A 72,089-nucleotide genomic window follows, 5' to 3' on the forward strand; every position below is an offset into this window, starting at 1 on the left:
AGTAGTACCACAATGGTGGCATGTTCTTCCTTAATGGCGTGTGAGCAATTGGACCAGCATATCCAATAGTTTCCAACACTTCCCTCCTAAAATCATCGCTCGTTGGTGAATTAACAAATGGACCACCGGGTAATTGAAGGGCACGACGGATGGCATCAACGGTGATCGAGCAGTTTAGAGTTTCAATCACCATGCCACGAATACATGGAGCATTCTGTTGAGTGGTGGCTATGGTGGCAGTATACCAGAATCTGGCTAAACATGCCGAATAGAGACGAGAAGGAACTCTGGTGATGGATCTCGCCAAAGGGCATCGCCTGATATAATCGATCAAAGCCTCATAGCCTATGTTGGCTTTAGACTTGGGAATAGAAAGAGTGTGTGCTGCATTGCCTCTGGATAGTGAAATGTCCCGTTCTTATTGATTAAAAACGTTCCATATTAATTGATTTCGTTGCGAGGTTTTGACCTCTATATGAGACATTTTTCAAAGACTGCATTCATTTTTAAAACAAACCATAACCTTTATTTCATAGATAAAGGTTTTAAAAAGCTTTACGTAGATTATCAAATAATGATAATCTAAAATATCCTGTTTACACACGACCATTACATAATGGTTTACAATACAAATATGTTACAATAAAATAAGTTTCTTGAATGCAGTTTTTACACAATATCATACAAGCATGGACTCCAAATCTCGTCCTTATTTAAGTATGCGACAGCGGAAGCTCTTAATAATCACCTGAGAATAAACATGCTTAAAACGTCAACAAAAATGTTGGTGAGTTATAGGTTTAACCTATATATATCAAATCATAATAATAGACCACAAAATTTCATATTTCAATACACATCCCATACATAGAGATAAAAATCATTCATATGGTGAACACCTGGTAACCGACATTAACAAGATGCATATATAAGAATATCCCCATCATTCCGGGACACCCTTCGGATATGATATAAATTTCGAAGTACTAAAGCATCCGGTACTTTGGATGGGGTTTGTTAGGCCCAATAGATCTATCTTTAGGATTCGCGTCAATTAGGGTGTCTGTTCCCTAATTCTTAGATTACCAGACTTAATAAAAAGGGGCATATTCGATTTAGATAATTCAACCATAGAATGTAGTTTCACGTACTTGTGTCTATTTTGTAAATCATTTATAAAACCTGCATGTATTCTCATCCCAAAAATATTAGATTTTAAAAGTGGGACTATAACTCACTTTCACAGATTTTTACTTCGTCGGGAAGTAAGACTTGGCCACTGGTTGATTCACGAACCTATAACAATATATACATATATATCAAAGTATGTTCAAAATATATTTACAACACTTTTAATATATTTTGATGTTTTAAGTTTATTAAGTCAGCTGTCCTCGTTAGTAACCTACAACTAGTTGTCCACAGTTAGATGTACAGAAATAAATCGATAAATATTATCTTGAATCAATCCACGACCCAGTGTATACGTATCTCAGTATTGATCACAACTCAAACTATATATATTTTGGAATCAACCTCAACCCTGTATAGCTAACTCCAACATTCACATATAGAGTGTCTATGGTTGTTCCGAAATATATATAGATGTGTCGACATGATAGGTCGAAACATTGTATACGTGTCTATGGTATCTCAAGATTACATAATATACAATACAAGTTGATTAAGTTTTGGTTGGAATAGATTTGTTACCAATTTTTACGTAGCTAAAATGAGAAAAATTAACCAATCTTGTTTTACCCATAACTTCTTCATTTTAAATCCGTTTTGAGTGAATCAAATTGCTATGGTTTCATATTGAACTCTATTTTATGAATCTAAACAGAAAAAGTATAGGTTTATAGTTGGAAAAATAAGTTACAAGTCATTTTTGTAAAGGTAGTCATTTCAGTCGAAAGAACGACGTCTAGATGACCATTTTAGAAAACATACTTCCACTTTGAGTTTAACCATAATTTTTGGATATAGTTTCATGTTCATAATAAAAATCATTTTCTCAGAATAACAACTTTTAAATCAAAGTTTATCATAGTTTTCAATTAACTAACCCAAAACAGCCCGCGGTGTTACTACGACGGCGTAAATCCGGTTTTACGGTGTTTTTCGTGTTTCCAGGTTTTAAATCATTAAGTTAGCATATCATATAGATATGGAACATGTGTTTAGTTGATTTTAAAAGTCAAGTTAGAAGGATTAACTTTTGTTTGCGAACAAGTTTAGAATTAACTAAACTATGTTCTAGTGATTACAAGTTTAAACCTTCGAATAAGATAGCTTTATATGTATGAATCGAATGATGTTATGAACATCATTACTACCTTAAGTTCCTTGGATAAACCTACTGGAAAAGAGAAAAATGGATCTAGCTTCAACGGATCCTTGGATGGCTCGAAGTTCTTGAAGCAGAATCATGACACGAAAACAAGTTCAAGTAAGATCATCACTTGAAATAAGATTGTTATAGTTATAGAAATTGAACCAAAGTTTGAATATGATTATTACCTTGTATTAGAATGATAACCTACTGTAAGAAACAAGGATTTCTTGAGGTTGGATGATCACCTTACAAGATTGGAAGTGAGCTAGCAAACTTGAAAGTATTCTTGATTTTATGAAACTAGAACTTTTGAAATTTATGAAGAACACTTAGAACTTGAAGATAGAACTTGAGAGAGATCAATTAGATGAAGAAAATTGAAGAATGAAAGTGTTTGTAGGTGTTTTTGGTCGTTGGTGTATGGATTAGATATAAAGGATATGTAATTTTGTTTTCATGTAAATAAGTCATGAATTATTACTCATATTTTTGTAATTTTATGAGATATTTCATGCTAGTTGCCAAATGATGGTTCCCACATATGTTAGGTGACTCACATGGGCTGCTAAGAGCTGATCATTGGAGTGTATATACCAATAGTACATACATCTACAAGCTGTGTATTGTACGAGTACGAATACGGGTGCATACGAGTAGAATTGTTGATGAAACTGAACGAGGATGTAATTGTAAGCATTTTTGTTAAGTAGAAGTATTTTGATAAGTGTCTTGAAGTCTTTCAAAAGTGTATGAATACATATTAAAACACTACATGTATATACATTTTAACTGATTCGTTAAGTCATCGTTAGTCGTTACATGTAAATGTTGTTTTGAAACCTTTAGATTAACGATCTTGTTGAATGTTGTTAACCCATTGTTTATTATAACAAATGAGATGTTAAATTATTATATTATCATGATATTATGATATATAATATATCTTAGTATGATGTATATACAGTTAAATGTCGTTACAACGATAATCGTTACATATATGTCTCGTTTCGAAATCATTAAGTTAGTAGCCTTATTTTTACATATGTATTTCATTGTTAATACACTTAATAATATATTTACTTATCATTTAACATAATTAACCAAGTGTATCAATATCTTAATATGATTCATATGTACCTAGTAAGACGTTGTTATAACGATAATCGTTATATATATCGTTTTTGAGTTTCTTAAATTAATAGTCTCATTTTTATGTATATAACTCATTGTTAAAATACCTAATGAGATACATACTTATAATAAAAACATGTTAACTATATATATAACCATATATATGTCATCGTATAGTTTTTATAAGTTTTAACGTTCGTGAATCACCGGTCAACTTGGGTGGTCAATTGTCTATATGAAACATATTTCAATTAATCAAGTCTTAACAAGTTTGATTGCTTAACATGTTGGAAACATTTAATCATGTAAATATCAATCTTAATTAATTTATATAAACATGGAAAAGTTCGGGTCACTACAGTACCTACCCGTTAAATAAATTTCGTCCCGAAATTTTAAGCTGTTGAAGGTGTTGACGAATCTTCTGGAAATAGATGCGGGTATTTCTTCTTCATCTGATCTTCACGTTCCCAGGTGAACTCAGGTCCTCTACGAGCATTCCATCGAACCTTAACAATTGGTATCTTGTTTTGCTTAAGTCTTTTAACCTCACGATCCATTATTTCGACGGGTTCTTCGATGAATTGAAGTTTTTCGTTGATTTGGATTTCATCTAACGGAATAGTGAGATCTTCTTTAGCAAAACATTTCTTCAAATTCGAGACGTGGAAAGTGTTATGTACAGCCGCGAGTTGTTGAGGTAACTCAATTCGGTAAGCTACTGGTCCGACACGATCAATAATCTTGAATGGTCCAATATACCTTGGATTTAATTTCCCTCGTTTACCAAATCGAACAACGCCTTTCCAAGGTGCAACTTTAAGCATGACCATCTCTCCAATTTCAAATTCTATATCTTTTCTTTTAATGTCAGCGTAGCTCTTTTGTCGACTTTGGGCGGTTTTCAACCGTTGTTGAATTTGGATGATCTTCTCGGTAGTTTCTTGTATAATCTCCGGACCCGTAATCTGTCTATCCCCCACTTCACTCCAACAAATCGGAGACCTGCACTTTCTACCATAAAGTGCTTCAAACGGCGCCATCTCAATGCTTGAATGGTAGCTGTTGTTGTAGGAAAATTCTGCTAACGGTAGATGTCGATCCCAACTGTTTCCGAAATCAATAACACATGCTCGTAGCATGTCTTCAAGCGTTTGTATCGTCCTTTCGCTCTGCCCATCAGTTTGTGGATGATAGGCAGTACTCATGTCTAGACGAGTTCCTAATGCTTGCTGTAATGTCTGCCAGAATCTTGAAATAAATCTGCCATCCCTATCAGAGATAATAGAGATTGGTATTCCATGTCTGGAGACGACTTCCTTCAAATACAGTCGTGCTAACTTCTCCATCTTTTCATCTTCTCTTATTGGTAGAAAGTGTGCTGATTTGGTGAGACGATCAACTATTACCCAAATAGTATCAAAACCACTTGCAGTCCTTGGCAATTTAGTGATGAAATCCATTGTAATGTTTTCCCATTTCCATTCCGGGATTTCGGGTTGTTGAAGTAGACCTGATGGTTTCTGATGCTCAGCTTTGACCTTAGAACACGTCAAACATTCTCCTACGTATTTAGCAACATCGGCTTTCATACCCGGCCACCAAAAATGTTTCTTGAGATCCTTGTACATCTTCCCCGTTCCAGGATGTATTGAGTATCTGGTTTTATGAGCTTTTCTAAGTACCATTTCTCTCATATCTCCAAATTTTGGTACCCAAATCCTTTCAGCCCTATACCGGGTTCCGTCTTCCCGAATATTAAGATGCTTCTCCGATCCTTTGGGTATTTCATCCTTTAAATTTCCCTCTTTTAAAACTCCTTGTTGCGCATCCTTTATTTGAGTAGTAAGGTTATTATGAATCATTATATTCATAGATTTTACTCGAATGGGTTCTCTGTCCTTCCTGCTCAAGGCATCGGCTACCACATTTGCCTTCCCGGGTGGTAACGAATCTCAAAGTCGTAATCATTCAACAATTCAATCCACCTACGCTGCCTCATATTCAGTTGTTTCTGATTAAATATGTGTTGAAGACTTTTGTGGTCAGTATATATAATACTTTTGACCCCATATAAGTAGTGCCTCCAAGTCTTTAATGCAAAAACAACCGCGCCTAATTCCAAATCATGCGTCGTATAATTTTGCTCGTGAATCTTCAATTGTCTAGATGCATAAGCAATCACCTTCGTTCGTTGCATTAATACACAACCGAGACCTTGCTTTGATGCGTCACAATAAATCACAAAATCATCATTCCCTTCAGGCAATGACAATATAGGTGCCGTAGTTAGCTTTTTCTTCAATAACTGAAACGCTTTCTCTTGTTCATCCTTCCATTCAAATTTCTTCTCTTTATGCGTTAATGCAGTCAAGGGTTTTGCTATTCTGGAAAAGTCTTGGATGAACCTTCTGTAGTAACCAGCTAGTCCTAAAAACTGGCGTATGTGTTTCGGAGTTTTCGGGGTTTCCCACTTTTCAACAGTTTCTATCTTTGCCGGATCCACCTTAATACCTTCTTTGTTCACTATGTGACCGAGGAATTGAACTTCTTCCAACCAAAATGCACACTTTGAAAACTTAGCGTACAATTCTTCCTTCCTCAATACTTCTAACACCTTTCTCAAATGTTCACCGTGTTCTTGGTCATTCTTTGAGTAAATAAGTATGTCATCAATGAAAACAATGACAAACTTGTCAAGGTATGGTCCACACACTCGGTTCATAAGGTTCATGAACACAGCTGGTGCATTAGTTAAACCAAATGGCATGACCATAAACTCGTAATGACCGTAACGTGTTCTGAAAGCAGTCTTTGGAATATCATCTTCTTTCACCCGCATTTGATGATACCCGGAACGTAAGTCAATCTTTGAATAAACAGACGAGCCTTGTAGTTGATCAAATAAGTCATCGATTCTCGGTAGTGGGTAGCGGTTCTTGATGGTAAGTTTGTTCAACTCTCGGTAGTCGATACACAACCTGAATGTACCATCTTTCTTCTTGACAAACAAAACAGGAGCTCCCCACGGTGATGTTCTTGGTCGAATGAAACCACGCTCTAAAAATTCTTGTAATTGGCTTTGTAGTTCTTTCATCTCTCTGGGTGCGAGTCTGTAAGGAGCACGAGCTATTGGTGCAGCTCCTGGTACAAGATCTATTTGAAATTCAACGGATCGATGTGGGGGTAATCCCGGTAATTCTTTTGGAAATACATCGGGAAATTCTTTTGCAATGGGAACATCATTGATGCTCTTTTCTTCAGTTTGTACTTTCTCGACGTGTGCTAGAACAGCATAGCAACCTTTTCTTATTAGTTTTTGTGCCTTCAAATTACTAATAAGATGTAGCTTCGTGTTGCCCTTTTCTCCGTACACCATTAAGGGTTTTCCTTTTTCTCGTATAATGCGAATTGCATTTTTGTAACAAACGATCTCTGCTTTCACTTCTTTCAACCAGTCCATACCGATTATCACATCAAAACTCCCTAACTCTACTGGTATCAAATCAATCTTAAATGTTTCGCTAACCAGTTTAATTTCTCGATTCCGACATATATTATCTGCTGAAATTAATTTACCATTTGCTAATTCGAGTAAAAATTTACTATCCAAAGGCGTCAATGGACAACTTAATTTAGCACAAAAATCTCTACTCATATAGCTTCTATCCGCACCCGAATCAAATAAAACGTAAGCAGATTTATTGTCAATAAGAAACGTACCCGTAACAAGCTCCGAGTCTTCCTGTGCCTCTGCCGCATTAATATTGAAAACTCTTCCGCGGCCTTGTCCATTCGTGTTCTCCTGGTTTGGGCAATTTCTAATAATGTGGCCCGGTTTTCCACATTTATAACAAACTACATTGGCATAACTTGCTCCGACACTACTTGCTCCGCCATTACTCGTTCCGACACCATTTGTTCCTTTCGTTATGTTAACCCCTGGTCCGTAGACATCACACTTCGCCGCGGTATGACCATTTCTTTTACACTTGTTGCAAAATTTGGTGCAGAACCCCGAGTGATACTTTTCACACCTTTGGCATAGCTGCTTCTGATTGTTGTTGTTGTTGCGGTTATTATTGTTGTTGGGATGATTGTTGTAGCTGCTGTTGTTGTTGTTGTTGTTGTTGTTGTTGTTGTTGGGCCGTTTGTTGTAGTTGCGATTGATGTTGCGATTGTTGGGATAATTGTTGCGATTATTGTTGTAATTACTGTTGTTGTTGTATTGGTGATTCTTATCACCGTTTTCCTCCCACTTTCTTTTGACTTGCTTCACATTGGCCTCTTCAGCAGTCTGTTCTTTAATTCTTTCTTCAATCTGGTTCACTAGTTTGTGAGCCATTCTACATGCCTGTTGTATGGAGGCGGGCTCGTGTGAACTTATATCTTCTTGGATTCTTTCCGGTAATCCTTTCACAAACGCGTCGATCTTCTCTTCCTCATCTTCGAATGCTCCCGGACACAATAGGCACAATTCTGTGAATCGTCTTTCGTACGTGGTAATATCAAATCCTTGGGTTCGTAACCCTCTAAGTTCTGTCTTGAGCTTATTGACCTCGGTTCTGGGACGGTACTTCTCGTTCATCAAGTGCTTGAATGCTGACCACGGTAGTGCGTACGCATCGTCTTGTCCCACTTGCTCTAGATAGGTATTCCACCATGTTAACGCAGAACCTGTGAAGGTATGCGTAGCGTACTTCACTTTGTCCTCTTCAGTACACTTACTTATGGCAAACACCGATTCAACCTTCTCGGTCCACCGTTTCAATCCGATCGGTCCTTCGGTTCCATCAAATTCCAAAGGTTTGCAGGCAGTGAATTCTTTGTAGGTGCATCCTACACGATTTCCTGTACTGCTAGATCCAAGGTTATTGTTGGTATGTAGCGCAGCCTGTACTGCGGCTATGTTTGAAGCTAGAAAAGTACGGAATTCCTCTTCATTCATATTCACGGTGTGTCGAGTAGTCGGTGCCATTTCCTTCAAAATAGTTAAATGGAACAAGTTAATCATACAGAATATTAAGAGTAGTTAATAGTATTTCGTAGCATAATATGAACTCATTTATAAAAGCTTTTTCTTCATATTAGCGTTTTATAAGTTTAAATTCGGGTAGTACCTACCCGTTAAGTTCATACTTAGTAGCTAATATACAATTCAACTACTACAATTCTATATGAAAAACTGATTATAATAATATTTCGCGTTCAAACTTTTATACAATATTTTACAAACTTACAATACCGCTTATTTTACATAAAGCATGAAATATAGCACACAATAACTTTGATACAAGATAGTTGTGAAGATAATTCTAGCTAGTACACAAGTCGTTCAGCAAAGGCAATAAAGACACGTAATTCATACGTCCAGAAACAAGTCATGCATTCTGGTTTTACTAGGACTACTTCCCATCCTTGGTCTTGTGGAACATAACCGTTATGGCCGTTGATAAGACAGCGTGTTGTAACGTCGTCAAAGGGACGAGGGTTACGTAATGTCCAACAGTCCCGTAACAATCTAAAAACCTCATTTCTTACCCCAATTACCGACTCCGTCACTTGTGGAAATGTTTTGTTTAATAGTTGTAGCCCGATGTTCTTGTTCTCACTTTGGTGAGAAGCGAACATTACTAATCCGTAAGCATAACATGCTTCTTTATGTTGCATGTTAGCCGCTTTTTCTAAATCACGAAGTCCAATATTCGGATATATTGAGTCAAAATAATTTCTTAACCCGTTGCGTAAAATAGCATTTGGGTTCCCCGCAATATATGCGTCAAAGTAAACACATCGTAACTTATGGGTTTCCCAATGTGATATCCCCCATCTTTCAAATGAAAGTCTCTTATAAACCAAGACATTCTTGGAACGTTCTTCGAATGTCTTACAAACTGATCTCGCCTTAAATAGTTGTACCGAAGAATTCTGACCGACTTTAGACAAGATTTCATCAATCATGTCTCCGGGTAGGTCTCTTAAAATATTGGGTTGTCTATCCATTTTGTGTTTTTATACTGTAAAATAGACAAGAGTTAGATTCATAAAAAAAAATACTTATTAATACAAGCAATTTTTACATATATCATAAAGCATAAGCACACTATATTACATATATTACACCACACGAATACAACTATCTTATTCCGACTCACTTGTTTCTTCTTCTTCGGTTTTGGTTCGTTTTGCCAAGTTTCTAGGGATATATGATGTTCCCCTAATACGAGCCGTCGTTATCCACCTTGGTTTAGAAAAACCTGGTGGTTTAGAGGTTCCCGGGTCATTGTTACAACTTAAGGACTTCGGGGGTTGACGATACATATAAAGTTCATCGGGGTTGGAATTAGATTTCTCTATTTTTATGCCCTTTCCCTTATTATTTTCTTTTGCCTTTTTAAATTCAGTTGGGGTAATTTCTATAACATCATCGGAATTCTCGTCAGAATTCGATTCATCGGAGAATTGGTAATCCTCCCAATATTTTGCTTCCTTGGCGGAAACACCATTGACCATAATTAACCTTGGTCGGTTGGTTGAGGATTTTCTTTTACTTAACCGTTTTATTATTTCCCCCACCGGTTCTACTTCTTCATCCGGTTCCGATTCTTCTTCCGGTTCCGATTCTTCTTCCGGTTCCGACTCTTCTTCCGGTTCCTCTTCGGGAACTTGTGAATCAGTCCACGAATCATTCTAATTTACATTTGACTCTTCATTATTATTAGGTGAGTCAATGGGACTTGTTCTAGAGGTAGACATCTATCACATAATATCAAACGCGTTAAGAGATTAATATATCACATAATATTCACATGTTAAAAATATATAGTTTCCAACAAAATTTGTTAAGCAATCATTTTTCAAGTAAACACGGTCGAAGTCCAGACTTACTAATGTATCCTAACAAACTCGATAAGACACACTAATGCAAAATTCTGGTTCTCTAAGACCAACGCTCGGATACCAACTGAAATGTCCCGTTCTTATTGATTAAAAACGTTCCATATTAATTGATTTCGTTGCGAGGTTTTGACCTCTATATGAGACATTTTTCAAAGACTGCATTCATTTTTAAAACAAACCATAACCTTTATTTCATAGATAAAGGTTTTAAAAAGCTTTACGTAGATTATCAAATAATGATAATCTAAAATATCCTGTTTACACACGACCATTACATAATGGTTTACAATACAAATATGTTACAACAAAATAAGTTTCTTGAATGCAGTTTTTACACAATATCATACAAGCATGGACTCCAAATCTCGTCCTTATTTAAGTATGCGACAGCGGAACCTCTTAATAATCACCTGAGAATAAACATGCTTAAAACGTCAACAAAAATGTTGGTGAGTTATAGGTTTAACCTATATATATCAAATCATAATAATAGACCACAAGATTTCATATTTCAATACACATCCCATACATAGAGATAAAAATCATTCATATGGTGAACACCTGGTAACCGACATTAACAAGATGCATATATAAGAATATCCCCATCATTCCGGGACACCCTTCGGATATGATATAAATTTCGAAGTACTAAAGCATCCGGTACTTTGGATGGGGTTTGTTAGGCCCAATAGATCTATCTTTAAGATTCGCGTCAATTAGGGTGTCTGTTCCCTAATTCTTAGATTACCAGACTTAATAAAAAGGGGCATATTCGATTTCGATAATTCAACCATAGAATGTAGTTTCACGTACTTGTGTCTATTTTGTAAATCATTTATAAAACCTGCATGTATTCTCATCCCAAAAATATTAGATTTTAAAAGTGGGACTATGACTCACTTTCACAGATTTTTACTTCGTCGGAAAGTAAGACTTGGCCACTGGTTGATTCACGAACCTATAACAATATATACATATATATCAAAGTATGTTCAAAATATATTTACAACACTTTTAATATATTTTGATGTTTTAAGTTTATTAAGTCAGCTGTCCTCGTTAGTAACCTACAACTAGTTGTCCACAGTTAGATGTACAGAAATAAATCGATAAATATTATCTTGAATCAATCCACGACCCAGTGTATACGTATCTCAGTATTGATCACAACTCAAACTATATATATTTTGGAATCAACCTCAACCCTGTATAGCTAACTCCAACATTCACATATAGAGTGTCTATGGTTGTTCCGAAATATATATAGATGTGTCGACATGATAGGTCGAAACATTGTATACGTGTCTATGGTATCTCAAGATTACATAATATACAATACAAGTTGATTAAGTTTTGGTTGGAATAGATTTGTTACCAATTTTCACGTAGCTAAAATGAGAAAAATTAACCAATCTTGTTTTACCCATAACTTCTTCATTTTAAATCCGTTTTGAGTGAATCAAATTGCTATGGTTTCATATTGAACTCTATTTTATGAATCTAAACAGAAAAAGTATAGGTTTATAGTCGGAAAAATAAGTTACAAGTCATTTTTGTAAAGGTAGTCATTTCAGTCGAAAGAACGACGTCTAGATGACCATTTTAGAAAACATACTTCCACTTTGAGTTTAACCATAATTTTTGGATATAGTTTCATGTTCATAATAAAAATCATTTTCTCAGAATAACAACTTTTAAATAAAAGTTTATCATAGTTTTTAATTAACTAACCCAAAACAGCCCGCGGTGTTACTACGACGGCGTAAATCCGGTTTTACGGTGTTTTTCGTGTTTCCAGGTTTTAAATCATTAAGTTAGCATATCATATAGATATGGAACATGTGTTTAGTTGATTTTAAAAGTCAAGTTAGAAGAATTAACTTTTGTTTGCGAACAAGTTTAGAATTAACTAAACTATGTTCTAGTGATTACAAGTTTAAACCTTCGAATAAGATAGCTTTATATGTATGAATCGAATGATGTTATGAACATCATTACTACCTTAAGTTCCTTGGATAAACCTACTGGAAAAGAGAAAAATGGATCTAGCTTCAACGGATCCTTGGATGGCTCGAAGTTCTTGAAGCAGAATCATGACACGAAAACAAGTTCAAGTAAGATCATCACTTGAAATAAGATTGTTATAGTTATAGAAATTGAACCAAAGTTTGAATATGATTATTACCTTGTATTAGAATGATAACCTACTGTAAGAAACAAGGATTTCTTGAGGTTGGATGATCACCTTACAAGATTGGAAGTGAGCTAGCAAACTTGAAAGTATTCTTGATTTTATGAAACTAGAACTTTTGAAATTTATGAAGAACACTTAGAACTTGAAGATAGAACTTGAGAGAGATCAATTAGATGAAGAAAATTGAAGAATGAAAGTGTTTGTAGGTGGTTTTGGTCGTTGGTGTATGGATTAGATATAAAGGATATGTAATTTTGTTTTCATGTAAATAAGTCATGAATGATTACTCATATTTTTGTAATTTTATGAGATATTTCATGCTAGTTGCCAAATGATGGCTCCCACATATGTTAGGTGACTCACATGGGCTGCTAAGAGCTGATAATTGGAGTGTATATACCAATAGTACATACATCTACAAGCTGTGTATTGTACGAGTACGAATACGGGTGCATACGAGTAGAATTGTTGATGAAACTGAACGAGGATGTAATTGTAAGCATTTTTGTTAAGTAGAAGTATTTTGATAAGTGTCTTGAAGTCTTTTAAAAGTGTATGAATACATATTAAAACACTACATGTATATACATTTTAACTGAGTCGTTAAGTCATCGTTAGTCGTTACATGTAAATGTTGTTTTGAAACCTTTAGATTAACGATCTTGTTGAATGTTGTTAACTCATTGTTTATTATAACAAATGAGATGTTAAATTATTATATTATCATGATATTATGATATATAATATATCTTAGTATGATGTATATACAGTTAAATGTCGTTACAACGATAATCGTTACATATATGTCTCGTTTCGAAATCATTAAGTTAGTAGCCTTATTTTTACATATGTATTTCATTGTTAATACACTTAATAATATATTTACTTATCATTTAACATAATTAACCAAGTGTATCAATATCTTAATATGATTCATATGTACCTAGTAAGACGTTGTTATAACGATAATCGTTATATATATCGTTTTCGAGTTTCTTAAATTAATAGTCTCATTTTTATGTATATAACTCATTGTTAAAATACCTAATGAGATACATACTTATAATAAAAACATGTTAACTATATATATAACCACATATATGTCATCGTATAGTTTTTATAAGTTTTAACGTTCGTGAATCACCGGTCAACTTGGGTGGTCAATTGTCTATATGAAACATATTTCAATTAATCAAGTCTTAACAAGTTTGATTGCTTAACATGTTGGAAACATTTAATCATGTAAATATCAATCTTAATTAATTTATATAAACATGGAAAAGTTCGGGTCACTACAGATAGGCGAATGAGTGCATGGTCTGTGCATTAGCAGCCTTGACAAGGCTTGAATGGAGATTGAAAAGTGGACCTTGCACAATCTGTTCCTCTATTACTGGTGGAGGTTGATGTTCTGGTTGTTGTTACTGTTGTTGTTGTTGTTGTTGTTGTTGTTGTTGTTCCTCCGGTTGGTTCTCTATAGGTGGTGATTGTTGTTGTTGTAGTTGGTCTACCATTGACGAACTTGTTGAAGATGAAAGTTTGAGAGATTTGAAGATTTGGGAATTTAGAGAGAAAAGTGTGTCTTGAAAGGTAAATCAAAAATTTAATAACCGAAGGTTATTATGTGAAGTGGATCGCCTTATTTAACCTTTCGGATTGGTGGAAAAAGTGCAGGAGAGAGAAAATGGCAACTGTCACCTGCAGGCGCGGGGGCAGATGTGACAGACTGACACGTTTTTGAGGGGACACAGACTGTTGACATGATGTATAATCGGATTTAACACTCATACCTCTCATTAAACATTAAATGCAGCAGGTTTTAATTCAAAATGAAGTTAAAGACCATAAAATAAAATTTGTATTAAATACAAAAATTCTTTGTTACATTTAATATGTCATGAATTTAATTTTAAATCATTGGAAGTAAATGAGTTGCTGTTTTAAGGTATCATATAATGTTGTGAGCTATTTATTATTTCATTTTAGACATGAGTAACCATGATATAAAAGACCTTGTTGTACTGATTGTTTGACATGTAGGCAGTAAGTAAAGAATTTATGACTTAGTTGGTTACCCTACATGTTGTAGAACCAGCACACCAACAAAGTTGTCTTTTATTTTAAAGTTCAAGCATACCCAGCTCAGAGATGAGATAGTTAAAACGTTTCTCATCTAAGGGCTTTGTGAATAAATCTGCTAACTGCTGGTCTGTTGAAATAAAATGTAGCTCCACATCTCCTTTTTGAATATGATCCCTTATGAAGTGATATCGAACGTCAATGTGCATTGTCCTTGAATGCATCACATGATTGTTGGTAATAGCAATTGCACTTGTGTTGTCACATTAGATTGGAGTTTTTTTAACATGAACACCATAGTCCTTCAGCTGGCTTTGCATCCACAGCACTTGAGCAGTACAACTACCAGCAAAAACATATTCTGCCTCAGCAGTAGATGTGGACACAGTATTTTGTTTTTTACTCGTCCAGCTGACTAGCCTACCACCCAGTAATTGAAAACCACCAGTAGTACTTTTCCTGTCTATCTTACACCCTGCAAAGTCAGCATCTGAATATTTAATTAGCTCAAAATCCTGGTCTTTGGGATACCAAAGATCACGTTTAGCAGTACCTTTCAGATACCAAAATATCCTCTTTACTGCTAGCAAGTGTGACTCTTTAGGATCAGCTTGATATCTGGCACATAGACATGTGGCAAACATAATATCTAGTCTGCTGGCTGTGAGATAAAGTATGGATCTAATCATACCTCTATATTCAGTGATATTGACTGGTTCACCATTGAGATCAACATCTATTTTAATGGATGCTGCCATTGGGGTCCCTATATCTTTTAAACATGTCAGACCAAATTTCTTTAACATACCTTTGATATATTTATCTTGACTTATAAAAATTCCATCATCAAGTTGTTTAATCTGCAACCCAAGAAAGTATTGCAGATCTCTTTGTAAACTCATTTCATATGTCTTTGACATAAGTTTTGAAAATTCTTGACAATGTGTTTCATTTTTAGAACCATAAATAATATCATCCACATAGATCTGTATCAGCAAGGGATCACCATCTATCTCTTTTGAGAATAGAGTGGTATCAATTGTTCCAACTTTAAAACCTATACCAGTGAGATACACATGAAGTGTCTCATACCAAGTTCTTGGTGCCTGTTTGAAGCCATAAAGAGCTTTGTCTAATTTGTAGACATGGTCTGGATATTTACTGCTTACAAAATCAGGAGGCTATTTGACATAAACTTCTTCTTGTAGCTTCCCATTTAGAAATGCAGATTTAACATCCATCTGGAATACCATAAAGTTCATCTTAGCAGCATATGCTAAGAACAATCTGATAGCTTCCATCATAGCCACTGGAGCATATGTCTCTCCATAATCTAATCCTTCTTCCTATTTGAAACCTTGAGCTACCAATCTAGCTTTGTTTCTGATCACAATCCCATCTTCATCCATCTTATTTTTGAAAACCCACTTGGTACCAATGATCTTTTTAGTTTCATCATCAGGTTGAGGTACCAATGTCCAACCTTATTCCTATCAAACTGGGTGATCTCTTCTTGCATAGCTCCTGCCCAGCTTGAATCTTTGATTGATTCTTCAGGACATGTAGGTTCAATGGTAGATACAAAGTTTACATGTATACAAAAATTGCTAGTTGCATGTCTTCTTGTTTTAACACCACTGGCCAGATTACTAATAACTTGTTCAATTGGATGCTCCTTTGTTCATCTACTATTATGAACGGATGAGCTTGTTGTGGAACACACAACATCTTGATCATCAGCTGGCTCAGAGGAATGAGCAGCAATGGGAGATAGCTATTCATTATGAGTGTAGCCAGTACCAGCTTGAGATCCTTCAGAATCAGTAGACCTATGCTCAAGTTGTAAAACTTCAGTAGAACCAGAAGGTTCACCTGGTTTAGACACAGATGGAACAGAGTGTTCCATCTCATCATCAGAGAACCCAGCAACATGGATTGGTGAGGGATTTGCTGCTGGTTCTTCATCATCATCTAGAGCTTACTGAGTTGACTCTTCAAACAGTAACTCCTCATCTTCTTGACCAGAAGATGAAGTAAGGGCAATTTCATCAAATGTAACATTAATAGATTCTTCAAAACAACCCATTCTTTTATTGAAAACCCTATATGCCTTTGACATGTTGGAATATCCAAGAAATATACCTTCATCAGCCTTAGCATCAAACTTGCCTACCTGATCCCTATTGTTTAGAATGAAACAGGGAGTGCCAAATACATGAAGAAATGAAATTGAGGGTCTTCTGCCTTTGAGAACTTCATAAGCAGTTTTCTGATGTCTTTTCACTATTAAAGATCTATTCCGGGTAAAACAGGCAGTGTTCACAACTTCTACCCAGTATGAATTTTTCAGCCCAGACTCAGCCAACATAGATCTTGCTGCTTCAATGAGAGTTCTATTTCTTCTTTCTGCAACACCATTCTGTTGAGGTGTTCTCACAGCAGAAAAGTTTCGTGAAATACCTTTGTCAGCACAAAATTCTTCCAATGTAGCATTTCTAAATTCTGTACCATGATCACTTCTAAATTGCTTCACCAGTTGCCCATTCAGTAGTTCCATTCTTTTGATAAAATTAATAATTTCATCAGCAGCTTCACTCTTTTACTTCAAAAGGAATATCCAAGTGTATCTGGAATATTCATCAACAATCACCAGTGTATACTTCTTCCCACTACAGCTGGCTATATCTTAATAGGACCAAAAAGATCCATATGAAGTAGGTGAAATGGTTTCTCAACAGATGAAATCTACTTCGACTTGAATGAGGCATGGTGATGCTTCCCTTTTTCACATCCAGGACAAAATCTGTCCTTCACATAAGACATTGTGGGTAGTCCAGACACCAAACTTTTACTAGATAATTTGTGAATATATTTAAAGTTGAGATGTGAGAGTCTCTTGTGCCATAACCATTTTAGATTATCTGCTGCCTTTGAATAAAAACAAGTATCAGTTGTTGTGACTGCTGTGTTCATGTCAATTTGATACATGTTCTCATGTCTTTTGGCTGTCAGCAGTGGCTTCCCTGTCTTATCAAAAATAGTGCCAATTTTCCTTCGGAATTGAACTATCTTATTTTTGCTTGTCAGTTTGCTTATACTGAGTAAGTTGTGTTTAATCCCAACGACATATGCTACATTTGAGAATGTAACATTCCCATTTGTTAAAGTACCAAAACCCTTTGTGTAACCTAATGAATTATATCCATATGAAACAACTGGACCATCCTTTTCTTGATAGTCCATTAGCAGGGACTTACTTCCGGTCATATGCCTCGAATAACCACTATCGAGATACCAGATTTGCTTGTTTTGAATGCCCTGCAAAGTAGCTAAGAGATTAGTTCTTTTGGGGAACCCATCCAAGGATGGGTTCTGGAAGGGTCATCTTTGATGATCTCTTCCCGTCTGCTGGTTTGCTTGAAGAGGCAGCAGCAGATGGGGTTAGGGTTAGAGTACACCGGTTGGCTAAGTGAAACTTGCTGTCACACTTGTAGCATTTTCTCACATTTGGTATTGGTGACTGGTCATACACTGAGTAAATGGGTGCAGTAAGATCGGGTCTGCTTTCAGATATGGCAGCTATGAGCTGGTCAAGCTTGACAGTCATTATCTCAGTGATAGATGACTCAGCACATGATTCCACAATTTGGTTTACTTTAGCTTTTTCCTTACGGGCAGCTTTCCTTTTATAACCAGTACCATAATCATGGTATACTGCTTTGCCTTTGTTGTTCGATGAGCCAGTGTGGAAAGTTACTGACCCGTCAGCTGATACCGGTCAATTCGTGTGAATCTTGATTGCTGCCTTTGATTTTTCAGTATTGCATTTTGCTGGCTTGTCAGCAGCTACTGGTTGACCAGTACAATTTTCATCAGCTGGGTCAGCATTGGTGGAATTTGAACAAGAAGGGGAATCAATTGTTTTTTACTTTCTTTGATTGTTTTTAGTGATTTCTCTTTTAATGCGTCTTTCCTTTGGAGTCATATAGTAAATGCTTGAGAGATCAGTAGTTTCATCAATTTAAGTACTGGTTTTCTTGGCTTTTACTTCATCCTCCAAAATTTCTTTCATGGATGGTGGTGGGGTCTCTGTAGGTCTGACAAACTTATTTGTTAAGACCTTTTTACCCTTAACTATCTTGACAAAAGTATTTGACAAGACAGCTTCAGGATTAGTTTCAAGAATGGGGTCCATGTCAGTAACTTCTGCAAGAGCAGCAGCAGCATAGTCACCAGCAAAGAATGAAATGTCCCGTTCATATTGATTATAAACGTTCCATATCAATTAATTTCAACGCGAGGTTTTGACCTATATATGAGACTTTTTTCAAAGACTGCATTCATTTTTAAAACAACCATAACCTTTATTTTATTGATAAAGGTTTAAAAAGCATTACGTAGATTATCAAATAATGATAATCTAAAATATACCGTTTACACACGACCATTACATAATGGTTTACAATAAGAACATATTACATCAAAAATAAGTTTCTTGAATGCAGTTTTTACACAATATCATACAAGCATGGACTCCAAATCTTGTCCTTATTTTAGTATGTAACAGCAGAAGCTCTTAATAATCACCTGAGAATAAACATGCTTAAAACGTCAACAAAAATGTTGGTGAGTTATAGGTTTAACCTATATATTATCAAATCATAATAATAGACCACAAGATTTCATTTTTATAACACATCTCATATCAGACATTTCGCAAACTGCATAGAGATAAAAATCATTCATATGTTGAACACCTGGTAACCGACGTTAACTTAATGCATAGAATATTCCTAAAACAGAACCTCTCGTCTGTATAATTATCTCGAAGTACTAAACCATCCATAACCTGAATGGGGGTTGTTAAGCCCAATAGATCTATCTTTAGGATTCGTGTCAATTAGGGGCCATTTCCCTAATTCTTAGGTTACCACACTTGAAGGGCGATATTCAGTTTAATAATCCAACCATAGAATGTAGTTTTGCGTACTTGTGTCTATTTTGTAAAACATTTATAAAGCTGCATGTATTTTCATCCCAAAAAAATTAGATTGTAAAAGTGGGACTATAAGTCACTTTCACAGATTTTTACTTTGCCGGAAGTAAGACTTGGTCACTGGTCGATTCACGAACCTATAACAAATATGTATATATATATATCAAAGTATGTTCAAAATATATTTACAATATTTTTATTACGTTTTAATGATTTGAGTTTGTTAAGTCAGCAGTCCTCGTTAGTAACCTACAACTAGTTGTCCACAGTTAGATTTACAGAAATAAAGCAATATATATTATCTTGAATCAATCCACGACCCAGTGTCTACAAGTTTCAGACTCGATCACAACTCAAAGTATATATATTATTTTGGAATCAACCTCAACCCTGTATAGCTAACTCAAACATTACTGCATATAGAGTGTCTATGGTTGTTCCGAAATATATATATAGATGGGTCGATATGATATGTCAAAACATTGTATACGTGTCTATGGTATCCCAAGATTTCATAATATGTATAATACAATATAATTTAGTTGAGATATGTTTAGTCTAGATTTGTTACAAAATTTTCGTAGCTAAAACTAGCAAATTTATCCAATTTTGTTTTTCCCGTCATTTCTTCGTTTCAAATCCATTTTGAGTGATTCAAGTTGCTATGGTTTTATATTGAACTTAAGTTTATGAATCTAAACAGAAAAAGTATGAGTTTATAGTCGGAAATACAATTTACAAGTCAATATTATAAGAGGTAGTCATTTCAGTCGAAAGAACGACGTCTTGATGACCATTTTGGAAAACATACTTCCACTTTGAGTTTAACCATGATTTTTGGATATAGTTTCATGTTCATAAGAAAAATCATTTTCCCAGAAGAATAACTTTTAAATCAAAGTTTATCATAGTTTTTAATTAACTAACCCAAAACAGCCCGCGGTGTTACTACGACGACGTATGTCCGGTTTTACGGTGTTCTTCATGTTTCCAGGTTTTAAATCATTAAGTTAGCATATCATATAGATATAAAACATGTGTTTAGTTGATTTTAAAAGTCAAGTTAGAAGGATTAACTTTATTTGCGAACAAGTTTAGAATTAACTAAACTATGTTCTAGTGATTACAAGTTTAAATCTTCGAATAAGATAGCTTTATATGTATGAATCGAATGATGTTATGAACATCATTACTACCTTAAGTTTAGTAGGTAAACCTACTGGAAAGAAATGATCTAGCTTCAAAATATTCTTGGATGGCTTGAAAGTTCTTGAAGTAGAATCATGACACGAAAACAAGTTCAAGTAAGATTTCTGCTCGAATTAAGATTGTTATAGTTATAGAAATTGAATCAAAGTTTGAATATGAGTATTACCTTGAATTAGAGAGATAACCTACTATAAGTAACAAAGGTTTCTTGATCTTGGATGATTACTTGGAATGGATTAGAAAGCTTGGAAGTAATCTTGCAAACTTGAAAGTGTTCTTGGTTTTATGAAACTAGAACTTATAGAATATATGAAGAACACTTAGAACTTGAAGATAGAACTTGAGAGAGATCAATTAGATGAAGAAAATTGAAAAATTAAAGTGTTTGTAGGTGTTTTTGGTCGTTGGTATATGGATTAGATATAAAGGATGTGTAAGTTTGTGTTCATGTAAATAATTCATGAATGATTTATAATATTTTTTGTAATTTTGTGAGATATTTCATGCTAGTTGCTAAATGATAGTTCCTACATGTTTAATGACTCACATGAGCGGCTAAGGAGCTAATCATTGAAGTGTATATACCAATAGTATATACATCTATAAGCTGTGTATTGTACGAGTACGAATACGGGTGCATACGAGTAGAATTGTTGATGAAAATGAATGAGGATGTAATTGTAAGAATTTTTGTTAAGTAGAAGTTCTTTGATATGTGTCTTGAAGTCTTTCAAAAGTGTACTAATACATATTAATACACTACATGTATATACATTTTAACTGAGTCGTTAAGTCACCGTTAGTCGTTACATGAAAGTGTTGTTTTGAAACCTTTAAGTTAACGATCTTGTTAAATGTAACTAATCCATTGTTATAATACTTAAATAAGATGTTAAATTGTTATGTTATCATAATAACATGGTGTATAAATATATCTTAACATCATATATATATGTTAAAATACTATTACAACGATAATCGTTACGTATATATTGTTTCGAAATTCTTAAGTTAGTAGTCTTGTTTTACATATGTAGTTCATTGTTAATATACTTAATGATATATATAATTATCAGTTTATCATTTTAAATATAGTGTAACAATATTTTAATATGATACATATGTATTTAGTAAGACGTTGTTATAACGATAACCGTTATATATATCGTTTCGAGTTTCATAATTCAATATTCTCATTTTTATGTATATTACACATTGTTAATATACCTAGTGAGATTCTTACATAACATAATCTCATGTTAACCATATATATATATATATATATATATATATATATATATATATATATATATATATATATATATATATATATATATATATATATATATATATATATATATCCATATATATAACATCATGTCATTTTTATAAGTTTTAACTTTCGTGAATCGCCGATCAACTTGGGTGGTCAATGTCTACATGAAACTCATAACAAATAATCAAGTCTTAACAAGTTTGATTGCTTAACATGTTGGAAACATTTAATCATGTTAATATTAGATATCATTTAATATATATAATTATGGAAAAGTCCGGGTCACTACAAAGAAGACTTCAACTTGGGCAGGCACCTGCTCATTTACACACTTAGCTGTACGTTGAGCAGATGTACACCATGAAGCAACAACCTTCTTGAGGTCGTTTAGCTGGTTCTTAACATCTGCTGCCTCAACGTGAAGAGACTTTAAAGCAAAATTTTATTTTTCAAGTTTTGAAATTTCATCCTTCAAGATCTTAATTTCATCAGTTTTGCTTTTAAGTTTATCATTTAAAGACTTGTATTTATTATTCAAAACTTCTTCACGTTTACTGCCTCTGCATAGATCAACTCTTAGGTAGTCAAACATTTCAGCTTTTTCATCATCAGTATAAGTTCAAAAATTATCAACCTTATACAACATTTCAGTTTTCCACTGAGGTGAATCCTTTTTTAGGTCAGCTTCCCTCATATCAGACACAAATGTACTACCATTATCATCCTCATCAGACTCCTCGACCTCCTTGGCCATCAAACACAGCTTTTTTCTAGAAGCATAACCAGCATCATCATCATCATCAGTATCACTGTCAGAAGATGAAGAAGAGCTGGTTTCATTCCAATCATGATGCTCAGCAACTAGAACCTTTTCTGGCTTCTTTCCCTTCTTATCAGTCTTTGCATTTTCCTTTATCTGAACTTTCATAGCTTTGTACTTGTTCTTGTACTTATCAGCTTTTGAGAAAGAGTTAGCATGTGAGATTGAAGGTTTTCTGGACATGCATTCAGCAGCAAAATGTCCAACCTTTCCACAATTGTAACACTCAGATTTAGGACCTTTGACTGATTTGCTATTATACCTAGCACTCGGCTTCTTATTCCCTTTGTATGGCTTGCTGGTTCTATTATGATTGAACCTTTTAAACTGCCTATCCAGCAAATCCATACCTTCAGTAAACCCTTCCACATCATTTTCATCATCACTGCTCTCTTCAGACCCAGTACCACTCTCCACATCATCTTCTGCTGACTCTTCTTCTGCTGTCAACTTTTGAACCAGTAAAACCTTTTGAGCTTTCTTTTTAGCAGCAGCAATAAGAGCAGTATCATCTATTTTAGAAGATTTTGAAGTGGTGGGGGCAGACATAAAGTTTTCTTTCAAGTTTAGTTCATGTTTAGCTTCTGCCTTCTCATGGTTCCAAAGTGTACCATAGAGAGAAGACATGTTAAAGTTCTTTAAAGTCTGGGTGGTTCTTAGAGCGTCAGTCACTAGTTTCCATTTAGCAGACAATGAGTCAATGAATTTGTTTACTTGTTCAAAATCAGTATATGTGATTTTCAAAGTAAGCAGGTCAGCAACTAAGGAGTTAAACCTAATGAAGGTTTGCTTAAGGGTCTCATTCTTATAGGCAAAGAACATTTCATACTCTCTTTTCAAAGCAATAATCTTGTTCAGCCTAACCTCATCCATGCCTTCATAAGTAACATCTAGATAGTCTAACATAAGCTTAGCATTCAGTCTTCCCTTAATCAGTTTAAACAGGTGGTTAGGTAAAGTTATAGCTAACAGAGTTCTGATCTTAGGGTCAAGTCCAACACGACGTTTGTCCTCAGCATCCCATTTGGCTAGAGTGAGAACAACCTCTCTGCCAGGAGTGTCAGCAGTAGCTGGAATGCTATCAATAGTCTCAGTTGGGACAAATGGACCATCTGTGGCAATACCAGGCATGAGTGGGTCAATAGACTCCAGGTGAAGTATGAACCTTGCCTTCCAAGTTTCATACTCATCTTCATCAAATTTGGGTGGTCTATTGGATGAGCCATTTTCAAGGTAAGCTGTATTTGAGTATGCAGCCATGAGAGAATTTAGATCCAAGATATTAAATTATCAAGACTGAAGCTCTGATACCAGTTGTTGGCCCCTTGATAAACAACAGGAGTATTGTAGAGGGGGTGAATACAGTTCTTTATAATTAACTTAATAGTTAAACACAATTTAGTATTCAAGTAAGTAAATTAAATAGAGGCAAATGTAAATTTTCAACGGTTATTATTTATTGATTAAATCACAAAGAATTACAACTATCCTTGGCGGAATGATAGTTGGTTGATACAGATTTACCTAAGTATAGCTACAGAGTATGTTCTAAGCTATTACACGTTTTAGACTCTAAATAAACACACCCACACCACTAGTTGTTACAATAGTGGATACATCAATTTATACTAGTCCTATTATCCGTTTAATTGTTCTATTGTCCACTGGTACATAGGATGTCTGTACTTATGGGGACAACTGCATCAGAGAGCGTGCTCTCCTCTTTCCTCTTTGGTAGCTATTTACAGGAACACCCCAGTTCGGTTTGACACCACTATTTGTTTAAACAAATAGAATGTTGTATTTCTTAGGCATTGACAAAGTATAACACAGGTCTGTACATGCGTTAAACTTCGGCATTCCCACGTGGTCTTGTAAGGTCACTTGTCAGCCGCCGACGCGTGTCCTTTTCTGTTCAACTTTGTCTTTGACTTCTGTTGAATAGAACGATTGATGTAGACCACTCAGGAAACCACTATGCTTGTAATGGAGCATAGCTGTCTTGTGTAGTAAGCTGCATTCTGCCTATGCTGGTTCTTCATTGCTGAGTCACTTGATATTCTTGAATTGCTGAGTACACATCCTGTGCTTACTTAAAGAATACTGTCTACCTTGTGCTGGTAGACTAAGCAGCAAACTAAACACTCGACACAACAATATCTGCTGTCTATACATAAACAAACTTGTGCTGGCTGCACATAACATTTTAGTGCAAATAAATTACAGTTTTGTCATAATTAAATCCTTAACTATTTTGGGGACTCAACAGTTGGCTCAAGTTTACATTAAGGAAGTCGTCTCTAGGCATGGAGTGTCTATATCTATTATATTCGATCGCGATAGCAGATTTACTTCCAGGTTTTGCCAGTCATTACAGAAAGCAACGGGGACCCGTTTAGATATGAGTACAACATATTTGTAATGACCCTACTTTTTCCGTTATCTTTTACCGTTTATTATTTAACGACCGTTAATCGTTATTCGTGCCACGTCATTTCTATGAACTATATTATTATTTTTGTAATAATATATTAATTATTATGTGTTAAATAAATATTTGTATTCATATTTTAAAACGTACGTTTCTACATGTCGCGGATTTCTATCCGGCTAATCTTTTCGGTTTTCAAACCAACGGTCGAGCTTTTAGGATTTTTAAGTCCAAATTATTTTAAATATGATATTTTAATGTCATATATTTATATATAGTGTTTATATATATTTTTTGTCGCTTATTTGTTATCTCTCCGAATTTTCAATCGCGTAGTCGTATTTTCGCGTTTCGGGTTTCGTTCGAGCATTCGGGCCAAAAGGAATTAGACACTTAAAAAATTTGGGCCATGGGGCCCACCCCACACCCAACATTTGTCCAAACCCCTTAGAGGGGGGGGGGGGGGGGGAGCCTTGCCATTTGTTTTTCCATTTTCACATTTTACACTTTCATAATTTCCCTAATCCTAAATTCTAATTTTTCTCCTCCTCCCTCCTTCCCTTGGTCGTTGCCTACCACACCCAACATCATCATCATCTTCATCTAATATTGCTTGGATCATCTAATCATTTGCATTATCAGATTCTACACGTTCTCCTCTACGCGTCTACATTAATCTTTTCTCGATTAGGGTATAAACCCTAACCCCAGATTTTTGATTTTTCATATATTTTACTGATTTTATATTTTATTATGATAGTATGATGCTTATATATTATTGTATTGTTGATCGTATGCGTAGAAATACTCGATTATATATGTTTTCGGTTTGATTATTTTGGGACAGCGGTTTGTTTGTTATTTTCTCAGAACATAACTGATATAAAAGTGAAATTAAAGTGTTTATATGAGTTCCTCTCATCAAGACATTAATTTTAGACTCCGGATTCATGTTATTTCGATTCCCGGAGCTCCAGTTATGATTAAAATGGTTTTTAATTGAAATTAAAATGTAAGAACGAATTGGTACAGGTATGGTCCGACTTTGTGACCACTTTTGGAGTCTTTAGAGTGCACTAGTGTGTTAGTATTGATGATTGAATGAACTTTCATGTTCGGGTCATCGAAATCCGAGCCACGGATCACCCATTATGACTAAAACATGTTTTTGAACGGATTAAAGCTCCAAGTTGAATAATGGCTGTAGGTCACGACTTGGTGGCTGTTCTTAGGGTGTTCATGAGCACACTAATGTGTCGGGTGGGTTGGTTAGGCAAAGATATATATAAGACTCACCGAAAACTAATTCCCGGGGCTCAAGTTATGACTCGATGAACTTTTAATTAAAACTTATGGTTATTAAATAAGACTTATGATATAAATAATGAATTTCATTATTAATAAATTACTTATGATATAAAAAGTAATTATTTAATTTAAGACTTATGATATATATATATATATATATATATATATATATATATATATATATATATATATATATATATATATATATATATATATATATATATATATATTATATCATTTATTAATTAATTATGATTTAATTAAACATTTAATTAAACTTATGATTAATAATACTTTTATTATTAATGAAAAATACTTATGGTAAGTATTAAACTTATATTATGAGATTATTATAATAAGACTTATAATAAGGATTAATTAATTATTTAATTATTATAAGGCTTAGTTATTATTTAATTATAATTTAATTTTTAAATACTTATGATTTAATAATTATATTTAGAAACTTATGATATGATTAATAATTCATTATTAATTAATAATACTTATGATATGATTAAAATTTATTATTAATTAATAATACTTATATTATGATTAATATTTAATTAATTAATTAAATACTTATGTTATATTAATTATATCATTTAAACTTATGTTAACTTTAATAATTCATTTTAATTTAATTAAACTTATGTTATGACATAATTATACATATATGACCTTAAATAACATTATAACTTATATTATTAATATAACTTATACTTTAAAAATTTATGTTGACTATGTTTGACTAAGGTTGACTTTTGAGTTGACTTTCGATTGACTTTGACTTTCAGTTAACTTTTGTTGACTTTCTAATTAAGGAAACTTTCCTAACTTATAAACTTTCCTAAAATAGAAACTTTCAAAAAATGGAAACCTGCTAAACATAGAAACTTTCTAAAAATAGAAAGTGTGTGTCCGTACGCTGTTCCGATCAAATCGATGCATGTTGAGTGTTGTTCTATGTCTACTTGCAACATGTACAATAGCTATCATACTAAGACTTGACCTAAGTTAGTTATTTATATCGACCTGCTTTATATATAGGTCGGCGTTGTGATCATTCCTGATCACTTTACTTCGTTTACTGTTCTCATTTTTGTGTGGTTACTTCTTTTGCTTTAAGGTGAGTTATAGTCCCGTTTTTACATACTTTTCAAAGTATATTTTTGGGATGTGATTATATGCATTTTATTTTACGTTTAGACACAAGTGGCAATTAAATTAAATTATTCATTATGAGTTGAACAAAAATATTCCCTAGTCTGGTAACTGTAATCACTGGTTTCTACTGGTGAACGCGAATCCTACGGATAGATCTATCGGGTTTGACAACCCCATTTCGAGCTAGTCACGGTAGCAATTTATAATCGGAATGTTTAGTACTTCGTATTTAGTTAAAGATACACTTGTTCAGTGTATATTATTTATTGTGTTTGGCAAGAATAAATAAAGGGTTAAATGGTTACCAGGTGGCTCATTGATAATGGAATAATGTTTTATGTTTTCTAACATTTTAAATCTTGTGGTCTAAAGGTTATACGTTTATTTAAACCTATAATTCACTCAACATTTTTGTTGACAGTTTACTCGTATGTTTTCACCGGTACTTGAGTTTGTTTGATGCTTCCGCTGTGTTAGAAGAGTCTGCATGCATTTGGACAGATTTTGTGACGATCGCTCCAAATCCATTTGGCCGAATACGTCATTCATTGATTTCATTGCGAGGTATTGACCTCTATATGATACGTTTTATAAACATTGCATTCTTTTGAAAAGGCACACCATAAATGAATATTAAATCAAAGGTTTTCGACATCTGATGATTTCTACATATAAACAATCACCTTATATAATAGTTTACAATAGTACTTCCGTTGACAATGCAGTCTAAATAAGGTACATGGTGATGAATTGGTGAATGCAACGTTTTCTTGAAAAATATGCCATGTAAGATTCCATGCACATAGCTTGTCTATCATATAAGCAAACAGCGGAAGACTTCTAAGGAACCTGAGAATAAACATGCTAACAAGTGTCAACACAAAGGTTGGTGAGTTCATAATTTTAGTGTTTCGCATAATCTGCATATAAAAGTGGATAACAAGATTTCAGTTGTTTCATCCAGAAACGTTTATCAAAATATTCTACGAAATTGAGCACCCTGGTAACTAAACTTAACGTATATATAATTTGTACCCTTTGTATAGTCATCTTAATAATACACGCAAACCAATGTGTACGCTTCTCAAATAGCATACGTCCGTTAAAAGGCTAGTGCTCTAGCTCGGACGGGGATATCAAGCCCTATGGATCCATATACTACTACTCGCGCCCACCAGTTCTTATAACCGGCAGTTACTAGTTACCAAAGCTAAGGGATTTTCGGTTCAAACTCAGTATAGAATTTAGTATGTACTTGTGTCCATTGTTTAAAATAAAGTGCATGTATTCTCAGCCCAAAAATATATATTGCAAAAGCATTTAAAAAGGGAGCAAATGAAACTCACGCATATAAATATTGTATATCGGTTAATAAAGCATTTGCATGTATTCTCAGCCCAAAAATGTAGAGAGTAAAAGGGATCTTATGAAACTTACTCAAATCCATTTTAGTTTTTGTATTCATTTTATAAAACAGCGCATGTATTCTCAGCCCAAAAATATGTATAAAAAGGGATCAATGAACTCACACAAAATCAGTTTTAGTATTTGTATCCATTTAGTAAAACAGTTTATAAAACTGCGCATGTATTCTCAGCCCAAAAATGTAAAGAGAAAAAGGGATCATATGAAACTCACAGTTAAATATTGATATACAATATTGTAGGAAAGCACGTAGACGCATCGGAGATGATAAACACGAGGTTTGCTTCACAAAAATACCCCCGAACATTACCCATAACCTCCTTGGTAATAACCCATATTTTCCTTAGCTCTAACTCGCTCGGAAACTCGTTTTGAAAGTGACACGCTCAAGACCTCGTCGTAGTATTTTATGTATAATATTAATACTACTAATAATAATAATAAGATTAATAATAATATTAATCTTAATAATAATAATAATAATAATAATAATAATAATAATAATATTAATAATAATAATAATATTAATAATAATAATAATAATAATAATAATAATAATAATAATAATAATAATAATAAATACGGAGTAATATATGTGTAAAAAAAATGGAAGAATTCGACTGAATTTATAGGGGTTGCCTGCCCAGCCTTCCCATGCGATCGCATGGGTCTGAGGCACAATGGCCATGCGATCGCATGGCCTCTTTTTCCAGCTCACAATCATTTTGTATTTTAGTTTGTCGACATATTTAAATATAATATATATTATATTTAATTTATATAATTATTTATATATTATATTATATTTACGTGCATAGTTAACTTGTAACTTTTGTTCCGATAAGTTGTACGTTGTTACTTGACTTATGTCCCGGTTCCGGTTTCTCGAATGTCCTTTCGTACGCTGAGAAAACTTGCATTTTACATTTCGTGACTCGTACCTTTGTTAAAATATAGCCTTAAATTATTCCTAAACTATACCACTCAAAGTATATCTTAAACTTTCGAGTATTTTGGTCATTTACTTCTATAAATCATCGTCTCACTATTTGTTAAAATACATTTTTAAAATAGTGGTTTACTGTAGCAATTCACTGCAGCAAAGTCAATTTTACTGTAGCAAATAGTGATTTTCGAAAACACTGTAGCATTTTGGGTACTGTAGCAATTTGAAAATACTTTATCAAATTAGTGTTTTACTGGTTCATCTTAAACGTTTTAGTTAACTTATCTAAATATCAATCAAATCAATAATCGAATGTTACTATCGTTTACTAAATAACCTGAAATCATATATATTCAATTAGATATATAAACCAATAAGTTTAATGTACGGTATTATGCAATGAAAACTTTGTTACGTTTTCAAGTTATAGTATATATATGTATCTATTTACATATAATTGTTCGCGAATCGTTGAGAAAATCGAAGGGTACTTGAATAGTTCAAAAATTTTGAGATTCAGTTTTACAGACTTTGTTTATCGTGTCGAAATCATTAATCCTTTAAAGATTAAGTTTAAATTTAGTCGCAAATTTTCGGGTCATTACAGATTTTGTTAAACAATTATGAAACTTTGAACTTGCATTCTATTTTTGAATAATTTAAAGTTGTGGGTTTTGTTGGCAATGTTTTAATGTCAACTTTGGTTATTAATATGTTGGGTTGTTTAAACTACATATTTTGGTATGTTTTCTTTTTGGGAAACTTTGAAATAAAAGAATGCAATATCGTTTATTAAATTCATTTAAGTTCGATCAAGCTGTGGGACCAAGTGACGGAGCCGTTAAGTGTATTGATGGGGCCAGCACAGTTGGTATCAGAGCTCTGGTTGTAGGGAACTAGGCAGTCATAATGTGGTTAACCCGTAGTCTTTAGGGTGCATTAGAGTCTAGTCTACAGCCCGGCCCTTTTTGTTTTAGCAATATTATGCACTTCATATAAGGAATAATTATAAGTTATTGCTTATGTTATTTCTATGTTGTATGTGGTTTGTGGTTTTACTGTTTGCAGATGTCGACTTCAAGCAACACTTCCGTTCCGGCTCCCGTTTCCCCGTCTACTGCCGCTCATCGTGAACGACAGCCTCGCCTAAGAAATCCTGTTAACTACTACATGGCTACCATCACTCACATGACCAGGGCATATACGAATGAGACTCGCATTGATGCTCTTAGTGACTGTATGCTTTTTTGTCGCATAAAGAGGTGATGGATGAGATTAGAGCAGCCATGGATTCGTTCGTTAGCTTCAAGCATAGGATTGAGTTCGAGACCAGGAAGCGTAACCGTGAGGTGGACGCTAAGTTCGAGGCTCTTGAGAGCGTGGTTCGTGGTTTAAAGACGGAGTTAGAGGATGTGAAGGGAAAGTTGAGGAAGTATGAGACTCCTGACGAGCCTCATACCGGCCCAGCTTATCACACCCGCTCCAAGCAGATGTGATGATATCATGATTGATTATTTTTTTCATAAGACTTAATGTCCTTTTATACATTCATTTTGGGGTGATGTACGGCGTTTTGCCAAGGATTTTGTTATGGGATATTTTTCATTTATGCATGGATGGTTATTTCTTTTATAACATCTGGTTATCATTATCATATTTTATTTCTGATGTTATGACTCTTGGCATGTTGTATTATGCGTAATATAGTTCATGTATGTTAGGTGCTATGTATGTTGTATGATTTCTATCATAAAGTATGTATGCATGTGGTGGCTATTTCTATAACTATCATAACTATCATGTTATTACTCATAGTGTTTATTGACTATTATTTTAATGGTTAATATTTTCGTGTTCGATCTATTCCTTTATAACACTGGTATTATTCTTAGTACTAACGGTGTTGTTATTCTATTTTGAAGATCATGCCTCCCCGTGTGTCCAATGAAGCTCGCATGCAACATCTTATTTCTGAAGGGATAGCAGCAGCTATGGCAGCTAATGCTAATGCTAATGTGAATAACAACAATCAGGTGGGATGCTCCCACAAGACTTTTATGGCCAGTCGTCCACAAGAATTTAGTGGCACTGAAGGACCCATTGGACTTACTCGTTGGTTTGAGAAGATTGAGTATATTTTCAGGGTTAGCCGAGTCCGAGAGGAGGATAAGGTCAGTTTCGCAAGCTGCACTCTTAAAGATAGTGCATTGACTTGGTGGAACAACTTGGTTAGTAGTTTGGGTAATGACGTGGCGTATGGTTTGACTTGGAACAATTTTAAAGAAAGAATGATCACCCGTTATCGTCCCCGGGGTGAACTTAAGAAGTTAGAGGCTGAGCTTAAGAACTTGAAGATGAAGGGCACCGAATTAGATGCCTATGAGCAAAGGTTCTTTGAGTTGACATTGTTGTGTCCCAATACTTATGCAGATGAGAATCTTAAGATTGAAGCTTATATTGATGGGTTATCTGAGAAAATTGAGCATGGGGTTGAGTCTAGTCAGCCCCAGACTATTGAAGCTGCTATGTCTATGGTGCATAAGCTTAATGATAAGATTTTGAGGAGAAGTAAGGCAGCTGTGACTGATGCCAGTGAGGAATTTGTTAAGAAGGCTAATAATGGGAAAAGGAAGTAGGATAACAACCGCAACCCGAACCAAAATCAGCAGAAGAAACATGATACTTCTGGTTCTATTAACCGAAATCAGCGTGTTTGTCCTCGATGTTATAAGGCTCATGATGGTTATTGTACAGTTACTTGTAAGAGGTGTTCCAAGCAGGGACACATTGCTAAAGATTGTACGGTGCTTATGCCGGGTTCTGCTACTCCTGCTATAGGTGGTAGTAACAATGCTGGTAACAATGGTGGTAATGGTAATGGTAATGGGAAGCAAAGAAATGGTGGTAATCTGAGAGTTTGTTATGAATGTGGTAAGCCAGGGCATTTCCGTGATGTCTGCCCCAACAAGAAGACTACTGAGAATGCACGTGGAAGAGCATTCCACATTAATGCCAGGGATGCTGAGGAAGATCCAAAACTTGTTATGGGTACATTCTCGGTCAACGATTTATCATTTTATGTACTATTTGATTCAGGGGCTAATTTGAGTTTTGTGTCGAGTAAATTAAGTCCAAAAATCAAAACACCGTTAACTCCTCTAGACAGTGCTTATATTATAGAGTTAGCTAATGGTAAAGTGCTTACTGCTAAGACTATGTATCGTAAATGTAACATTAATCTGGCTGGTAGAGATTTTGATATAGATTTGATACCGATTGACCTAGGCAGTTTTGATGTTGTTATTGGTATGGATTGGTTGTAGTGAATCTTGCTGAGATTGTGTGTTATGAGAAAGCTGTTCGTGTTACTAATGTGGTTGGAGAGCCGCTGATGCTTTTTGGGGATAAGAAATACAGACAGTTAAATGTTATTAGCTGTTTGAAAGTTCATAAACATCTTCGCAAAGGCTGTCATGCTATTCTAGCCCATGTTGTTGATTCTGATAGAGAAGAGAAGAGCATTGGTGATGTTCATATTGTTAGAGATTTTCCCTAGGTATTTCCCGAAGATTTACCTGGCCTTCCGCCGCAACGTGCGGTAGAATTTCAAATCGATCTTGTTCCCGGTGCTGCTCCTGTAGCACGTGCTCCTTATTGACTTGCGCCTTCCAAAATTCAAGAACTGTTGAGTCAACTCCGTAAGTTGTTAGACAAAGGTTTTATTCATCCCAGTTCGTCTCCTTGGGGAGCTCATGTTCTATTCGTTAAGAAGAAAGATGGTTCCTTCTGTTTGTGTATTGATTATCGTGAATTGAACAAGCTTACAGTTAAGAACCGTTACCCTCTTCCTAAAATTAATGATCTGTTCGATCAGCTTCAAGGTTCATCTGTTTATTCTAAAATCGATCTTCATTTCAGTTATCATCAACTGCGTGTTAAACAATATGATGTTCCGAAAACCACTTTTTGCACCCGTTATGGTCACTACAAATTCCTTGTTCTGCCGTTCGGATTGAAAAACACACCTGCTGTGTTCATGGACCTCATGAACCGTGTGTGCAGACCCTATCTGGACAAATTCCTTATTGTTTTCACCGACGACATCCTTATTTATTCCAAAAGTGATGAAGAGCACGAAGAACATTTGAAGTTAGTGCTTGATTTGTTGAGGAAAGAAGAGTTGTACGCTAAGTTCTCTAAGTGTGCTTTCTGGTTAAGAGAAGTTCAATTCCTTGGACATATCGTTAGTAAACAGGGAATACAGGTTGATCCTGCTAAGATTGAGGCAATCGAGAAGTGGGAAATTCCGAAAACTCCTACTCAGGTTCGTCAGTTTCTAGAGTTGGCAGGTTACTATAGAAGGTTCATTCAAGATTTCTCTCGTATAGCGAAACCTCTGATGGCTTTAACGCACAAGGGGAAGAAGTATGAGTGGAAGGATGAACAAGAGACTGCTTTTCAAACTTTGAAGAAGAAGTTGACTACCGCTCCACCTGAGGGTAATGTTGTAACGACCCTGGATTTTCCAACGTTTAATTAATAATATTTATTATTAATGCTTGCGTGTTAATGAATGTATTTTATTACATTTACTTGCTACCGTACTTGTCTTTACATGGCCCGAATCGTCTTTATGACACACGCACTTTTCACGAATAATATTTTGGAATATTATCTACATTCATGATTAACTAATATTGATCATTTTTAATTAACTAAGGTTACTAGTTAATTACTTGGGCTTATTTATTTAATTAATTGTTACATGCTAAAAACTTGGGCTTTTATTAATGGATACATGTTAATGGACTTGGAAGACCACCCTACTTCTCTTGATGGACTATTAGGAGCCCAACACTATGTTAATGACTTATTAATACATAAGCAAGATTAATTAAGTGAAAGGAATCTAGTTACTGGTATGTTTAAACCTTGTTCCAACACCATTTTGCTTTATTACCATACTAAGCTATCACCTTCTCCCCATGCATGAAAGTTAGCATGTGAATTTCCCCTTTGGAACACCCCTTGACCGTCGGCCATGAGGGAGGTGGGAGAAGTTCAAATTTAAATATATTTTTTTGTATACTTATTCACTAGTTTCATTCCATTTCTCACACACACAAATTACTACATTTTCTCTCAAAATATTGTAAGTAACATGAACTTTTCTTCCTCTTTTCTTGTCTTAAAACCGAATCCTAAACAAACATATCATCATCATTTGCTTGCTTTGTTACTTTATCTTTGTTGTTGTTGTTTCTTTACTAGTTATTAAGAATCAAACTTTCTAGTTTGTTCTTCATTTTTCTTGTTCATACAAGAACATACAAGGACCTAAGCTTTCTAGTTATGGTTCTACACTTAATGTTTCAAAGATTTAAAGTTCATGAGTTTATAATCATACTTGAGTCCATGTTTGTAAACTTAAAGTTTACTTTCTTAAAGATCAAAGCCTTGGCTTGAATCTTTAAAGTATGAACAACCATGAACTTGTTACTTGTAGATTTAACTTATTTCTTCATTTTATGTACTTTAAAGTTGAAATGTTGTTAATTTGGTCAAGTATTACTAGTTAATCTTGATCTCATATTTCTTGAAACTAAAAGTTAACTTTGTAAGTTCAAGAACATGGAAGTATAACTTTCTATTTATAACTTCATATACTTGTGTTGGATCTAAGTTTCTATAGCTTATGGTCTTCTAATTTTGTTGTAAACAAGAGCTTATGAGATTACATACACTTTACAAGATGAAAATCTAAGTTTCATAACTTATGGTTTCATTAAAGTAAAGATTCATGTCTTATGACTTAGGATTTAACTTAAGAACTTTAGATCTAGACTTTTGGGTCTAGGATCTTCAAGATCTAACTAAGAACTATGTTCTACAACTTAAGATCTTGATTAGTTAGTTTACTTTCAAGTTTGTAGTTCAATATTACTTTTATAATTCACGTATGTGTCGGATCTAAGATCTTGATGTAACTTTGGTTCATCAAACTACTTGCAACACTTAATTGAGTTGTGCTACTTATCTTAGACTTACACTTGTGTTATGATGGTCAAAACTTGGTAAATATGATGCAAACACATCAACGATTTGTACACTTGAAGGTATATGCATCAAGGATGAGAACCGTGATGAGCATCGAGCACCAAGAACCCACCGGAACACTAAACCTACTGTTTTTCGGGTCTGATCAGAATAACTGGGCTACTGTAAAGTTAATTTTCAGTTAGCTCTATTCTAGTAGATAATTTTTTGTTTAAGACTCGTCTTAATCCGAGTTACGGTTTAGGATATATGGCCCTTCGAACGTCACTATGTCATTTTAAAGTTGTGCTGAAAATTCTGACCTACTCGCACTTAAACAGTCGCCACGGTCAAACAAAGACGAGTTTGATTCTGGAATTTTTACAAAAACTAAAGGACTCATATACAGAGCCATGGCAACTGGTCCCACCTCAATTCAGTTTGTATAGAGGCCGTGGCGACTGATCGAAATCAGCCTTTGTTTTAAACTCTTTTCTTAAATGAAACCTTACTTTACCCTTTTGACTTAATGATGAATGATGATGATACTTAAGACCTAAATTACATATTTTTAAACCTAATGGGACGATTTACTGACTTAGTAACTTTTGACTTAGGTTGAGGACTTTCCGGACCTACATCCTTGCATACTTTTCCCGAGTCAACTTTACTACTACTTTATCACTGTGAGTTATAGCATTCCCTTTTTTCTTTAACTATTTTGGGAACTGAGATTACATGCGCATTTTACGTTTTACATACTAGGCACGAGTACTTAAACTTTATATATGTGTGGGTTATACAACGGCATAAACTTTCCCCTTAGCTCGGTAACGTTTAGTAATTGGTTTTTGAACTGTGAACGCGAATCTTAGATATGGATCCATAGGGTTTGACATCCCCACTCGGGCTAGTAGCGCTAGCATTTAACGGGTGTTTAATACTTCATAAATATACGCACTCTCCAAGTGTACTTTTAGGGGGTGATAAACGTTAAGTTAGTTACCAAGTGCCCACGGTTAAACATATACTTTACATACTGTTTTGAAACGCTGTTGAAGCACTGAAATCTCGTGGCCTACCTTACATACTGTTATACTTAAACTATAGCTCACCAACCTTTGTGTTGACATTTTTAAGCATGTTTTTCTCAGGTGCTTAAGGTTTCTTGCTTCCGCTGTTGTACTAGTCATGCTTTGTAGACACCCGCTGCGCTTGTTAGAGTTGTCACCGCATGAAACATTTTATTTGCATTCAAACTATGTTACCTTTTGAAACAATGATTTGTAACGACCATTGGGTCACGTACTATTACTAATTTCTTCTGTTCATTGAAGCATACTTTTGTTGTAAGACATTTGATGTTGGTTAAGACATCACCTTTATTCACGAATGCAAACTTCTTTTGAAACCGCATATAGAATTTGACCTTGTAATGATCCTGTTGTTGATGATTCGTACACAATGGTTTTGTACGGGGCATCACAAATGTTGATTTTATCGTTTATTGTGATGCTAAACGTCAGGGCTTTGGGTGTGTTTTGATGCAACGAAAGAAAGTCGTTGCTTACGCGTCACGTCAGTTGAAGATCCACGAGCAGAATTATACAACCCATGATTTAGAGTTGGGATCTGTTGTGTTTGCACTTAAGATTTGGAGACATTATCTTTATGGGGTCAAAAGTACAGTGTACACTGATTACAAAAGTCTTCAACATATCCTTGACCAAAAACAGCTGAATATGAGGCAACGAAGATGGGTTGAGACGTTGAATAATTATGATTGCAAACTTTTATATCTTCCGGGAAAGGCCAATGTTGTGGCCGATGCATTGAGTCAAAAAGAGAGGGTTGAACCTCGCAGATTTAGAGCTTTGAATACGACGATTCGAACAAACCTTGCTAGGCAGATTCTTGAGGCACAACAAGAAGCCTTAAAGGGGAAGAATTTTGTGAACGAGAATGTCAGAGGCATGGCTAAGAAGTTGGAGGTACGAGCATATGGTACTAGATATTTTGCGGGACGTCTTTGCGTTTCGAAGTTTGGTGATCTGCGATAACTTGTTTTGGATGAAGCTCATAAGTCTAGGTACTCTATTCATCCTGGTTTAGAAAAGATGTATCATGATCTTAAGGAGCTGCATTGGTGGCCTAATTTGAAGGCTGATGTGGCTACTTATGTGGCTAAGTGTTTGACCTGTGCTAAGGTTAAAGCTGAACAGCAGAAACCGTCTGGACTTTTGGTGCAACCTGAGATTCCCAAGTGGAAGTGGGAAGGTATTACGATGGATTTTATTACGAAGTTACCGGGAACTGTGGGTGGTTATGATTCCATTTGGGTGATTGTAGATTGACTCACTAAGTCAGCTCACTTTTTACCGATTAAGGAAACAGACTCGATAGAGAAGCTTACTCGTTTGTATTTGAAGGAGATTGTTTCTAGACATGTTGTTCCTGTATCTATTATTTCAGACCAAGACAGTCGATTTATATCCAGGTTTTGGCAATCCTTACAGGAAGCTTTGGGAACTAAGTTGGATATGAGCACTGCTTATCATCCATAGACGGATGGTCAAAGTAAAAGGACCATTCAAATGTTAGAAGACATGTTACGAGCGTGTGTTATTGATTTTGGTAATGGGTGAGATAGATATTTGCCACTAGCTGAATTTTCTTATAATAACAGCTATCATGCAAGTATTAAAGCCGCACCGTTTGAATCTCTGTATGGTAGAAAGTGTAGGTCTCCTGTCTGTTGGAATGAGGTTGAGGATGCTCAACTCACAGGTCCAGAAATTATTCATGAGACTACCGAGAAGATCGTACAGATTAAGGAAAGATTGAGAACCGCCAGAAGTCGGCAAAAGAGCTATGCCAATAAGATAAGGAACGATATTGAATTTCAGGTCGGTGATCGTGTTATGTTGAAGGTATCACCTTGGAAAGGTGTGATACAGTTTGGTAAGAGTGGAAAGTTAAATTCTCATTTTGTTGGACCATTTGAGATTATTGAGATAGTTGGACCCATGGCTTATCGTTTGAAATTGCCACAAGAACTCAGTGCTGTTCATGACGTTTTTCATGTATCGAATTTGAAGAAGTGTTTGGCCGAAGCCGATGAAACTATTCCGCTGGAGGAACTTCATGTTGATAAGCAACTACATTTTATTGAGGAACCTGTTGAAATCATGGATCGAGAGGTTAAAACTCTTAAGCATAGTAGAATTCCTATTGTCTGAGTTAGATGGAACGCCAGACGCGGTCCCGAGTTCACTTGGGAGCATGAAGATCAGATGAAGTAGAAGTACCCGCATTTGTACCCAGATGCTGAGTCAACCCCTGCACCTGCTTAAATTTCGGGATGAAATTTCCGTAACGGAAAGGTACTGTAACGACCCTACTTTTTCCGTTATCTTTTACCGTTTATTATTTAACGATCGTTAAACGTTATTCATGCCACGTCATTTCTATGACCTATATTATTATTTTTGTAATAATATATTAATTATTATGTGTTAAATGAATATTTGTATTCATATTTTAAATCATACGTTTCTACTTGTCGCAGATTTCTATCCGGCAAATCTTTTCGGTTTTCAAACCAACGGTCGAGCTTTTAGAAATTTTAAGTCCAAATTATTTTAAATATGATATTTTAATGTCATATATTTATATATAGTGTTTATATATATTTTTCGTCGCGTATTTGTTATCTCTCTGAATTTTCAATCGGGCCAAAAGGAATTAGACACTTAACAAATTTGGGCCATGGGGCCCACCCCACACCCACCATTCGGCCAAACCCCTGAGAGAGCGAGGGGGGGGGGGGGTGAGCCTTACCATTTGTTTTTCCATTTTCACATTTTACACTTTCATAATTTCCCTAAACCTAAATTCTAATTTTTATCCTCCTCCCTCCTTCCCTTAGCCAACGCTTACCACACCCAACATCATCATCATCTTCATCTAATATTGCTTGGATCATCTAATCATTTGCATTATCGGATTCTACACGTTCTCCTCTACGCGTCTACATTAATCTTTTCTCGATTAGGGTATAAACCCTAACCCTAGATTTTTGATTTTTCATATATTTTACTGATTTAATATGTTATTATCATAGTATGATGCTTATATGTTATTGTATTGTTGATTGTATGCGTAGAAATGCTCGATTATATATGTTTTCGGTTTGATTGTTTTGGGATAGCGGTTTGTTTGTTATTTTCGGAGAACATAACTGATATAAAAGTGAAATTAAAGTGTTTAGATGAGTTCCTCTCATCAAGACATTAATTTTAGACTCCGGATTCATGTTATTTCGATTCCCGGAGCTCCAGTTATGATTAAAATGGTGTTTAATTGAAATTAAAATGTAAGAACGAATTTGTACAGGTATGGTCCAACTTTGTGACCACTTTTGGAGTCTTTAGGGTGTACTAGCATGTTAGAATTGATGATTGGATGAACTTTCATGTTCGGGTCATCGAAATTCGAGCCACGGATCACCCGTTATAACTAAAACATGTTTTCGAACGGATTAAAGCTCCAAGTTGAATAATGGCTGTAGGTCATGACTTGGTGGCTGATCTTCGGGTGTTCTTGAGAACACTAATATGTCGGGTGGGTTGGTTAGGCGAAGATATATATATAAGACTCGCCGAAAACTGATTCCCGGGGCTCAAATTATGACCCGATGAACTTTTAATTAAACCTTATGGTTATTAAATAAGACTTATGATATAAATAATGAATTTCATTATTAATAAATTACTTATGATATAAAAAGTAATTATTTAATTTAAGACTTATGATATATATATTTATTATATCATTTATTAATTAATTATGATTTAATTAAACATTTAATTAAAGTTATGATTAATAATACTTTTTTTATTAATGAAAAATACTTATGGTAAGTGTTAAACTTATATTATGAGATTATTATAATAAGACTTATAATAAGGATTAATTAATTATTTACTTATTATAAGGCTTAGTTATTATTTAATTATAATTTAATTATTAAATACTTATGATTTAATAATTATAATTAGAAACTTATGATATGATTAATAATTCATTATTAATTAATAGTACTTATGATATGATTAAAATTTATTATTAATTAATAATACTTATATTATGATTAATATTTAATTAATTAATTAAATACTTATGTTATATTAATTATATAATTTCAACTTATGTTAACTTTAATAATTCATTTTAATTTAATTAAACTTATGTTATGACATAATTATACATATATGACCTTAAATAAAATTATAACTTATATTATTAATATAACTTATACTTTAAAAATTTATGTTGACTATGTTTGACTAAGGTTGACTTTTGAGTTGACTTTCGATTGACTTTGACTTTCAGTTAACTTTTGTTGACTTTCTAATTAAGGAAACTTTCCTAACTTATAAACATTCCTAAAATAGAAACTTTCTAAAAATGGAAACCTGCTAAAAATAGAAACTTTATAAAAATTGAAAGTGTGTGTCCGTACGCTGTTCCGATCAAACCGATGCATGTTGAGTGTTGTTCTATGTCTACTTGCAACATGTACAATAGCTTTCATACTAAGACTTGATCTAAGTTAGTTATTTATATCGACCTGCTTTATATATAGGTCGGCGTTGTGATCATTCCTGATCACTTTACTTCGTTTGCTGTTCGCATTTTTGTGTGGTTACTTCTTTTGCTTTAAGGTGAGTTATAGTCCCGTTTTTACATACTTTTCAAAGTATATTTTTGGGATGTGATTACATGCATTTTATTTTACGTTTAGACACAATAGGAATTAAATTAAATTAATCATTATGAGTTGAACAAAAATATTCCCTAGTCTGGTAACTGTAATCACTGGTTTCTACTGGTGAACGCGAATCCTACGGATAGATCTATCGGGTTTGACAACCCCATTTCGAGCTAGTCACGCTAGCAATTTATAATCGAACTGTTTAGTAATTCGTATTTAGTTGAAGATACACTTGTTCAGTGTATATTATTTATTGTGTTTGGCAAGGGTAAATAAAGGGTTAAGTGGTTACCAGGTGGCTCATTGATAATGGAATAATGTTTTATGTTTTCTAACATTTTAAATCTTGTGGTCTAAAGCTTATACGTTTATTTAAACCTATAATTCACTCAACATTTTTGTTGATAGTTTACTCGCATGTTTTCACAGGTATTTGAATTTGTTTGATGCTTCCGCTGTGTTAGAAGAGTCTGCATGCATTTGGGCAGATTTTGTTAAACAATTATGAAACTTTGAACTTGCATTCTATTTTTGAATAATTTAAACTTGTGGGTTTGTTGGCAATGTTTTAATGTCAACTTTGGTTATTAATATGTTGGGTTGTTTAAACTACATATTTTGGTATGTTTCCTTTTTGGGAAACTTTGAAATAAAAGAATGCAATGTCGTTTATTAAATTCATTTAAGTTCGATCAAGCTGTGGGACTAAGTGACGGAGCCGTTAAGTGTATTGACGGGTCCATCACAATATCATCCCCAGACAGATGGCCAGAGCGAACGAACTATTCAAACTTTTGAAGACATGTTGCGAGCATGTGTCATTGATTTCGAAAACGGATGGGATAAGTACTTACCACTAGCTGAGTTCTCATACAATAACAGCTACCATGCGAGCATTAAAGCTGCACCTTTCGAAGCGTTGTACGGAAGGAAGTGTAGATCTCCCGTATGTTGGAGCGAATTGGGGGATAGTCAGTTGACAGGTCCTGAGATTATTCAGGAGACAACGGAGAAAGTCATACAGATTTAGGAACGATTAAGAACGGCTCGGATTCATCAAAAGAGTTACGCCGATGTTAGGCGAAAGGATATAGAATTCCAAGTTGGTGACAAAGTCATGCTTAAAGTATCACCTTGGAAGGGTGTTATACGATTCGGGAAACAAGGTAAACTGAGTCCTAGATATGTTGGACCATTCGAGATAACTGAAAGAGTTAGACCAGTGGCTTACAGATTTGAACTGCCACAAGCACTCAGTGGTGTACACGACATCTTTCACGTATCCAACTTGAAGAAGTGCTTTTCCGATGAGGATTTGATTATTCCTTTAGAGGAATTGAGTATCGATGACAAACTTCATTTCATTGAAGAACCTGTCAAAGTCTTGGGCCGTGAGGTCAAACAGTTGAAACAAAGCAGAATTCCCATCGTTAAGGTTCTGTGGAATGTGAGAAGAGGACCAGAGTTCATGTGGGAGCGTGAAGATCAAATGAGACAAAAGTACCCGCAACTGTTTCCGGAGGAAACTACTTCAGCGGACATTCACTGAAATTTCGGGACGAAATTTTCAATAACATGTGGGTAATGTAACAACCCTGCTTTTTTCGTCACTTCCGTTAACTTTCTGTTAGTTTATTTAACGGCGATTACTTAACGTTATGTGTTTATGTGTAATAAATGCTTACTTGATCCTTGGAGGGTTACGATAATTAATATGGGTTAATATTAGTTTGAATAAATGTTTCGGATAAAGAAATACGATAAAAATGATACGGTTTTGATAACTGCTTATTGAGCAACGAAGCGCTAGGGTTTATTTTAATAATTATTTTAATAATTATTAACTTTTTAAAAATATTTAATTTATTGGGTTTTTAATAAATTAAACGTTTGGTTGCGTTTTAACGATCGGTTTAGCGTTCCGGGACTTCGGTACGTTTAAACGGCACTTGAAATGAGCCACGATTACACAGTACTAGACAACAAGAGCCCGGGAATAACCTCCTTGGGCCATTCGGCTGACCCCACTCCCCCTCCCCCTTTTATTTTCTAAATTGGGTCACTAGTGTTAGTCCATGTCTAATTGTAATTAGGCCTAAGTATATAACACTAACCTAACCTAATTCTACTGGATAACCCTCACAAAAAAATTTAAGCAGTCGACTCCCTCCCTCTCCCTCTTGGCCATCACCCATAGCGCACACACACACATCAAACTTCAATTTTTGCTCAAGCCTTGAACATCAAACTTGCAATTCTCGTTGTCCTCTACGCGTGTGTGTCATTAATTTTACGATCAAAGGTATAATTGCATAAACCCTTATTTTCTAAGTCAGATTTTTATTGATGTTTCATGGTTTAGGTTGTCTATTGCTCAAGTCTTGATGTATGATTAATGTTAGATGCGTTAGTTTGTCCGAATTGATCGATATAAATGAAAACCGAATTTGTTTTCGATGTGTACAGTAATTTTAATTTTTCAATTGCATGATATTATGTGATATTTAGAATCCTCATGAAAAACTATTGATTTTAGGCTTTGGATTCGCTTGATTTCGTTTCCGGATGATCAAGTTATGCCCATTTGAAAATTAACGTTATGTTTTTGTTGTTTGATCAGAAATTTGGTATTGATAGGCCACAAATTAGTTTGTGAATTTATTACCATTGGATAGATAATTCAAAAATACTCAGTTTTCACTAGGATATCATGTCATTTGCTTGAGTATAACTTGTGATATGCTTGATTTAGTGAAAAAGTGGATTTTTACAGCACTTGCATGAAAACAGACTTGTATGATAAAATGTGTTAACTGATGGGTTTAAATCTTTGCATATCTAAAATGTACACAAAAATTACTTCACTTTTGATGTAGATATCATGGTCTAATTATATCCAGATCTTCGGATAATTGCATGCGAAAGTGACTAGCTAAACTAGGATCGAATCTCCAACTTGCTCTCTATTTTGTACTCTGTTGTTTGTGTTTAATGAATTAGCATGAATGCTTCTGGAATATGAATCTTGACATGATATGTAATATATGTTTAGTTAATTGTAATATCTGAAACCTTATGCATTGGGCTCACTAGAGCCATAGTTTGTGTAATTTTTGAATTGAGCTGAAAACTGAACATCCAACTTGCATGAATAAACTGTACAAATTGGCTAAACAAATTGCTCATCTTTTGATATGCGTTATTTTTACTTGTCCTTGAATCATGACCACTGATCTTGTATCAATTGCATGTCCCTAGCTCCGGTTATAGAAAATACGAGATCCGTGCTCGGTCAGAAACTGATTTTGGCAAACCATAAATGTACCCCTTCTGATTCCTGACTTTTAGACATCGTATGAGACCGTGGCTAGACTTTTTGGAATCGATTTTGAGTATACTTGTGATATGGAGTTTGCCATGTTTGCATGAATTTTACTCTATGAAACCACATTTGTTTAAGACTTATATGTTAACCAACATAAATACGTATACTTAGGTTGTATTACTCGGCTATAATCCGTACAAGTTATTTGTCCACTTTTCATTTTCGAGCTATTTCAAAGGTGAGTCTACAACCCCGCTTTTTACATGTTTTCAGGGATGAGAATACACGCTGTTGTACTTACATTTTCAATTGCTTTTATGTTGACACGAGTACTATATATACATATTGAGTTTGTACACAAAGCCTCTAGCTTGAATACTTTTAATACCATCGGGTAAGCACAATTTAGATGGACGGATCCGTTAGGTTGACAACCTCACCCTACTTTATAACTGTGGTGCATTTACTTTGAACATTAGATACACTCGTACAAGTGTATAATATTTTTATGGGGTAAATGGGAGTATAGTGGATTCTATACGCTGGTCATTGCTAGTATTCAGGTGCTCATAGATTATGTAAAAGTTTCGCAACCTGGAGTTGTACTTGTAAAATCTCGTGGTAAATGAACTTGAACTATTTTCTGAATTCTGTTTTTCAGATACTATACAATGTTATTTAAAACTGTGGTTTACGAATCAATGAGATAAAATTTGACGTGGTATTTTCTACAAATATTAGAAACTTGAGATGGTATTGTCTACAAATATTTGAAACTTGACATGGTGGTGTCAACAAACTTTTGAAACGAGACACGGTGTTATCTACAAACTTTAACATTAAACCTTGGTGATCTTCCACAAATAAACGTTTTCGGAATACTAATTCTTAAACATACTGTATTGTTTACCTAAAATCTGTAGATTCACTCAACATTATTGTTGATCCATTTTACGTTTTTTATTCTCAGATATTAATTGCTTCCACTGTAGAATATTGCTGTTACATAGAAGTCAAGCCAAGCACTGGAACCAGAGTTAACATTCCGTTAAAAAGATTTTTGACGGGGTGTTATACTCTCTGCCAGGGACGGCATGAGTGTCTACTGTTGCAGGTACACTACCAATTATTTCAGTAGGGATGAATGGACCATCAGTAGTAATTCCAGGTATGAGTGGGTCAATAGACTCAAGATGTAGCATGAATCTAGCCTTCCAGGTTTCATATTCATCTTCATCAAATTTGGTTGGTCTATTGGATGACCCATTTTCAAGTTAAGTTGTATTCGAGTATGCAGCCATTAGAGAATTCAGATCCGAGATATTAAGTTATCAAGACAGAAGCTCTGATACCAGTTGTTGGTCCCTTGATTAATAACATGAGTATTGTAGGGGGGTGAATACAATTCTTTTTAATTAACTTAACAGTTAAAGCAATTTAGTATTCAAGCAAGTAATTTAAATAGAGTCTAAGGTAATTTTCAACGGTTATTCTTTATTGATTGATTCACAAAGGATTACAACTATCCTTGGCAGAATGATAGTTGGTTGATACAGATTATACCTAAGTTATAGCTATCGAGGATATCTTAAAGCTATTACAAGTTTGGACTCTAAATAAATAAACCTACACCACTAGTTGTTACAATAGTGGATACTTCTATTTATAGTAGTCTTATTAACCATGTAATGATTCTATTGTCCACTGGTACATAGGATGTCTCTACTTGTGGGGACAACTGCATCAGAGAGCATGTTCTCTTCTTTCCTCTTTGGTAGCTATTTGCAGGAACACCCCAATTTGGTTTGGCACCACTATTTGATTAAGCAAATAAAATTTTATGTTCCCTAGGCATTGAAAAAGAATGACACATGTCTGCACATGCGTTAAACTTCTGCATTCGCACGTGGTCTTGTAAAGTCACTTGTCAGCCGCCGACGCGTGTCCTTTTCTGTTCAACTTTGTCTTCGACTTCTGTTGAATAGTACAATTGATGTAGACCACTCAGGAAACCACTATGCTTGTAATGGATCATAGTTGTTGTGTGTAGAAAGCTGATTACCAGCTATGCTGGTTCTTCTATGCTGAGTCACTTGATATTCTTGATTTGCTGGGCACACATCCTGTGCTAATTGAAGAATACTGTCTACCTTGTGCTGGTAGACCAGGCAGCAGACTAAACACTCGATACAGCAATATTTGCTGTCTATACATAAATAACATGTGCTGGCTGCACATAATATCTTGTGTAAATATCTGCTGTTTTGTCATAATTAAATCCTTAATTGCTTTGGGGACTCAACACTCATAAAAAAAAAGAGGAAAGAAAACAAAATAACATTGCAAGGGCTAGAGAAAATTACCAAAATCATCGTTCGTCACCTTCCCAGACACCTTCGAACCTCTAAAACCCTCTGCAACCGTTTTCAACATTTTCTCAGAAGATAAATTGGATGAAGACCAGCTGTCTTAGCACTTCTGGCATAGCTTCGCCTAGTCAACTGACCACCAGCAGCATCAGGAGTCAACACATCCTCATAAATCTCCAAATCAATGGGAGCCTTCGCAGAATCATGCTTATTCCTCTTCTTTGAAGGAGGTTTTGCCGAGCTAACTTCACCGAGATCGAGCTTCTGGCTACTTTGGACATTACCAGAACAAGGGAAGAGCCATGAGTTCTTGCAGCAGGCAACGCTTAAACAACAAAAGTCATTTCCTTCACACCTTGAAGCTTCACCGCATCCTTCAGAGACATTTCTACAAAGAAAGAAAACCACAACATCAAATAAAGGGTATAACTATAATATAAGATGAAAAAAGTGTGAACATACCCTCATTCTCACAAAAAATAGCAGGATCAACAGTGCCCTCTTCCCATTTGGGAGCCATACCAAGATGAAACAAGATAGCATTAGGAAAATTATATGCAACAATTGGGTCCTCACAAATACGAAGATAAAGAGGGTCATTTTCAAAACCTTCAAGAATGGGGTCCCTATAAACATTGGGCACAAAAGCTCGGGAAGGATCTGTAACGCTAGGATACGTTTGGGGTGAGAAAAATGATTTTTTTATAAACACAAAAGAACTCTTCCAATTACGAACTTCGAAAGGAACGGGAGAAAAACATACGGGGGGAATGTATGAATCCCATTTCTTTCTTTTACGTTTAACAATGGTGACCCAGTCACCATCATCGTTAGTGTGAAAGAAACGGCGAAAAAGATCAACAGATGGCTGACCACCATAAGCCCTACACATAACCTCGAATACCATGATTTTTCTAGTAGCAAGAGGATGAAGAATAGAGACATGCACCTTAAAGTAATCAAGAACACTAAGGTAAAAAGATGAAATGGGAATTCTCAAATTACCACCGGTAAAAACCTGAGTATATGTAGTGACCCGAACTTTTCCATGTTTATATATATTAAATGAAGTTGATATTTACATGATTAAATGTTTCCAACATGTTAAGCAATCAAACTTATTAAGACTTAATTAATTGAAATAGGTTTCATGTAGACAATTGACCACCCAAGTTGACCGGCGATTCACGAACGTTAAAACTTGTAAAAACTATATGATGATATATATTTGGATATGTATATAGCTAACATGATATTATGAAAATTAAGTATCTCACTAGGTATATTAACAATGAGTTATTTACATAAAATGAGACTATTGAATTATGGAACTCGAAACGATATATATAACGATTATCGTTATAGCAACGCCTTACTAAATACATATGTATCATATTATGATATATTCATTGTTGGTGATTTGTGTCACCAATATTATTTAAGTGTAATGCGATTAATTTGTTAACTAAAATAACCTTGATAAATATAAAACAAGTTTGGGAAAGTGTGGACTGCACACTTGTTTGAACTTATCTTGATTATGACGGGGGTTCGGTGGCAACCCCTGGCGGGGTCCAAGGGGCAGAGCCCCTGGCTGGGATCGAGCTGCCAGGTCCGCTCGGAATTTTTTTTTGTTTGGGTTAATATCACTTTATTAAAAATATGTTAAAATTCGATTTAAAGCTTTCAACAACATTAAATGGGATCGTTAACTTAAAGCTTTCAAAAACAACACTTACATGTAACGACTAACGATGACTTAACGACTCAGTTAAAATGAATATACATGTAGTGTATTAAGATGTATTAGTACACTTTTGAAAAACTTCAAGACACATATCAAAGTAATTCTACTTAGCAAAAATGCTTACAATTACATTTCCATTCATTTTCATCAACAATTCTACTCGTAGTCATTCAGTATTCGTATCCGTATTATACACAGCTTCTAGACGTACTTACTATGAGTATATACCAATAGGAACTAGCATGGGATTCCACTCTTGATTATGTCATGCATGACTAATCAAATTTAACTTCTACCATGAACTAGTCAACTAACTAGAACTCCTTTTAACCCCACTCACCACTCATCATTTACCACTCACCAATCAATCCATTTTACTTCCAATTCTCTTTCTAATTCTCTCTCAACACCTACACACACTTATGAACGAATTTTTCCAGTAAACTAATCATCATCTTCATCAAAAATTTCTTCAAGAATCAAGCTATAATCATCATAGGAAGAACACTTCAAGAACACTTCAAAAATCCTTTCAAGTTTACTAGTTTACTTCCAAGCTTTCTAATCCATTCCAAGTAATCATCTAAGATCAAGAAACCTTTGTTATTTACAGTAGGTTATCTTTCTTATTCAAGGTTATATTCATATTCAAACTTTGATTCGATTTCTATAACTATAAACTATCTTAATTCGAGTAAAAATCTTACTTGAACTTGTTTTTGTGTCATGATCCTACTTCAAGAACTTTCAAGCCATCCAAGATCCTTTGAAGCTAGATCATTTCTTGTCACTTCTGGTAGGTTTACCTACTAAACTTGAGGTAGTAATGATGTTCATAACATCATTCAATTCATATATATATATAACTATCTTATTCGAAGATTTAAACTTGTAATCACTAGAACATAGTTTAGTATATTCTAAACTTGTTCGCAAACAAAAGTTAATCCTTCTAACTTGACTTTTAAAATCAACTAGACACATGTTCTATATCTATATGATATGCTAACTTAATGATTTAAAACTTGGAAACACGAAGAACACCGTAAAACCGGATATACGCCGTCGTAGTAAAACCGGGGGCTGTTTTGGTTTGGATAATTAAAAACTATGATAAACTTTGATTTAAAAGCTATTCTTCTAGGAAAATGATTTTTCTTATGAACATGAAACTATATCCAAAAATCATGGTTAAACTCAAAGTGGAAGTATGTTTTTCCAAAATGGTCATCTAGACGTCGTTCTTTCGACTGAAATGACTATCTTTACAAAAACGACTTGTAACCTGTATTTTCGACTATAAACTTATACTTTTTCTATTTAGATTCATAAACTTAAGTTCAATATGAAACCATAGCAACTTAAATCACTCTAAACGGATTTAAAACGAAGAAGTTATGGGTAAAACAAGATTGGATAATTTTGCTTGTTGTAGCTACGTGAAATTTGTAACAAATTTATACAAATCATAACTTAACTAAATTATATTGTATTATACATGTATTCTAACATATATTATGTAATCTTGGGATACCATAGACACGAATACAATGTTTTGACATATCATATCGACCCATCTATATATATTTCGGAACAAAAATAGACACTCTATATGCAGTAATGTTGGAGTTAGCTATACAGGGTTGAGGTTGATTCCAAAATATTATATATACTTTGAGTTGTGATCTAGCCTGAGACTTGTATATACGAGGTCATGGATTGATTCGAGATAATATATATTGCTTTATTTCTGTACATCTAACTGTGGACAACTAGTTGTAGGTTACTAACGAGGACTGCTGACTTAACAAACTCAAATCATTAAAACATAATAAAAAATATTGTAATTATATTTTGATCATACTTTGATACAGATGTACATATTTGTTATAGGTTCGTGAATCGACCAGTGGCCAAGTCTTATTTTCGACAAAGTAAAAATCTGTGAAAGTGAGTTATAGTCCCACTTTTAAATCTAATATTTTTGGGATGAGAATACATGCAGTTTTGTAAATGTTTTACAAAATAGACACAAGTATTTGAAATTACATTCTATGTTGGATTATGAATACCGAATATCACCCTTTTAGCTTGGTAGCCTAAGAATTAGGGAACATACACCCTAATTGACGCGAATCCTAAAGGTAGATCTACGGGCACTAACTCCCCTCATACTGGAAAATGGTATGCTTTAGCACTTCGAGTTATTAATACAGATGGATTTCTGTTTTCGGGATATTCTATATGCATTTTGTTAATGTCGGTTACCAGGTGTTCAACATATGAATGATTTTTATACAGATTGTATGTTATGGAAAGATGAAATCTTGTGGTCTATTATTACGATTTGATAAATATAGGTTAAACCTATAACTTACCAACATTTTTGTTGACGTTTAAAGCATGTTTATTCTCAGGTGATTATTAAGAGCTTCCGCTGTTACATGCTAATTTATGGACAAGAGTTGGAGTCAGCATGCTTGTATAATAATGTTTAAAAACTGCATTCGAAGATTTAAATTGATGTGTAATATTATTGTAAACCATTATGTAATAATCGTGTGAAAACACTATATTTTAGATTATCATTATTTGATAATTGTCGTAATATTTTTAAACCTTTATTGATAAAATAAAGGTTATGGTTTGTTTAAAAATCGAATGCAGTCTTTGAAAAACGTCTCATATAGAGGTCAAAACCTCGCAACAAAATCAATTAATATAGAACGTTTATAATCGATATGAACGGGACATTTCAGTTGGTATCCGAGCGTTGGTCTTAGAGAACTAGAATTTTGCATTAGTGTGTCTTACCGAGTTGTTAGGATGCATTAGTGAGTCTGGACTTCGATCGTGTTTTCTTCAAAAACGATTGCTTAACACTTTTTGTTGGAAACTATATATTATTAACATGTAAATATTATGTGATATATTAATCTCTTAACATGTTTGATATTGTGTGATAGATGTCTACCTCTAGTACAAATCCCATCGACTCACCTAATAATAATGAAGAGTCGAATATATTTTGGGAAGATTCACAAAATCCCGAGGAGGAACCGGAAGAGGAGGAACCGGAAGAGGAGGAACCGGAAGAAGAGGAACCGGAAGAGGAGGAACCGGAAGAAGAAGAGGTTTCGGAGGAAGAAATATTAATACCTACAGTTAAACGATTAAATAAAAGAAAATCCTCAACCAACGGACCAAAGTTAATAATGGTCAATGGTGTTTCCGCCGAGGAAACAAAATATTGGGAAAATTACCAATTTTCTGATGAATTAGATCCCGACGAGGATTCCGATGATGTTATAGAAATTACCTCGACCCAATTTGAAAAAGCAAAAGAAAACAATAAAGGAAAAGGTATCAAAATAGAGAAAACTGATTACAACCCCGATGAACTTTATATATATCGTAAACACCCGTACTTCTTAAATTTTAACAATAACCCGGGAACCTCTAAGCCACCAGGTTTTTCTAAACCATTTGTGAAAATGACGGCTCATATTAGGGGAGCACCATATATCCCTAGGAAATTAGCGAAACGAACCAAGTCTGAAGAAGAAGAAACGGGTGAGTCGGATTAAAGAGTTGTAATCATATTGTGTAATATATGTAATATAGTGTGCTTGTGCTTTTATGATAAATGTAAAAATTGCTTGTATTGTTTATTAAGTATTTTTTTATGAATCTTACCCTCGTCTATTTTTACAGTATAAAAACACAAAATGGATGTTAAGGATAGACAACCAAAATTTTTAGAAGACCTACCTGGGGACATGATTGATGAAATCTTGTCTAGAGTCGGTCAGAATTCGTCGGCACAATTGTTTACGGAAAAATTAGTTTGTAGAACATTTGAAGAACGTTCCAGGCATGCCTTAGTTAATAAAAGGCTTTCCTTTGATAGATGGGGTATATCACATTGGGGAGACCATAAGTTGCGCCGTGTTTTCCTTAAAGCATTAAATGCGGGAAATCCAGAAGCAATTTTACGTTACGGGTTGAGAACCTATTTTGACTCTACCTATCCCAACATAGGAATTCGTGCTTTAGAAAGAGCGTCTAACATGCAACATAAAGAAGCATGTTATGCTTACGGGTTAGTGATGTTCGCTTCTTACCAAAGTGAGAAAAAGAACATCGGATTACAACTATTAAATAAAACATTCCCATAAGTGACGGACTCAGTAATTGGGGTGAGAAACAAGGTTTTTAGATTGTTACGAGGCTGTTGGGCATTACGTAACCCTCGTCCTTTTGACGACATTACAACATGTTGTCTAGCCAACAGTCATAACGGTTACTTTCCACAAGACCAAGGATGGGAAGTAATCTTAGTAAAACCAGAATGCATGACTTGTTTCTGGACTTATGAATTACGTGTTTTTATTGCCTTTGCTGAACGACTTGCATATTAACTAGGATTGTTGTCACAACTGTTTTGTATCAAAATTATTGTGTGCTATATTTTATGCTATATGTAAAATAGCGGTATTCTAAATTTGTAAAATATTGTATAAAAGTTTGAACGAGAAATTTATTGTAATCAGTTTTTCATATAGAATTGTAGTAGTTAAATTGTATGTTAGCTACTAAGTATGAACTTAACGGGTAGGTACTACCCGAATTAAAACTTATAAAAGGCTAATATGAAGAAAAAGCTTTTATAAATAAGTTCATATTATGCTACGAAATACTATTGACTACTCTTAATATTCTATATGATTAACTTAATTCTTTTGGCTATTTTTGAAGGAAATGGCACCGACTACTCGTCAGAACTTGAACATGAGCGAGGAAGACTTCCGTGTTTTCCTTGCTGCGAACATAGCCGCCATGCAGGCCGCAATGCAAAATAACAACAATAACTCTGGTTCTAGCAGTGGAACTAATTCCACAAGAAATCGTGTAGGATGCTCCTACAAAGAATTCACTGCTTGCAAACCTTTGCAATTTGATGGAACCGAGGGTCCAATCGGATTGAAACGGTGGACCGAGAAGGTTGAATCGGTGTTTGCCATAAGTAAATGTACTGAAGAAGACAAAGTAAAGTACGCTACGCATACCTTCACAGGTACTGCATTAACATGGTGGAATACTGATGTTAAATCTAAGGGGTATAAAATAATATTTACTATTAAATTTTACAAGGAAATACTATTAAATACGATACAATTTTACACAAGATATTTATTTATTTAGAGAATGGATATACTTAAACCTTGCTACAACACTTATAGGCAGTGTACCTAATCGTATAGTAGTGTAGTTTTTAGTAAGTCCGGTTCGTTCCACAGGGAAAATCTTTTAATCAAAGCTTAACGCTATATTAGTTTAATTTATAAAAATACAAATATATATATATATAAGTAATATTATTATTATAAAGGGGGGTTTTTACCGTTTAATGACCGGTTTGTCGATTTTAAAACTTTAGTCGCAGTTAAAACCAAATGTAAAATATTAAATAAATAAAAGACTTAATTTAAAGCGTAAAGTAAATAACGATAATGAAATTGCGATAAATAAGAGTGTGATAAAATAAACTTGCGATAATTAAAAAGTACGATAATTAAAAGTGCAATTAAATACAATAACAATAAATAAAAGTGCTATAATTAGAAGTGCAATTAAATATAAAATAAAGGAAATTAAATATGAAATAAAAGAATTATGCTTATTTAAACTTCCGTAATCATGATGTTTGACGTATTGATTTTAGTTTTATGCCCATGGGTTAATTGTCCTTTGTCCTGGATTATTTAATATGTCCGTCTGGTTTTTGTCCATAACAGTCCATCAGTCATAAATATAAAGTGCGAGTGTCCTCGTCAAATTATCCTTATACCCGAAGTAAAATATTCCAACTAATTGGGGACTTAAACTGTAACAAGGTTTTATTACTTTGTTTAATAATTACACCAGGATGTCGACTGAGTGTAACCCAAGGTTTTAATACTTTATTAATAATTATGCCAAGTGTCCTTGTACATAATTTCACCCCTGTTTTAATAATTCTAGTGACTATTAATCCATTCCCGTGTCCGGTTAAATGAACGATTATTCGTACATATAAATACCTTGCCCATCGTATCCAATAGAGTGTATATGGTTATTTATAGGGACGTCCAATTGTGAATCTTTATATTAAAATTAACAAACTATCATTTAGTTAAACAAATATAAAGCCCATTAATAGCCCATAGTCTAATTTCCACAAGTGTCGTTCTTTTGTCCAAACCCCAATTATGGTACAAAGCCCAATTACCCAATTTTAATATTTTTAGCCCAACATCATGATTACTTCGGATTAAATAAGCATAATAATAACTTAGCTACGAGACATTAATGTAAAAAGGTTGAACATAACTTACAATGATTAAAAATAGCGTAGCGTTACACGGACATAATTTCGACTTACACCCTTACAACATTCGCTAACACACCCTTATTATTAGGATTTAAAATTAAGGCCATGCGATCACATGGCCAGCTGGGGAGGCTCAAAAGTCTTTTTTTTTTATGCCGACGGTTTTATAATATAATATAATATATATATTAATTTTAAGAATTAATTATATATTATATTATATTCATGTGCATAGTTGACTTGTAATTTTTAGTCCGTTGCGTCAAGCGTTGAGAGTTGACTCTGGTCCCAGTTCCGGATTTTCGAACGTCCTTGCGTACAATTTAATATCTTGTACTTTGCGTTTTGAATCTTGTACTCTTGTAATTTTGAGACATTTCTTATCAATAATTGGAGCCTCTTTGATTGTCTTTTGTACTTTGGAGCTTTTTGGTCATTTGCGTCTTCAATTCGTCGAATCTGCCATTTGTCTTCACCTTTTATTATTTAAATGAATATCACTTGTAAATAGGACAATTGCAACTAAAAGCTTGTCTTTCTTGAGGAATAATGCTATAAAATATATGTTCGTTTTTAGCATTATCAAACATTCTCACACTTGAGCGTTGCTTGTCCTCAAGCAATATAGTCTTGAAATACTAGAATCACTTCTTTATTCTTCACACTTTGTACATCAGTGATTTCTTTACGGCAGTATAAACAATGGTAGTAACGATGTGGTTTACAGTCCCACATGACTATAAAATTTAGATCCATTAATGAAATTGGATCTTTATGAAAACATTTGATCTTTTGAAAATTAAATCTAGTTTTTACCCTAGATAAGTTTTCCGGAATAACCCTTCACCGGTGTTTGCAAAATATTTTTGTGGGTTTGGTGGGTTTCAGATTTGAAAATTTTAGCTCAAAACTTGTGGTTTTGTGTCACCCACTTGCTAACCTTGTATTGGGAAAGCAACACGTCCAGTTTACTTGCTCCGTATATTACCTTTCGGTAAACTACCGTTCGGTTGTAAAGGAAAGCGTTGAACAAGCAACTGTTAAGGCAATGTCCCCTGACATGCTTTTAATTATGGTCTATAACGTGTCGGACGCAATTACTATCCTTTGTAGGAGCAATAGTAAAGCTCACCCTTATAATTTTCTGGTCTGGCACAAGGTCCTGTCTTTGACCATGCTATGCAACCACTGTTCTTACGGTTGACACCCGATTTGGTTAAGATGACCTAATGAATTCCAGATGAATTCTTAGGATTTTACGTTCAATGGTAATGAACGCATTGAAAATGGGTTTTCAGAAAACAAATCGGTTTATAATTTGATCAAAATATTTTCTCGTTCAAGCTCGAGTTTAGATATCATTGAATTCCATGAGTTTGTAATTCTCAATCTTTAACGTCAATCTCTAGGATTGAGTAATATCAGTCTTAAAAGCTGATTTTTGATCTTTAAAGGAGATTATCCTTTCTGGGGATCTGATTCATTAGTCTTATCAAGCTAATTTGCAAGGTGCCCCCCATTGTACGAGATAAATCCTTCTCATGGTTAGGATAAATCTGACCACTTGGCGACCCTGTTTTATGCTGAGGTCCGTGGATTTCCTGCTGATTTTAGAGATGACTTTTCTAGATTTTTCATCAACCTACAGCTAGCCTGGATGACAACTTCATGACCTAAATCAAGAAGCGCGTGTCTTTTTCGGAAGACTTTACTTCCTTTTAATGATGGAATTGATTCATCGTGTAGATCCATCTTTTCTTTTCTTTCATCGGGTAAAACAGTTAATTATCGTCCAAAACAAAAGTATTTTCAATTATTTGTACAAAAATATGTGATATATATTTTGAATAACTCGGTGAAAATTTCCCACACTTGGCTTTTATTTTCCTTTTTATTGTCCTCTATTCCATTTTAAATGAATTCTAACATTTTGGTTTGTTTCTCAATTTATGTCCTTTCCGAGGTAACAATAATTTTGGTGTTAACACCTAGTTTTATCGTTCATAAATATGTATAAACAAGATTTTGAGTTCATTTAATTGAAAATTTTGAAAATTTTTACTAGAATTAGGTAGTCAGTATATAAGACTAGGGATGTTCTTTATCAGAGAGCACTAGATTCTAATACAATTACTACTTTACTAGTATTTCTAATGGTAACCAAGTGTATAAAGTAAAAATTTTAAAATCCGAAAGAATTTAACCCCTTCCCACACTTAAGATCTTGCAATGCCCTCATTTGCAAGAAATCAGTAACAATTTAAATTATTGAGGGTGATTAGCGTAAAAATGATTAAATTTTACCAAAGTTTCCAAACATATTGGTGTTTGGTTGCTGAATGATAAATGGTGCATATCATTTGTTCATTTCGTCTGTTGTTACATCACATTTATTTGTCATCTTGTCGTCAAAATTAGTAGCTTTTGCTGAACTTAATGCCAGGCTTTGAAAATGCGATGTTTTACCCTGTTTTGTACAATTTACAATATACATACATACAAATATAAACATGCATGGCAATTTGAAATGGGACTTAATATCCCACTTTTAAATCCTAAATGTGAAATATTAGTACACAATAATAATAAAAATTATAAAAATTACATAAGTATATTCAATAACATAAGTTTAAACATGAATAAGTAAAAAGATAAAAACATAAAAATCATATAAATAACCAAATGGAACCAAATCAGTCTGGATAGGGGTTCCAGTTCATCTCATCAGGTGGGTTCCATTGTTGGTTATAGGTGTTTTGATAGGCTTGGTTATAGTCATACCGGTTAAAGGGTGGTCGGATATCGGGGCTGTGTGGCAGAAAATGAGCAGGTCAAGTAGGTACATAGTTATTTGGTACCTGATATGATAGCTGGCTCATGATTTGGTGCTGATGAACTACCCAGCTATCGTGTTGGCGTCGCCTATAATCCTCGTATACTCGCTCGGAGTTCCACTGCTCATACATACTATGTCTGGCCGCGTTCGTCATTGCTTCCTCATCTATACGAAAGTGGACGTCAAGAATAGCATCTCGAAAGACATCCCTAATGTCTTCCGCCTCCTCCATTTCCTCGTCTGAGCCTCTCTCTACCTGAGGATGAGATCCCTCATAGGGTACTGCCTGGTTGCGTCTACTTTTCAATACCTTAGCACCCACATAAACTTTCAATCCTAAGGGCTCAACCTGTTCTCTACAAAGCTGTAATGGACCCCCTTGGTTCCTATCAACACCTAAATACTCTCCAATGAGAGTAACAAAAATACCTCCTCCTATTATACTCCCGTCCTGCATTCCCTCTACCATTTTAGATAAATAAAAAGCAACACAGTAAGGGATATTGGCAAAGCTTCTAGGATCCCGAATACACTTTAGGCAGAATAAATCATGTAAGGTAATTTTTTCTTTATTATGACCTCTCTGTGTAATCGAGTTAGCCAAAAATCTATGAATAATACGAAGCTCTGCTCTGTCAATATGTGTATAGGAGTGTCCTCCTGCTCGTGTAAAAACATCAAAATGTGACATACGCCTCCAAATGGCGTCAGCGTCAAAGTTACTATCTACTCTTTCACCATAATGAATCAAATTTGTACAATCGGGTAATAGCAACTCACCAGGAGTATATATCTGTAAGGCCCTGGCCATGTCCAGCATGGACATTCTGTACATCCTACCGCCAAGGATAAACCTAAGAAATCTTCTATCATCTATTCTAACTATATTTGTATCAAGTGATACAATACTCATCAACTCAACACACCATTCCTTATATACAGGTCTACGAATGGTGAAAAGACGTTCCCAATCTGTAAAAAAAGAACTGTCATACCTTTGTACCAAAAGCTGTCTAACATGGTCAGCTAGATGGACCGTTTCCAAAGGGGCCCAATCGATTACCCTTGGCACCTCTACATTTTTTGTTACCAATTTGAATTTGTTCATTTGATATGTCTCGTAATCTCTCCATCTCCTATCAAATCTCAGATTAGGATGCAGAGTGTGCTCAGGAATCGTTGGGAATTCTACTGGCGGCCTCATTGGGAATACTATGAATTCATCAACAAACTGTACCGGATCATAATAAGGTATGTGCTGATCAGGCTGTTGTTGTGGTTCTTATTATGGTTCTTGTTCGTGTTGCATTTCTAGTTCTGGTTCTGGTGCTGGTGCTGGTCGTCTAGATGATGATGCTCCTGAAGCTCCAGTATCAGCTTTCTGCAAAACACATTAAACACAAAATTTGTGCATCCAAATATGCATTAGTGTTAGCAAAATAACAACTTAAAACAATCACTATAACATGTTAAATCAAAATTAAACTTATACACATTTTCACAATTTTTCACAATTCTACACTTTTCAAATAAGCACATATGAAAATATACAAAGTTCATAAGCATTTAACTCAAATAACATGTCAAAATATTCATTACTAATAATTAAACAAGTCTCAAATGGCAATTACATCAAATTAATCAAGTTCATAAATTTTGGACTTAAAAAGTCCACTTTAATCTTCAAAAATCATGTTTAGGATCAATGTTTGGATCATTTAACTATCTAAACATGTTACACTACTCAATTTAGCAATAATTCATGACAAAAATCGGCCATAACCTGTTTATATCAAAAAGCCCCAAATTGCTCAAGAACACAAACCCTAGATTTCTAAAAATTTTGAAGTTTTTAGCTTCAAATCATGTTAAATAGCATCAATCTAGGTTATACATGCATAAAATACTAACAATTTAACACTAATTATACTAGAAATTAACAAAATTGCATTAGGTAAAAAAAATTGGTAATTATCACAAAAACTAGGAATTTATAGAGTTTAGGGGTGTAATTTTTACCATTTAGCTGAAGAATGAGAATCTAGGCATGATTAGAGCAAGAAAAATGACGAATTACGGTGAAAAATGACGAATTTTAGAGAGGATTTTGGGGTTGGTTCGTGTAAATGTGTGTGTGTTTGTGTTGAAGAACAGGCGACTGAGCAATATGCTTCTGGCCAGATTTTACTCTCCATGCGATCGCATGGAGGGATAGTGAGAATCCCATGCGATCGCATGGGTACCCGGCTACAGTGTTTTGCTTTTTTTTTTTTTTAAATAAAACCTTATACTTTATAAAACTTATAATTAATTAAACTTTAAAAATTTGTTTCTTTTTAGGATGAGGGCGTTTCGGATCGATGTCCTAGTCTGTCCCTCGACAAAATTTTTAAAATTTTTCAAATCAAATCGCGGTTTTAAAAGTAAAGATTTTTGGGTTTTTTTTAATGTTTTTGGCATACTTTAATTCAATAAGATTAAAAATAATGATAATAAAAGTTCTCGTCCCTCCCTCGGGTAAAGCAATTTCGGTTCAACGATCTAGTCTTCAACTCACGACGAATTTTAAAAATCATATTTTTAACTTAGCGAAATAAAGTAAATTTTTTTTTTAAATTCACACAACTTAAATTTAAAATGCATAAAATTAAAAATTCACACCAAACTTATATTATATTTTTGTTTTTATACATACAAACTTATATTAAAGAGATTAATTTTTCAAATATTTACAATTTTAAATATATTAATTTTAAAAAGTTTACAATATTATTTTAATTTTTATATATTAATTTTAAAACATGGTAAAAATAAAATTAAAAATCTTTTTTTTTATCCCACTTTAATCAAACAAATATTATCAAAAATATACGCCCCTCTTTTCGGTAAAGTAATTTCGGTTCCATGACCTAATTTAACTCATGACGAATTTTTGAAATATTTTGAGTTGATTGATTAAAGATATTTATACCTTAAGAATAAATGTTAAATTTCGCAGTGATGTAATAAATTTTTGAATGATATCAATAATTTCGGTCGCCAAACCTAATTTTATTCAATACCAATTTAATACTTTATAGCGAACAAATTAGCGTTTATTATCAAAAGGTTAAAAATAAAAATAAAAAATAAAAACTGTACAGACTTACCTGTGAGATAGTATTCTTAGTTATATGATCTATCCCATTCATAAGATAGTCGGTTTAATTGGTTTTCCATAGCTACATAGGCGTAACCTCGAGCATTCAGTGTTTTTTCTTCTAAACATATGAACGGTCCGTCTCTGCATAAAGTAACAAATTTGGTTTTTGAATAGGTTTGATTATTTGAACATTTACCTCCATGTGACCATTTTCTGCATTTGTGACAACTTTCAAGGTGTCGTGCTCTTCTTTTCGCTGCGGATTTTGATTTTTCTTTACCAAATTGTAACTTATTATCTTCGCATCTGGATTCTTTTCTTACTCCGTCCAATCTTTCTCTGATTACTGATACTATTTCACTCGAAAGTGTGTCATTATTACGTTTAGTGATCAAAGCGTGTAGCATTAGACCATGGTTTAGTTCACAGGCAGTCTTCATTTCGTAAAAACCTAAAAAAAATAAAAATTCAGAATGGGGGGAGAAGACTAGGTCTTTAGGGTCTGCTAGGGAAAGACCATTCGGGTTCCATTTTCGAAAACTACACGAAAACAGAAAATCTAACTCTAACATAAATACATATTATCCTTTAAAGACTTGATTCTCCCCACACTTAGTTAGCTGTGGTATTCCGAAATTGTGATTAACTTCGTTGTCGACTTCCATCGGACTATCTATGTAATGTTTAACTATGTGACCATTAACTTTAAATTCAATCCCATTTGAATTTATTAACTCTACTGTTCCATATGGGAAAAGTCTTTTGACTATGAATGGTCCAGACCATCTTGATTTCAATTTTCCAGGAAATAGCTTGAATCGTGAATTGAAAAGAAGAACTATGTCTCCTTCTTTAAATTCTTTTGAACTTCTGATTCTTTTATCATGCCATTTCTTCGTTCTTTCCTTATAGATTAACGAATTTTCGTATGCTTCATGTCTTAATTCTTCTAATTCGTTTAATTGACTTAACCGTAGACGTCCAGCTTCATGTAAATCAAGATTACATGTCTTCAAAGCCCAAAATGCTTTGTGTTCAATTTCTACTGGAAGATGACATGCTTTTCCGTAGACGAGTTTAAAAGGTGTGGTTCCAATTGGAGTTTTGTAGGCTGTTCTAAAAGCCCAAAGTGCATCCTCCAATTTAATGGACCATTCCTTCGGATTTGATCCTACGGTTTTCTCTAGAATACTTTTTAAAGCTCGGTTGGTATTTTCAACTTGTCCACTTGTTTGTGGATGATATGCGGTGGAGATTTTATGAGTTACTCCATATCTTTTGAGAACTTTCTCAAGTTGATTATTACAGAAATGAGTACCCCGATCACTTATTAAAGCTTTCGGTGTTCCAAACCTTGCAAAAAGACGTTTTAAAAAGTTGACTACAACTCGTGCATCGTTAGTTGGGAGAGCTTGTGCTTCCGCCCATTTAGATACATAATCAATGGCGACGAGAATATAGAGATTATTATGAGATTTTGGAAATGGACCCATAAAGTCAATACCCCAAATGTCAAATACTTCACATACTTGAATGACATTTTGTGGCATTTCATCACGTTGACTTATTTTTCCGGCTCTTTGACATGCATCACAGGATTTGCAAAGAAGGTGTGCGTCTTTGTAAATTGTAGGCCAATAGAATCCAGCATCATAAACTTTTCTTGCTGTTAGTTGAGGCCCATAATGCCCTCCTGTTGGTCCTGTGTGACAATGGTTTAAAATTTTACTAGCTTCATCTTCGAATACACATCGGCGTATTATTCCATCGGGACAACTTTTAAACAAATGTGGATCTTCCCAGAAATAGTGTTTTATATCACTGAATAATTTCTTTCGTTTTTGGTACGATAATCCTTTTTCAAGGAATCCACATACTAAGTAGTTTGCATAGTCTACAAACCATGGAATTTTAGTATAATCTATCTTCAATAGATATTCATCAGGAAAGTTGTCTTGTATGGCCGATTCATTTAGAACTTCTAATTCGGGATTTTCAAGACGAGAAAGATGATCAGCGGCGAGATTTTCTGCTCCTCTTTTATCTCGGATTTCAATATCGAACTCTTGTAACAGTAAGATCCAACGGATTAATCTTGGTTTGGCATCTTGTTTCGAAAATAGGTATCTAAGAGCAGAATGGTCGGTATAGACCACCGTTTTTGCTAGAACGAGATATGAACGAAATTTGTCAAAAGTAAAGACAATAGCAAGGAGTTCTTTTTCAGTAGGTGTATAGTTCGTTTGTGCTCCTTGTAACGTCTTACTAGCATAATATATAGGTTGAAATCGTTTTTCAATCCTTTGTCCTAAAACGGCTCCCATTGCAAAATCACTTGCATCGCACATTAGTTCAAACGGTAAATTCCAATTCGGTGTTATCATGATCGGCGCATTAGTGAGTTTCTCTTTAAGAATATTAAAAGATTTGATACATTCATCTGAAAAGATGAATTGAGCATCCTTTTCTAGGAGTTTATTCATAGGAGTGGCAATTTTAGAAAAATCTTTTATGAAACGTCGGTAAAAACCGGCATGCCCTAGAAAACTCCTAACTCCTCTAACATTGGTGGGATGTGGAAGTTTAGCAATTACATCAACTTTAGCTCTATATACTTTAATTCCTTCTTTTGAAATTTTATGTCCAAGAACGATGCCTTCTTTAACCATGAAATAACATTTCTCCCAATTAAGTACTAGATTTGATTGTTCGCATCTAATCAGCATTCGTTCAAGATTAGCTAGACATGATTCAAATGTATCACCGAAGACTGAAAAGTCATCCATGAAAACTTCCATGCATTCTTCTATCATGTCGTGAAAAATCACCATCATACACCTTTGAAAGGTTGCAGGGGCGTTGCAAAGTCCAAATGGCATGCGTTTGTAAGCAAAAGTACCATAAGGGCACGTGAACGTGGTTTTCTCTTGATCTTCGGGTGCTATTGGAATTTGAAAATATCCAGAAAAACCATCAAGAAAACAATAGTAACTATTTCCGGCTAATCTTTCTAACATTTGATCAATAAAAGGTAAGGAAAAGTGATCTTTTCTGGTGGCGTCATTTAATTTTCTATAATCAATACATACACGCCATCCTGTTACAGTCCTAGTAGGAATAAGCTCATTTTTTCATTTGTAATGACAGTCATGCCACCCTTCTTAGGCACGCATTGAACTGGGCTTACCCATGGACTATCAGAGATTGGATAAATTAAACCTGCATCTAGCAGTTTAATAATTTATTTTTTAACTACATCTTGCATATTAGGATTTAGTCTTCGTTGGCGTTGCACATACATTTTATGACCTTCTTCCATAAGGATTTTATGTGTGCAATACGAAGGACTTATTCCTTTAATATCATGAATCTTCCATGCAATGGCTGGTTTATGAGCTTTCAACACAGAAATGAGTTGAGATTTTTCATTTTCAGTAAGAGAAGACGATATTATTACAGGTATTTCAGATTCACCATGTAAATAAGCGTATTCCAAATGGTTTGGAAGTGGCTTTAACTCTAATGTCGGAGGTTATTCTATCGATGATTTATATCGATATCTGTCTTTTTCTTTTAGCATTTGAATTTCTTCTGTTGTTGGTTCATATCCATTTGCTATTAGTGTAGCTAAAATTTCAGCTTCATCAATTTGTTCAGTTCCTTCTCCTAAAGAACATTCTCCTGTTCCTTGTAATTCTGGAAATTCCTCCAACAATTCTGCATGTGAATCTATAGTTTGAATATAATAACATGTATCATCTGCAGATTGAGGTTGTTGCATTACTCTATCAACTGAAAAGGTAACACTCTCATCCTCTATACTTAGGGTCAGTTTCTTACCAAACACGTATATCATTGCTTTAGCCGTGTATAAGAATGGTCTTCCTAATATGAGAGGAACTTGAGAATCTTCTTCCATGTCCAGAACAACAAAATCTACTGGAAATACTAAAGTACCAACTTTAACTAGCATATTCTCCATTATCCCTCTAGGATATTTTATTGATCGATCGGCTAGTTGTATACTTATTCTGGTTGGTTTCAATTCTCCAAGGTCTAGTTTAGTGTATTGTGAATACGGCATTAAATTTATACTAGCACCTAAGTCTGCCAATGCTTCTATTGAACTAAGACTACCCAGAAGATATGGAATTGTGAAACTTCCTGGATCAGATAGTTTTTCTGGTATCTTATTCAACAACACTGCTGAACAATTAGCATTCATAGTAACGGCCGAGAGTTCTTCCATTTTCTTTCTATTTGAGATTAGATCTTTCAAGAATTTAGCATATCTAGGCATTCCTGAAATCACATCAATGAAAGGAAGATTTACATTTATCTGTTTAAACATATCCAAGAATTTGGATTGCTCGGCTTCAAGTTTCTCGTTTTTCATTTTACTCGGGTAAGGAAGTGGTGGTTGGTATGGTTTAACATAAGGTTTAGCCTTAACTATGTTATCTTCATTAACCTTTTCAACTACCGGTTCTTTTTCCTTATCTTGATCAGGTTGTGGTTTTTGTGGAGTAGGAATAGCTTCATCAGAAGTTACAGGTATTTCAGGTGGTTTAAGTGTTGTACCACTTCTTGTGGTAATGGCTTTAGCTGTTTCATTCCGGGGGTTTGCATTTGTATCACTAGATAAACTTCCCGATTTTCTTTCACCTATTAACCTTGCTAGGTTACTTACTTCTTGTTCCAAGTTTTGAATAGAAGCTTGTTGATTTCTAAATGCTTAAGCATTTTGTTCATTAGTTTGTTTTTGAGATGTGAAAAACTGCGTTTGAGTTTCAACTAGCTTCGTCATCATATCTTCTAAATTCGGCTTTTTATCATCGGTTTGTGGTGGTTTGTTTTGAAAATTCGGTCTTTGCTGATTGTAAGTATTATTGGATACTTGTTGATTGTTAGGACCTTGTTGGTTGTTGTATGGAATATTTCGATTATAATTCTGGTTTTGATTGTAGATCGGTCTTGGCGGTTGATAATTATTCTGATAATTATTTCCAGGCCTATGGTTTAGATATGAAACATTCTCTCTTTGTTCCATTGTTAATTCAATACCGAGACAATCTTTTGTCAAATGTGGTCCTCCACACTGCTCACAACTAATTCGTATTGAGTGGATATCTTTAGTCATCTTTTCCATTCATCTCTCGACAGCATCTATCTTTGCAGAAATGGAATCTAAGTCATGGCTAGAATCGGCTCTAGCTGCTTTTGATGATCTAACGATATCTTTTTCTTGGTGCCACTCATGTGAGTGGGAAGCAGTGTTATCAATAATTTTATAAGCATCAGTTTCGGTTTTCTTCATAATGGAACCACCAGCTGCTATATCTATGTCTTTTCTTGTAGTGATGTCGCATCCTTGGTAGAATATTTGTACTATTTGACAGGTGTCTAAACCATGTTGCGGACATCCTCTTAATAACTTTCCAAATCTTGTCCACGCCTCATATAGAGTTTCATTTGGCTTCTGTGTGAACGTAACAATTTCTCCTTGAAGTCTTACGGCTTTAGATGCCGGAAAGAATTGTTTAAGAAAATTTTCAACTAAAACGTCCCATGTATCGATCGCCCCTTCAGGTAACGATTCCAACCAATCTTTGGCTTCTCCCTTTAAAGTCCAGGGAAATAACATGAGATATATCTGTTCATCCTCAACTTCTTGGATTTTAAATAGTGTGCAGATCCTATTAAAGGTACGAAGATGTTCATTTGGATCTTCCTTCGGCGCACCACTAAATTGGCATTGATTAGTCACTATGTGTAGAATTTGTCCTTTGATTTCATAATCTGGCGCATTAATGTCTGGATGAGTAATTGCGTGACCTTGGCCAGTGCGTTTAGCTCTCATTCGGTCTTCCATACTTAAAGGTTCCAGATTCTCCATAATTGAATTTGTTGAATCGGAATCACTAGAGGATTCTGATTTAATGGTTCGTTCCTCAACAATCTCTGTTTGAATGATTGGTAGTTCCGGAGGAAAATTTAATGGTTCAGGATCTATGAATCGTCCCTGAGTATTCTCCGGATTCTCAATTGTGAGGTCGGGTTCAAAAAATGGATTATCGGAAATTTGAATTGGAGTACTTGGTCGACTGGATGACGATTCTAAAGAAAAATCAACGGCGGTAATAGATGTCTTGATCGAGTTACAGGTGGTGAACGTACAAAAGGTGGTAAACATCATGCTCGGTGCATTCACTGAATATCCTATTAGTTTTTAAAAGGAAAGAAAAATTATATAAGTTATCCAATTAATAGACTTTTCTGATTTTGCCCACGTTTCGAATAGCCAAAAGATGCAGCAGAGGGGCAGGATTCGTTTGGTCTCAATATAATTGAGGACTGTTTGGCTCCAATAACCCGGTCCACGTACAAATCCAACTATTACTACGAACCAGAAAATTTTGATGTCTATCAATTTAACCACTTAAAATAAATTTTCGTAATTTTAAGAAATTTAGATAAGAAGTAGAATAAAAATCTATGTCCTAAAACTAGAATGGCGAGAAATAAGAAAGAAAAAGAGCGCGTCGAAAAAGGTCGAAAAAGAAAAGATCGAAAAAATTAAAGGCGTCGAAAAATAAGAAAGAAAAAAAATGACTATAAAACTTAAAAAAAAAAACTCGACTAACCCAACCTTATTACTATCACAAACTTAAAATTATAATCGCAAATTGAGATTACTAATTGGAATGATAATTGATACATAGGTAAAAGGTGTCTAAAAATATTAAAGCTTACAGAAAAAACTATATCCCAAATGACAATATCTTAAAAAGGTACTAAAACTTAAAAAGGCGTCGCAGAATTCTAAAGCACTTAAATCTTAGTCTAAAGAAAAAGCACTTAAGAGATTTTACGGCAGAGCCTAAAAATCTAGAAATAAAAATAACTATGGCAAAAACTATGAATTAATAACTAAATACGAGCAAAAAATACAAATATTACGCTAAAACAATTAAAAAGGGACAAAATATAAAAATATACTAAAAGTTGTAAAAAGGACAATTTTTATAAAAATATTATTTTTATATTATTTATTTTATAAAACTATTAATTTTATAAACTAATTAAACTAATTAAACTAAATAATACAAATAATAAAATAACTAAACTAAATAATATAATATATATAACCTAATTAGGGTTTTAAATTAATAATAATAAATAATACCCGTAATAAATGCTGAATTAGGGTAAACTGTGGCGTGTCAGACGATCTCATGCGATCGTATGAGTTTATGCCTTCGGGCTCATGTGATCGCATGAGCCAGGATTTTGGGCCAGGTTACGGGCTGCAACAGTAGCAGGCCAAATGTTTTATTTATTTAATTTTTTTTTGCTGTGTTTATTTTTTTCTGTTTTAAATATTTATATAATATATTATTGTAAATTAAATAAAACTTATATTTTTATAAAATAAATATAAAGAAACTTTTATAGAACTTAAATATTTAACAAACTCTTAAAAATATTTATATTTATATTTTTGTTTTCTTTTTATATTTTCGAATATATTAAAACGTATTTTTTACAAAAGCGTATATTAATAAAAGTAAACTAAAAATAAAAATCTTTTTTTTTTTTTATATATATTAGCGTTGCACTTCCGGCTTTTAAGCTAGATGGTTCCCCGGCAGCGGCGCCAAAAATACTTGATGTTAAAGCTAAGGGGTATAAAATACTATTAAATTTTACAAGGAAATACTATTAAATACGTTACAATTTTACACAAGATATTTATTTATTTAGAGAATGGATATACTTAAACCTTACTACAACACTTATAGGCAGTGTACCTAATCGTACAGTAGTATAGTTTTTAGTAAGTCCGGTTCGTTCCACAGGGAAAATCTTTTAATCAAAGCTTAACGCTATATTAATTTAATTTATAAAAATACAAATATATATAAGTAATATTATTATTATAAAGGGGGGTTTTTACCGTTTAATGACCGGTTTGTCGATTTTAAAACTTTAGTCACAGTTAAAACCAAATGTAAAATATTAAATAAATAAAAGACTTACTTTAAAGAGTAAAGTAAATAACGATAATGAAATTGCGATAAATAAGAGTGCGATAAAATAAACTTGCGATAATTAAAAAGTACGATAATTAAAAGTGCAATTAAATACAATAACAATAAATAAAAGTGCTATAATTAGAAGTGCAATTAAATATAAAATAAAGGAAATTAAATATGAAATAAAAGAATTATGCTTATTTAAACTTCCGTAATCATGATGTTTGAAGTATTGATTTTAGTTTTATGCCCATGGGTTAATTGTCCTTTGTCCTGGATTATTTAATATGTCCGTCTGGTTTTTGTCCATAACAGTCCATCAGTCATAAATATAAAGTGCGAGTGTCCTCGTCAAATTATCCTTATACCCGAAGTTAAATATTCCAACTAATTGGGGACTTAAACTGTAACAAGGTTTTATTACTTTGTTTAATAATTACACCAGGATGTCGACTGAGTGTAACCCAAGGTTTTAATACTTTATTAATAATTATGCCAAGTGTCCTTGTACATAATTTCACCCCTGTTTTAATAATTCTAGTGACTATTAATCCATTCCCGTGTCCGGTTAAATGAACGATTATTCGTACATATAAATACCCTGCCCATCGTATCCGATCGAGTGTATATGGTTATTTATAGGGACGTCCAATTGTGAATCTTTATATTAAAATTAACAAACTATCATTTAGTTAAACAAATATAAAGCCCATTAATAGCCCATAGTCTAATTTCCACAAGTGTCGTTCTTTTGTCCAAACCCCAATTATGGTACAAAGCCCAATTACCCAATTTTAATATTTTTAGCCCAACATCATGATTACTTCGGATTAAATAAGCATAATAATTACTTAGCTACGAGACATTAAATTAAAAAGGTTGAACATAACTTACAATGATTAAAAATAGCGTAGCGTTACACGGACAGAATTTCGACTTACACCCTTACAACATTCGCTAACACACCCTTATTATTAGGATTTAAAATTAAAATTAAAATTAAAATTAAAATTAAAATATAAATATAAATTATATATACATATACTGCGTTTTAGTGAAGAAGAAAAAGATGTGTGTTTTTGCGTCCAAAACTCGCGAACTTTATAGGACAGGCCTGGAAAAAGGGCTCATGCGATCGCATGGGCTTTGCCCTTCAAGGCCATGCGATCGCATGGCCAGATGGGGAGGCTCAAAAGTCTTTGTTTTTTTATGCCGACGGTTTCATAATATAATATAATATATATATTAATTTTAAGAATTAATTATATATTATATTATATTCATGTGCATAGTTGACTTGTAATTTTTAGTCCGTTGCGTCAAGCGTTGAGAGTTGACTCTGGTCCCGGTTCTGGATTTTCGAACGTCCTTGCGTACAATTTAATATCTTGTACTTTTCGTTTTGAATCTTGTACTCTTGTAATTTTGAGACGTTTCTTATCAATAATTGGAACCTCTTTGATTGTCTTTTGTACTTTTGAGCTTTTTGGTCGTTTGCGTCTTCAATTCGACGAATCTGCCTTTTGTCTTCACCTTTTATTATTTAAACGAATATCACTTGTAAATAGGACAATCGCAACTAAAAGCTTGTATTTCTTGAGGAATAATGCTATGAAATATATGTTCGTTTTTAGCATTATCAAATACCTACCTCGAGCATGTGGGACAAGATGTTGCTTACGTACTACCATGGTCAGCATTCAAGCATTTGATGAACGAGCAGTACCGTCCCAGAAACGAGGTCAATAAGCTCAAGGTAGATCTTAGAGGGTTACAAACACAAGGATTTGATATTACCACGTACGAACGACGATTCACAGAGTTGTGCCTATTGTGTCCGGGAGCGTTCGAAGATGAAGAAGAGAAAATCAATGCATTTGTAAAAGGGTTAGATTTAAGAAGATGTGAGTTCACACGAGCCTCTTCCATACAAATGGCAAGTCGAATGGATCATAAACTCATAAATCAGATTGAGGGAAGAATTAAAGAGCATGCGGCCGAAGAAGCTAACACGAAACAACTCAAGAGGAAGTGGGAGGAAAACGGTGACAAGAGTCACCAGTATAACAACAACAACAACAACAACAACAATTACAACCACAATCGCAACAACTATCCCAACAACCGCAACAACAATCACAACAATAACCGCAATCCTAACAATAACTATAACAAATGTCCCAACAACAACAACAATAACCACAACAGCAACCATCCCAACAATAATAA

The sequence above is a fragment of the Rutidosis leptorrhynchoides genome, chromosome 11, assembly GCF_046630445.1.
Source record: "Rutidosis leptorrhynchoides isolate AG116_Rl617_1_P2 chromosome 11, CSIRO_AGI_Rlap_v1, whole genome shotgun sequence".
Taxonomy (NCBI): domain Eukaryota; kingdom Viridiplantae; phylum Streptophyta; class Magnoliopsida; order Asterales; family Asteraceae; genus Rutidosis; species Rutidosis leptorrhynchoides.